General features: G+C 36.8%; 3 protein-coding genes across 3 annotated transcripts in view; 1 reads left to right on the forward strand and 2 right to left on the reverse strand.

Annotated features, from left to right (window-relative positions):
- The first annotated feature begins 16,883 nt into the window (after window positions 1–16,883).
- On the forward strand, window positions 16,884–46,131 carry LOC108989989 (regulatory-associated protein of TOR 1-like). Its single transcript, XM_018963789.2, has 23 exons — window positions 16,884–17,609; window positions 22,135–22,237; window positions 23,200–23,282; window positions 23,360–23,518; window positions 23,610–23,726; window positions 23,846–23,994; window positions 25,793–25,947; window positions 26,056–26,200; window positions 26,281–26,359; window positions 26,526–26,627; window positions 27,092–27,175; window positions 27,263–27,373; window positions 36,394–36,744; window positions 36,851–37,037; window positions 37,601–38,221; window positions 38,378–38,707; window positions 38,825–38,954; window positions 39,488–39,612; window positions 39,724–39,869; window positions 39,963–40,064; window positions 40,600–40,685; window positions 44,973–45,057; window positions 45,231–46,131. Exons 1-23 carry the CDS (start codon window positions 17,307–17,309, stop codon window positions 45,567–45,569), a joined length of 4,092 nt encoding a protein of 1,363 aa, XP_018819334.1. The 5' UTR covers window positions 16,884–17,306; the 3' UTR covers window positions 45,570–46,131.
- A 95-nt stretch (window positions 46,132–46,226) lies between these two features.
- LOC108989990 (TOM1-like protein 6) lies at window positions 46,227–52,877 on the reverse strand. Its single transcript, XM_018963790.2, has 9 exons — window positions 52,528–52,877; window positions 51,606–51,684; window positions 51,319–51,417; window positions 49,471–49,584; window positions 48,631–48,797; window positions 48,423–48,504; window positions 48,183–48,268; window positions 47,751–48,026; window positions 46,227–47,471 (listed from the first exon to the last, which is right to left on the reverse strand). The coding sequence occupies exons 1-9, from the start codon at window positions 52,668–52,670 to the stop codon at window positions 46,475–46,477; spliced, it is 2,043 nt and encodes a 680-aa protein (XP_018819335.1). The 5' UTR covers window positions 52,671–52,877; the 3' UTR covers window positions 46,227–46,474.
- Window positions 52,878–60,613: 7,736 nt separating this feature from the next.
- Window positions 60,614–72,089, reverse strand: part of LOC108989962 (protein LURP-one-related 10-like) — a 15,398-nt gene continuing 3,922 nt past the window's right edge. The window contains exons 4-5 of the mRNA XM_018963750.2: window positions 60,978–61,090; window positions 60,614–60,880 (exon numbers count right to left, since the gene is read on the reverse strand). Of these exons, the coding sequence (XP_018819295.1) occupies window positions 60,614–60,880; window positions 60,978–61,090 (380 nt within the window). The remainder of the gene's footprint in view (window positions 60,881–60,977; window positions 61,091–72,089) is intronic.

The raw sequence follows: 72,089 nt of genomic DNA on the forward strand, positions 1-72,089 counted from the left end.
TGAGGAAGAAGAAGCTGAGCAAATATGCAGATACCTTGGCTGGTTTGGATGTTGAGTATCTCATCTCATCTCAACATCCAAACACTAAAAAATAAATACTTTTTAATTTCAAAATCTTAACTTTTTCATATAATTATTATCTAATCATTATAATTTTCTCAAACTTCAAACGAAATATAAAAGGTAATTCAACTTTTTCAAATCTCAAAATAAAAGTTATATTAAAAAATTATATTCTAACAATATTTTAACTTTATAATATTTTTATTCAACTTTTTCTTTATCATTTCCTAAGATCCCAAAAAATATCTTAACTCAAATAATTTCAATACTATTTACAAATTTTTCATCTCACCTCATCTCATCTCAACATCCAAACGAGGCCTTAAACAAGTTGGGAGCTAAGGATAAGCTAATCCAGGGATATACTACATATGATCTTTTTTCTGTTAAGAGTACATACCACGTGGATATGAATAGAAAAAGGAAAGTAAAAGGGGAATTCTCAGAGGTGAACTAAAGTGAGGCAAGCTGGAAGAACATGTGAGAGTTAAATGTCCCTAGTGCAGTGAAGATGTTTCTTTGGAAAGCATGGAATATTTTGCCTACTAAGAGTAATCTTTATAGGAAGAAAATTGTAGATAGCCCCTTATGCCCAATCTGTGAAAGACATGAAGAATCAGTAACGCATGCCCTATGGAGCTGCCCATCTACAAGTGATATGTGGGTAGAAAGCTAAAGTCCAGTTCATAAATAGGTTTCAGTTGAAGAGGACTTTCTTGAGTTGTTGGAGAAACTCATGTGGAAGTTTAAAATGGCGGAGATGGAGTGGATTGCTACTACCATGCGCAGTATATGGCAAAGAAGAAATAAGTTTATTTTCGAGAATCAATTCTATAGCCCAAGGAAGGTGATTCAGACGACTAGTGAAGGAATGAAAGATTTTTAGTCTTACCAGGAATCGTAGAATGAGAGACACTCAACAACTGATATAGGAAGATTAACTAAATGTTGGAAAAACCATATATGAATGTTGTAAAGGCTAATAGGGATGTTGCTTTAGACCCAAAAAGCAAGATAATGGAATTGGGGATTATCATAAGGGATGATGAGGGGGAGGTGTTGGTTTCAGTGTGTGCTAACTAGAGGTGATATCAGTCAGGTCTGATTTGGTCTTAAGCAGTTTTGTGAACCGAACTGGACCTATTCGATCTAGGGATTTTCCACCCTGGACTAGACCGAGTATATATAGGACCGGTCCATTTCGGTCTTGTTCGATTCAGGGTCGGTCCATTCGGTCTGGACATGCCCCAAATAGGCTATTCAAACCCATCTAAATCTTTTTTTTTTTTTTTTTGCCCAATTTTAATTATTTTCGGCCCACTTTAAATTTTTTACGTGTTTTAGCTAAAAATATATAAAAAATAAAAAAACTTGATCTTGAAAAATACAATGATAAAAGAAAACAATAAATTTGTAATATGATTAATAAATCATTGTATTAGCCTATAAGCCTATTAGGTATATATAGTTATAACTTATAGTGATATTAATACTATACTATTATACATACATTATGCTATAATCCTATAACTCTTATAATATATTAATATATACTAGTACTATATATTATACTATTATAGACAATAGTGTTACTGTTACTACTACATATAGACTTATAGTGTGTGTGCATATATACATATATATATTATAATGATATGGTGATATCAATACTATATATTATATAATAATACATTGATATAAATTATTAGTAATACTATTATTACTATATACTATATTAATAATTTAATAGTGATATTAATACTATATAATAATATATGGTCATTAGTCATAGACTCATAGTGATTTTTTTTTTGAAAGAAACATACTCATTTTATTAATGAACAGAAATTACAAATGTGACTTATCAATACAAGAAAATCCAATACATAAAAAATCTAGTCTATAAGCCAACTTACGTAACAGCTCTGGGGCTTTCCCACACACAAATTCTTTTGTGACAGACATTGTCTTAACTTCTAATCAAACTCTCTCATAACAGAGAAAGCGCTCTGTAAAACAGAACTTAAAGACCCTCTCTATCATCCCAGGGAAAAAGAGTACTGGACACTGCTATGGACATCAAATCCAACAGCCTATTCCTATTTTATTAAAAACTAAACTAACAAACAACTACAAATAACCACATTAACAGCTACAAGATCACAAGCATTGGTGAAACCCCAGACGTCACACCCACCGCAAGCGTCATCATCTCAAGCCCTGGTGGAACGAGCACCCAGCTTACGTACGGACCACAATAGCCCGGCCGTAGCATCGCCCACCACTCTCGAAAGACTCTTGTCCCGGATTACGTCTGATCCAAAGGCCCAAACCTCACTCGGGTCAACAAAAACAACACCAAAAACAGAAACAAAACAACTACAAAACACTAAAACTGACAACAAGAAAGAAACAAAAAAATAAAAACGGATGAATAGTGCACAATGGTCGGCATTGGTTCGTGCAGAATTTGTTCACGCTGGGAGGAAAGCCAACGATCAGACTTGGAAGTCCTGGAGTCAGAGGTTCCACAGAAACTGAGCATGGCGTCGGGAGAGGGCTCCTCGGTGGCGCATGAAGGCCACGCGCAACGCTGTTCGGAACTTCGTCCCGTGCATGCAGGCTACGCTCCACTCCAATGGACGCCGAATTTGGAGGTCTTGAAGATCAGTGGCTGGGCGTCATATCGGCGGGGCGCGTGTAGAGATGTGATGGCTGGAAAGACTCGAACGGCGATCCTCCCTTATTCGGCCTAAAAAACACTACACAGAAATAAAATGGACAAAGAAGAAAAGGAAAAGGGTGGCCGGAAGGGGGGGGGCGAGGAGCCGAAGCTCCCACCCCCTTTCAAAGGATCTGGAGTTTTGGGAGCTTTAGAGAGAACAGGGAGGGTTTTTCTAGAGAGAGAAGGGGGAGCTTTAGAGCGACTCATAGTGATATTAATAATTTAATACTATATATAGACAGTAGACTTCTAGACTTATAGTGATTTAGTTATAATTTATAATTATAGTTATAGACTATAATAATTTAGTTTAGTTATAATTATATTGACGATGTTAATTATTACTTTATTACTAACTTAAAGTATGTTAATGCATAATGAGCCATTGAATTTGAGCTATATGCAACTTTTAACATTTTGTATATGAAGCAATAAGCATAAATAATTTAATTATCCAAGCATATTACATCCATAATTGAGAAAAATACATACTTAACATACAATTATAAATAAGCATAAAATATTTAATTATACATACTATTATAAATTTATAATTTATACATATATTATAATTTATACTATAACTCCTAATACTTAATAGTATTAGTAATACATTAAAGAATATATTAATACATTGATACTAAATAGTAAATATATATAGTTATAGACTTATAATGATTAGTTATTATGAATCAAGATTAGTATAACTATATAATAGTATTAGTATAAAGTATTAGACTATTAGTAATATAGTATATCTATATATTAGTAATATTAGTATAAGTATAACTGTATAACTATAGTCTATACTTAATTTATAATTATAATATAGTATAATTATATATTAGTTAGTGATAGGATTAGGTTAGATGAAAATTATATAATTAATAATATATATAAATTATAAAATATATATATTTTTATTTACATTCGGTCTAGTCCGGCCCGAAAAACTCCTGGACCGTGGACCGGACCAAATGAACTTGGTCCTATAAAATTCAGACCGAGACCAACTGGGACCAGTCTCGGTCCGGACCGAATTGGCCGGTCCAGTCAATTTTTTCGGTCCGGACTACCCGATGCTCACCCCTAGTGCTAACAGAAGGCATGTTACTTAGCCTGCATTAATAAAGCGTTATGCGCTTTGGAGGCCATTGAAGTATGTAATGATCTAGCATTCAGGAATGTGATACTGGAAGAGGATGCACTGGTAATTATCAAAGTTGTGAAGAGAATAGAGGAAGACTCCTCCTCGGGGTGGCAATTCATGTTCGCGGGTCGTGTCAAGTCATACATATTCGACTATATAACTTAACCCAAACCCTACCCGTTAAGATAAACGTGTTAGGTCTTCAAACTCTAACATGATCCATTTAATAACAGGTCATGTCGTGTCACCCGTTTTGACCTGTTTAATAATTAATTAGAAATTGCTCAACACGACATGACTCATTTCAACCTATTTCATGTAAATGAGTTGAACTAATATGCATAACCCATTGACCTAATTAACATAAATTTACATAAAATTAAAATTTATATTTATTAGTAGTCACAATATCTACAAACATAATTAGAGTACCCACTAACAAAAAATATCAATATTTTTCAGATTTTAACTTATAATAAAATCAATATTATAATCCCTATATTAACAAATATGCGTATAGGTTCAAAATTACAATCTCAATAATAAAAATATAAGCATATTGAGAAATATAAATATTACAATCTAACAATAATAAAATTATGGTTGTGAGTAAAAATTTAAACGAGTCATAACGGGTTGATTTCGTGTTAAGTAGGTTTACCCGTTATTAATTCATTTATAAATTGTGTCTTAATAGGTTAACTCGTTTTGACCTGAACCCATTAACATCAAACCTAAACCCATTAATTTCACGTCGTGTTCGTGTTGGATTTACATGTTGTGTCACATATTGCCACCTCTAACTCCTTATAGATGGGTCACATGAAATAAGATATCAAAAACCTTTTATTGGGAAGAAATGAGTGGAATGTGCAATATGTCCCTAGAGAAGGGAACACTATGGCACATTTATTGGCTAAGTATGTGGTGGCTTTGTAGTCTCGTTTGGTTAGTAAGTTGAGATGAGATGAGTTGAGATGGTTTGTGAATAGTAGTGAGATATTTGAATTGAGATGATATGAGTTAGAAATTGTTTGAGTTAAAATGTTTTATGGGGTTTTAGAAAATGAGAACAAAAAAGTTGAATAAAAATATTATAAAATTAAAATATTGTTTGAATATAATTTTTTAATATAATTTTTATTTTGAGATTTGAAAAAATATAATTATTTTTTGTATTTTGTTTGAAAGTTTGGGAAAGTTGTACTAATTAAACAATGATTAGATGAAAAAGTTAAAAATTTGAAATTGAAAAATGTTGTGTTTATGTTGTTTCAATATTGAGATAAGGTAGGATGAGATGATATGATATGAGATGACAGTGAAGCATCTCTTTATCCAAACCAGGCTTAATGTTATTTTTAGTGATATAATGAGGGACAAAAGATGTAATGTTTGAACTTTATATAGCAATATATTGGAGGTTGGTTTAAAAAAAAATATTGTAGAACTCGTTACATTTGTTAAAAATTGAATTTTCAATCCTTCACCTTGTCACATAGGGCCAAATCCACTACACTTGGTGGTCAACTCCAAGACATTATTTGACAAATCCAACACAAGATTTCATTGTACAAACAGACATAATTTGGCAAACTATTGGAATAAAGGATAAGTTAAACTTGTCTTATGAGCAATCATCTCTTCTAGAATCGATTTTACGAGATGAGTTGGACCCATAAATCTCTTCATAGTATCAGAGCAGAGGTCTTGAGTTTGAACCATGACTCTACTCTATCCCATTTAATTAAATATTCCATGTGTTGGATCATCCATTGATGGAGAGTCTGGCCCATACGTGAGGGTGAGTGTTAAGATATAAAATAAATAATAAAATCTACCTATTCTCATCAGTATAATTGCAATATCTATGGTTATTTCTCTCGAGGAATTAAAAATGATATCTATGTATAAAATTGCAAAAGAAGATTGAAAAGTATTCGAGGCCACTCAGATTTCAATGAGTTTTATGTTAAATGAAATGATATTGTGAATTCTAGTTTTAACTTGGCTGAAAAAAATTCCAAAATATAGGATTGTGAGAAAAGCTCTTAAAGCTTTGCTTGAGAGGTTTGGACCTAAATCACATTAGCAAAAAGAAAGTAATGACATGGATATAGGTAGAATACAAACGTTAGATGGGTCTCTTCAGCGCTATGAATATGCATTGCCAAAATCTAAATGAATAAATCTAATGCTTTGAAAACTCCAAAAGGTGCAGGAAACTTTTTAGCTGGGTTAATGAAAGATATGAATAAAAGTGAAAGAAATTCTTTGAAGGACAGTTTTGGTCTAAAGTAGGAGAATATAGAAAAACTCGAGGAATTCGACAACATTAATGTCACGGTTTTGGTCATGTGTCCTATATATTTAACTCCCCATCTCATTTTCTCTCTTCTTTCGAAAAGCTCTTCCAAGGCTCATATCCTAAGATCTTTCCTTTACCATCCAAAGGGGGTGTTCGGCTCCTCCTCCCCTCCTTCCCTCTAGTTTTTTCCAATGTTGTCCACCTGTTTTTGTCCAGTCTTTTCCTTTATTTTCCAAAATAGCGCAAAGATGGGCCGATCTATTGCTTTACGGCTACCTTCAACCATCACGCGCTGCTCCACAAGACTCATCGGTTACCAATCTGTTGGCCTCTAGAAGAACCGTGTCCATACAAGTAGCACGTGAGTCTCACACGCGGCCTATGCCGCGGGTTAGATCTATGTGCCACCGTGTTACGGTGAGCGTTCTACAACCACATGTAGCAGAAGTGGGATCAACGGCCTTAGACCTGCAAGATCAAACAAAATTTTTCTCACTAACAGTGGCGCGTGATCCCCACGAGTCTTCACTGCCACTAACGTCTATCCTTCGACGTATCGAACCATCTACCAAATGTTATTTTCTTATGTTATCACTTCTCCTAACCAAAGATTATGAGAAAAAGGTAGTGAGCGTTTCTTTCAATCAAACTGGACCAGCAAAGTGCAGCACAATACAATCTATTGCGGCTTTTAGTCATAGCGTTGCAGTCCACTTTTCAGATTGCAGAAAAAGGCTTCTAGCGGCATCCCCTTATAGGAAATGGATAGGAACCTTTGGCTTCAGATCTCTCTTTTTTTTCTTTTCTTGTGTTGTATTAGCTGGTTTGATATGATTATTCGAGTCTCCCACCCTTTAGACTCATGTTTCTTATAACTATTGAATATATATGAAGCTAGATTAGAAAAAAAAAAATCATATATATTTATAAGAAGTCTCAAAGGAAAATAATAAAAGTCACCTTGAGTGATAGTGAGTCAGAATCAAATAACTCTAAGGTAAATGCCACTTTCACTGAGAATGGCTACTAGAAAAACTACTGACAAGTTTTTTTTTTTTTTTTTTTAAGAAAGTATTTTTTTAATGATTTTGTGAATTTTTTTTTAAATGTTTAAAGGGTTTAAAAAAATGTTTGAAGAAAAAAAAAACTTACAACATTTGATAAGAATCCTCAATGAGTGTCGTAGCTCCCTCCCTCAGCTCCTCTCCCCAAGCTCCACCCCATGTCCACCACCCAAGCCCAAAATATAAAATATATATAATATTCGTTAACAAATGAAATCGTTTGGGGGGTTTAAGTTTAGGATTCCCCCCTCCACCCATAGTCACTTCTCTCTTCCCCCTTTCTCTATCATTCCTCTCTGGCTATTTGCGTTGCTGCCCTTTCTCCCTCTCGCAGTCACCACGGCGGTGCAGCCTGCGTCATCTTCTTCTCTCTTCCCCCATTGGTACTGTAGTGAGAATCCGACGACGTTTGTGTTTGAAGCCTCCAGATATTGTTTTGTGTTTAGGTTTTTTTTTTTGCTAGTTTTGGTTTTTTTTCTTGTTATTTTCTTCATTCCGATTCGATGTGTATTGTTGTAGATTTGATTTGTATTTTGTATCTTTGTTCATTGTTGTGTTATGGTATTTTGTGGTTTCTACTGTGTGTTTGAATTTTGTTTTGATTTTTTTTGGCTGGGACAACTATAGGTGGGCGGTGGGTAGACCATTGGTCCGCCCTGGCATCCCAGCACATAGACAGGGATCCCCTCCCTTGGAATGCAGTAGCAGAATTCAAGGGGTAAAAACCTTCATCCTGCCCATGCGGGGGCAGGGTGTGAGAAAGGGACAACCCCTCCCCATAGGGTGCAAGTGGCACCCTTGCTCTGATGAGAAGAAAATGAAATGATGATTTGAATTTGGTTTGGAGGGTCTGTAACCAGAGATAAGGGATATTAAAAGAGAGGACTAAATCCAACATTCTTTCTATGACTACTACTCTCTTACTTTATTAGTCAATTGTGACATATAATATAACTTTAACAAGAAAGCGTACATGGGGCTAAGGAAATTATAGACATCTTTTTTAAACTCTCAATTCTAATGTTTTATAATAATCACTTTTAGAGTATGAAATCGAATATATGTCACTTTAGGTTCAACTTCTTAATTTTTTGATTCATTATAAATGGTATCAGTATATCAAAACTAGTTTATTAGATCAAGTGGCCAGTGATAATTTAACCTTTGATGTTGGGTCTTGATTGCAATCTTCCAACGTTATGTGAGAAAAATATAATAAACATTAATAGAAGTTATCTATTCTCTACGTATAAAGAGTTAGTTTCTGCTTTTTCTTGGTGATCTTGAGAAAGAGCATATTTGCTTCCTACTCGACAATTTCGAGTAAGGTCTTGTGGAGATAGACCTCATTTGGTAATTTAGAGAAAGTGCATACTTTCTTCTTACTCGATGATCACGAGCAAGTTCTTGTGGAGATAGGCCTTGTTCGGTAATCTCGAACAAGCGAATACTTTCTTCCTATTTGGTGATCGTGAGCGGGTCTTGGGGCAAGATTGGGAGGGCCGATTTTCCTTTGATCATTGGCCTTGTAGGTTATGAGACTCACTAATAGCAACAAGGAAAGCAAAAATGATTGTACCAAGGCAAGCACCATGAGAAAAAAAATTTAAGCACTTTTGCTCGACCAAGTTATAGAGTATTAGGGAGAGCAAAAGTGCTAATTGAAAAATAGAGAAAAATAAAAATGTTATCAGCACTTTTGCTCTCAAGTGAGATGCGGTTATTTAGAAATGTTATTTGATAAAAAGTAGGTAAGCATGTTGTGCTATCAGCAAAAGTGCAAACATAAGTTTGTACAACCCTTTTGCTCATCCAAGTGATACAGCTTCTCCCTTGTAATCGCACATTTGCTATCTTTGGCGCTTACACTTTGTATATTTAAGGAAAAATAGGCAATGATGTACAAACTTAAACACTTTTGCTTGCCCCTTGGCAAGAATCGCTTTTCCACTCTGCTCACCAAGGTGGCAAGCTTCATGCTCCTTCACGTTGCTAGCCTTGGGGTGAGCAAGCACTTATGCTCTCCCAATGCTCACCCCAAGGCTAGCAACGTGAAGGAGCATGAAGCTTGCCACCTTGCTCACCCCAAGGCTAGCAACGTGAAGGAGCATGAAGCTCCCAACTTTGGGGAGTTTTGTGTGAAAAGTAAAATGCTTGTTGTCCAATCGGGCAATGTGAAGAAGTATGAAGCTCTCCACCATGGCAAGCAGCGTGGAAAAGTGAAGTGCTTGCCCACCATGAGAGTACCAGGGAGAGAAAAAGCACTTGCCTACCAGGCGAGCACGATGGAGCGTTTAAAAGGTCGCCCCTAGATGAGCACTAGTAAAGCAAAAATGCTCGTCCCTCAGGTGAGTATTGAGAAGAGCAAAAGTGCTCACCCCTATGCAAGTATTAGTGTGAGCAATGTTCACCTGCAGTCGAGCACAATGAGTGCTAAAGTGCTTGGTCCTAGGCCAGCAAGATAAAGGAGCATGAAGCTTACGACTTCGATGAGCATTGTGGAAAAGTAAAGTGCTCACTCCCATGAGAGGAAAAGTTCTTGTCTCCCAGGTAGGGGGAGCACCGAGGGATTGTTATTGTGTTCTGAATGCCCGTAAAAGCATGCAAGTAAACTTATTTCGCTTAACATAATTGTTTGTGAATTTAATATATTTAAATCAAACTCTTCCTTTTCAAATTAATATTATTAATTTGTAGATTTGGATTGAGATATTTTTTATTCATTTGAAATTATTAATTTATAAGATAATTGGGAATAAGCACGTGCGCACTTAACTAGAAAAAAGTAAATATAAGAGTTAAGTCTTATGTTTTAACTTCGTCCCAGTTGAAATTGAACCTTCCCTGCTTGGTTACATTGAGCATTTGAACCTTTCATCGGAGGGACATGTGAAAGTTGTTGGACCTGGTGATAAATACTCTTTTCGGTCTTTGTTTGTTGTTTATGGTGCACAAAAAGCAATGAGGAAAAGCTACCCGGACATGAAAAAGGTCGTGGGATTATTAATGCTTTCTTCAATAGAGTATTGCGACTTCTAAGTCAACCACTTGTACCTTCCAACTTAATTGTTAAAATCCATATGATTGTCTTCTATAGGATTCCGAACTTTGATTGAAATTAGGGTCTTTGAATGAATGTGGGAGGGAACACTCGCTCATTGATTCTCTAGACACCTCTTTCTACCTTTAACATCTTTGATAGTTGTAGATCGACGAGCCTTATTTATATACGTTTGGATGTTAAAAATATATCAGATTATCTGTAAATAATAGTGCAGTAGTTTGAGATGATCTCAGCGGCTAAACACAATCATGATGATCCAATTCAGCTTATACCCCACCCTCCAAACCAATACCGCTAACAATAATCGGGTTTACCATTTATAAGTAAGTGTGTAGATATATAATTTGTTGTGGGATTCATTAGAAATTATCAAAATACCAATACTTTTTATATAAGTTGATATGGCAAATTTTTACATTAATAGCGTGTTTAGTGTGTCATTAACAAACATACATAGATTTTTCATTTTTTTTTTAAACATTGACTCCTAAGAGGCACATCACATGTGGGCTTGTGATTTTTTTAATGCAATATGCATCGAGATTATAATATTGGGAAAACATCCCAGCCGGTCGGGTGCAAGCCCAATTTTAACACCGGCCAATAGCATTTCGTCATGTAGGACATGCAATAAATCTCCATCTACACTCACATGTACTATATTCCTTCTTTATTTTTCATCTCTCCCCACCCTGCTGCAACTTCCCTCTCTCTCTAAAATACTCTCTCTCTAAAATACACTCTCCTCTGTAGGTCATTGCCTATGAAGTAATGATCGTATTAAATTCTTCATATTCTTTCTGTACATGTCAAACCAGCCTAAAAGATATCCACAACAACAAAATGACAATGAAAATCTAGATCTTTAAAAAAAAAAGCAGCAAACTTTTACTGCTTTCTGGGTGGCCTACAGAGGAGAGCGAGAAGAGTGTAATTGAGAGAGAGAGAGAGTATTTTAGAGAGAGGGGGGGAAGTTGCAGCGGGATGAGGGAGAAAGAGAGAGAATAGGGGAATAGATGAAAAATAAGGAATGAATCTAGTGCATGTGAGTGTAGATGAATATTTGCTGCATGTCCTACGTGGCAAAATTTTATTGGCCAGTGTTAAAATTGGGTTTTCACACGACCGGCTGAGAGCAGCTCTCTATAATATTTGGTGAGATTTGTAGGTCGTACAAGCTGCATGGTATTTGTGGCTAGGGAATCAGATAGCACCTTACACCTTTAAGGTTGCATTTGAGTAACGAGGTATTCTCAAGTATTCTATAAATAATAGTAAAAAAATAATAATAAAATATCGAATAGTAGTAAATAATAGTAAAAAATAATAATAAAATAATGAATAATAATAAGATATTATGAGAATACCTCAGTCAGTACCCAAACTAAGCCTAAGATTAAAAATAAATATGAGATTTAGTTCAGATATGCATGACTCCCATTAAACTTTCTTTCCTTATTTTTTATTTTTTATTTTTTGTCTCTTTACTTTTATGTTATTAAAATATGAGAGCATCCCTTTCTTGCCATACATGAAAAATAGTTTAAAATTAAAAAAAAATTGCGAGTAGGCAATTTGGTTCATGAACTTGGTTTGTTTCGTGTTGAATCATGGGTATATGACTTGTTGAGTCAATCCAAGCATAACATTATAAAAGGGTTATGTTTCTTGAGGGCATCCCTTTCTTGACTTATGAGTCAAATATCTCAAATTTTACGCCATTAAAAAAAACAACGCAACATATACATGATTCAAATAACTCGTTTGATAAATAATTTGAATTACAATGACACAACACAGCCCATTTTAACTTATTCAAGAGATAGATCCAAATATTTAGGTCTCGTTTGGATACAGAAATCATCTCGCATCTCATCATTATAATTTTTTAAAAATTTCACACAAAATATAATAAATAATTCAATTTTTTCAAATATTAAAATAATAATAATATTAAAAAATAATATTTTATTTAATTTTCAACTTTTATCTAAAACTATCTCATCTCATCTCACCATCCAAACGAAATCTTAATCTAACTTTCTTAACACAATTTCATATCTTGTAATCGTAAATTATGCCAATGGTTCACATTCACAACTATTTTCATGATAAAAAAACAAAATTCTAATCCAAAAAATAACAATATACAATTGAATGATTGCCGAAACATAATTTTATTACTTGAATTAAGGGTCAACGATTTGACCCGTAATTTATTATTTTGTTATTAATATTTGATTGGGTCGATTTATTCAACTAGATTGTCTATATGTATTAGTTTAAATATTTATGAAAAAAAAATTAATATCCTTGAAATATTTTAAAATCAAAGAGATACCGTATGGATGAGATTGCTCCTTTCTCTAATAGTGTATTCACGCAATTAATTACATATAATGAGTACTATTTAAGTTGCATAGATTCAAAGACAGCGATGATCCTCCATGCATAAGTACTTTGGTTATAACCTCATGGGCAACAAAAAGTCATCCATCCGTTACAAATAATTTATTAAATAAAAATATTTTTAAATTTATATTTTAATATATAAAATATATACCATTAATTTGGAGGTTTGTCTCCCATTTAGAAAATTGGGGGATATCTTTGAAATTTCTCCATGTGTGCCCACCAATGTTTGCTTTGGAGCTTAGTAATCGAGATCGACTGGTTAATCATTGAGGGCATATGCTTTTGTAAGTCTTGTCAAGATGCTTTGGTAAGGCTCGGACGAGTCTTCATCATGGTAAGATTATCTTGATCTATCTAATTGTAATTTGTTTTTGAATTTAAGGATCATTGGAAATATTTTGAAGTTCTTTAGAAAACTTTTAAATGAATTTTTATGATAATGATGAACTAATTAATTTTTTTTATGATTTATTAGATCTATTTCATAATAAAAATAACTGACGTATTATATAAAAATATGTTAATTTATAATTTTTTTTATTGACTAGTTATTTTGTGAACTGTTTAGTTCTGTCCAATGGCTCGTTTGGATAGTTAAATGAGATATGATGTTTTTAGATGAGTTGAATAAAATATTGTTAAAATATTATTTTTTAATATTATTATTATTTCGAGATTTGAAAATTTTGAATTATTTATTATATTTTGTGTAATAATTTTTAAAAATTATAATCATGAGATGAGATAATTTTAGATAATATGAGATGATTTTTATATCCAAACTAATCCTAACACGTGTTTGGAGAGGAAAGTTTTGAGAAATCTTTCTAAATTTTGTAAAATTTTTATTCTTTTACGTAGAAAAAACGCGTTTCAGAAGGAAGTAATATGTTTCTAAATTTTGTAAAATATAATTTTAATTTTATAGTTAACCTTTAGCATGAATTGATAATTAATTTAATGTGTGGTGGTTTAAAAAAGAAGAGAGAGAGGAAGAGATCAGACATTGATAAGCTGGCTCCAGCATCATTCCACCTTCGAATTTAAGCAACTGTATTGACAGCTCGAGCGTACGCATTGTACAAATGTACAATTGCTGAGCTGTTTATTACCAAAACGACATTGATGTGTGCCAGTGAGTTCTACCTGTGTTATTTTTATTTTATTTTAATCCAAAATGCACCTACATATTTGAATAAATTTAAAATTTTGTATGAAAATATCGTTTTTTTAAATAATGAATTCTATTTTTTTAATATTATTATTATTTTAAAATTTTAGAAAATTAAATTATTTATTTTATTTTGTGTGCTAATTTAAAAAAATTATAATAATTATATGAGATGCTATAAGTTTAGAGTAGTGCTACACTTACTTACAGTTTTACTTATAAGATTCGTTTTGTTAATTTTCTTTTAAAATTTAAATTTTATGATTTTCAATATATCAATAATTGATATATAAAGAAGTAAATTTTTTTATAAATTTTTTTTAAGTACATTTAGGCCTCGTTTGTTTTGGGAAAACTTTTCATCTCATCTCATCTCATCTCATCTAATCATTACAACTTTCCCAACTTTCAATACAAAATAAAATAAACAATTCAATTTTTTCAAATCCCAAAACAAAAATAATATTAAAAAATATACTCTAACAATATTTTATTCAACTTTTTAACTTTAATCTCATCTCATCTCATCTCCGAAAACAAACGAGGCCTTAACATTTCAGATTTATCCATAAAACTAGACTCTTAAAAGATGTTCATCCACGTGTCTTGTTTCTCCCACAAGTTTTTGTCATTTGCTTGATTTCCAAAGCTCATGACAAACGTTCACGGACTCAATGAACGTGGTTACAGAAATGGTTGAGCAAACTTGGACTCTTTTGAGTCCATTGAAAATGATGAGTAAAACAAAAAACAAAAAGGACCAAACAATGCATTGCACATGCAACATTCTTGATCCTACAGATTAATATCTTATAGTACTGATATTATTATATACAGCTTAAGATTAGATATCCAAAATTCTCTTAACATGTGGTTGCTCCCTATATTTCCATTCTCATTCTCTTGCCTTTCACCCGACCTTCTCTCCCATTTTCTTTTTGGCTTTTGGCTTTTGGTACTTGTATCTGCAACTTTTGTCTATTGATCATTTCCTTTCACACACAACCTCACCTTTTGTCCTTGACCTTTGGACTTCTACATTTGTTGTCCCATTTTCTATTTAGAAATACTTTAAATATAAATAGATTACATAAAAATAAATCTATAAATTGATATAACTTGATGTGGTACGTCAGATTATAAAGTTACTTTTATTATAAAGTAGATCTAACGAATCCTATGAAACTACATTAGTTAGTAAATTTACTTGGGTGCGGCTACTATGCCGCCCCATCTTGACCGCTAGGCATACCGCTCAGTATAAAATTTTTTTTAACATATTTAAATGCATTTAAAAAATAAAAAATATATATAAATACATTTAAAATCATTTTCTTAATCACTAAATAAAAAAAAAAATTGACTAGCGATCAAATTGAAGTATCAAAAGGAGTGGGCATAATAGTATTTTTCAATTTACTTTTATATAATTTTTTGTGTATGTAGCAGTTATTTTTTCTCTTTAGTGATTGCCAAAGCCTTGCACATTGCACTCTCAAGCGACTCTCTTCGATGGCAAACCATAGCTTGTTTCCATCTCTCTCTCTCTCTCGCCAATTTAATTGATGATCATTTGCTTTCAACTAGTTTTTGCGAGCTCCTTGTAAAAGTGCTACAATGTTGCTAAACTTTTCCGTGATTCGATCCCTTCTTTGACAAATTCAAAAATGTCAAAGCTTTATTTTTAAGTTTGTCACATTTTTAAAATCCTTGCTTTAATTAAAATTGATTCTCTTTAATGCACTTTTTTTTTTTGTAAGCCTTTGATATCATAAAGAAATTTATATCATCCACTATTGAGGAAAAAATAAATAAATATGTGATAAAGGTAAGAGAGATATTATAAGAAATGATATTTGCAGTTATAAAATGTACAAATATCACGCATTCCGTTTGAAAATAATGAGTAAATTGAGACTCGTATGAAAAAAATAATTTTTTAATAATAAATTTATATTTTTTAAAAAGAATACGCGATATTTACATAATCCATAACTATATATAAGATTACTCTTACCATTATAGCACCGTTGGAGTTAGAAAGAAACTAAAACAATATGGTAATATATGTAGAAATTTAGTGATTAAATAAATTTGGAATAAATCGTAGTATACTATTATCTCCCTTTATAAATGTATCAATTTAGAATTATCTCTTTTAGATATGTTTGGATTCGAATATGACTTGAGGTGACTTGAGATGAGTTGAGATGAGTTGAGATGGATTGTGAATAATAATGAGATGAGTTGTGAATAGTAGTGAAATTTGTGAGTTAAAGTTATTGAATAGTAATAAATAGTAGTGAGATGCGTTGAGAAGAGTTGAGATGAGTTGAGATAACTTGCGAATCTAAACAAGCAATAAATGGATAATGCCACTTCATTATAATAAAAGAAATGATAGTGTGATATGTTGAATTTTTCTAAATGGATAATACTAACAATAATGACTTGATTAAGTATGATTTTCAATTTGTTTATTGAATACCAATAAATATTCCAGAAATAAAAAATACCCGTTGCTATTTATTTCCAAAATATAGGCAAGAAAAAAGTTTTAAAAAATTATGATTAACAAAGAGAAACAAGCATAATCAATAATATATGAAAATTTTTATTTATAAATCGGATAACATATTTAATAAAATATTTATATAAAATAATTTAATTTAGAAGAAAAAAATTTAAATTTTAAATTTTACAACTTAAATCTTACTATTTTAATAAAGTGGATGATATGTTTTATATATTATTTATTTTTATATAATCTATTTAAAGGATTTTTCAATAAATATATAAGAAGTCGTAATTTTATTTTTTGAGTAATAAAATAATAAAAATGATAAGATGTCTAAAAAGAGAAAGAAAGAGGAAGTGGGAAAAATTGGAAGAAGGAAAAAACTTGTAAAAAAAGCAGAAAGAAAAGTCACAACACACAAAGAGAGTCTCTTACAAAATCCTCTTAAAACTATTCAGAGAGATTTCTGTTTTGGCTGCCGCCACCACCACATGCGCCTCTATCGTTCTCTTCGGGGTCTAGGGTTTGTAGGGTTTTCAAAGACCTTCAGTTGCTTATCTAGGGCTTTTCGAGCTGGATTCTCTCACTTTTCTCAGACGCATCTCCATGCGCCGCTGGTTTAGTGGCTTCGTTGATTAGATAGGCGTCGCTTCTCTCTCTTCCTCTTTCAATTGATATCTGACTCTCTCAATCTTTGCCATACTAATTAGCTCCACTCAAAAGCCTAGGGTTTGATTTGTTCATTTTGAGATACTATGGCTTTCCGTTCAGGGCAAGTGGTTGGTTTGCCGATTGGGTTTGCACTTTGAGGGGGTTCGGGAGATTTGAATGGCATTGGGGGATTTGATGGCGTCTCGGTATTCGCAATCTTCGGTTGTGACAACGGTGGTCTCGAATCACTTCGACGAGTCCGCTTCGAGCCACGAAGACGGGGATTTGGGTTCACAGAGAAGGGATTCGGAGACTGCCAGCAGTAGTCATGGGAATGCGTCGGCTTCCACCACTACGAGCATGGCATACTTGCCCCAGAACAAAGTGTTTTGTGAGCTTCGGCACGAGGCCTTCGAGGCTTGTGTGCCTACCGGCCCATCCGATAACGGTTTGGTTTCGAAATGGCGACCTAAGGACCGAGTATGCCCCCCAGTCTCTGTTGCTGCTCCTCTTTTTGTTATACTGGATATTGAATTGCTTTTAGGTTTAAGTTTGTTGGATAATATGGCAGAAATTGATCTTATTATTGACTCAGCTGCAAATTTATGATCTAAATGAAAACCTTTATTTGGGGAACCCGGTGCCTTGAAATAGTGGGCTAATTTAGTCTTTAATACTGGTAATTGTTGAAAAGGTGGCATTTCTTAAACTGATTTAAAAATATTGATAAATAGGCTTTTTAGCATTTAGGTGATTGGTGCTGTCGTGTAGAAATCGAAGTTATTTTACCTGTTTTAGTATGATCTGTCCAAATTGTAACAGATTTGACCAAGACGTGGGAAAATGGACTTTCTTTCTTGCTCGTTAGTGCTCCCATATCCCTATTATATTAGTTTAGCTGTTACGCCGATGCATTTCAATTTCGTTGTTGTGCTGGTAAGTCGTCCTTCCCTGTAATGGAACTTTCACAGGTCCTGTTAGTTGACCTAAGCTAAGCACCGTTAAAAATGAGTATGCATGGTTGGACTCGTATTTTCCTTAGATGTATGTGGTTAAATTAAGTCCTCATTAAGGGTTTTGTGTGACCATATTGAGTGTGAAATTTAGGAAAACCCTTGACGATTTCCGAGGCATCAAAGTTGTTGTCTTGTGTGCATGTAATAATTGTAATTTAAACCATGCTAGGCATTTTATGTGTTTCATTTTCGTAGAAAATAAAGTTGATAACGATTATGCAATCTGATATGTGAAAAGTATCATTTTATTCAGTTTCTTGTGTGATCTACAATTGATAGGAAATATATAGCATGAGTTTCTAGGATTTCATAGACTTGTGAGGATCGTAATTTTGTGTTTTCTTGGCTGAGTCCTATAATTGCACCAAAAAATTTTGTGTTCATAATTGAGTTCAAAATATTATCCAACTTTAAAATTTAGTTCATAGTGGGGTGGGGCTTTGGGGGTGGTTGGTGCACAAATGAGGTGAGTGAACCATATGGGGTGGGGCTTTTGAAACCCATAAGAAGAGGATGGGAAGCTTTCTCTAGATATACTCTGTTCGAGGTGGGCGATGGATGTTGAATCAAGTTTTGGCATGACCTATGGTGTGGTGACAAGGCTCTTAAAGAAGCTTTTCTTGGAATTTATGGACTTGCAAGGTCGCAGGAAGGCTCAATTGTTGATCTATTAGAGCTGCCTGATGGTGTTCCTCAATGGAATGCCACCTTCCTCAGAGCTGCACAAGATTGGGAAGTCGAGGCATTCACTAATTTCTACAACCTTGTCTATTCTACTAGGTAGATAGGTTCATCTAGAGTTGAGAAAGGGAAGTTTTTTGTTTGGTAATTCAATCAGTCTCTTATCATGAACAAATCTCTCTCATTCTCAAGGAAAAGTATTTGGAAGATGAATGCACCTTTGAAAGTAGTTTTTTTTTTTTTGTATCGACAGTTTGCTTGGGAAAGATCCTCACCTTAGACAACCTATGGAGACGTCGGATAATCGAAGTGGATTGGTGTTGCATGTGCAAAAAGAGCTGGGATACTGTGGGCCATTTACTTCTTCACTGTGAGGTGGCATGACCTTATGGAATGAATTTTTTGCTAGGTTGGGGATAGCTTGGGTGATGCCGAGAAAGGTAGTTGACTTCCTAGCTAATTGGAGAGGTTTGTGTGGTAACTCACAAATCATAGCAATATGGAAGATGGTCCTCATGTGCTTATGGTGGTGTCTTTGGAGGGAGATGAATGATAGAAGTTTTGAAGATAGCGAGCAGGCAATGGACGAGCTTAAGAGTTTTCTTTTTCACACTTTATTCCATTGGTTGATTGTATTAAACTTCAATGGTCTAAATATCCTTTAATTCCTTGTATCCCTGGTCAATCATGCCTAGGTCTCGCTCTTGTATATGTCTCGTGTTCCTTGGCTATGCCTAGTTCTCATCAATAAATCCTCATTTACCGATCAAAAAAATAAATTTAGTTCATAGACTGAATGGAGCACAACATTGTGGTTAGAATCAAATCTAGGAACATGGTCCATTGTTGATCGATGAGTTGCAGTTTAGAGAACTAAATATTTGCATAAAGCATTAAATACAGAGCTTAGTCATATTGAGTGCCTATACATGCTATAGTTCTATTGCTTGCCCAACCTACTAAGGTAGTTTCTAGGTCTGATGACACCATTTAGTCTGGTTGAAGTTTCTGAATGTCTAGTATGAGGCTGTTATTTTTGAATGGGAATCGTTAAGAAGCTTGGAGTATATCTTGCAATTGATTTTTCATGAGGGAATAAAGCTTTTCTATTTGTTGCTCAAACCGAAAAAGGTATATTGGGAAATAAGGAGGCCTCCATAAACAACTGACCTTCAATTATCTTTATGGTTCTAACTTGTCTCTTAACTTTTTTTTTCCCATAAAATGATACGATAAATTTTTTGATGAGTAAATGATACGATACATTTGAGATAATATGGTGCATGTCTCAAGTTCTCTAGACTAAGGATCTTTTCAAGTGTAGCTGTCCAAACAAAGAAAGATACTCTCAAGTTAGGTTTCCTTCTCCAAATATAATTTCCATGAAAAAGTAGTATTATCGTGGGGGACTAATGTGCTATAAAAGGACTTAAGCTCATACACCCCTATCTTGTATAAGCTCCAATACATCTTGTCTTCTTGGCCTTGTCTCAATCAAAAAGTATATAGTCAAAAAGTATAAAAAGAGGAGAATGAAGCTTTCTTTTTTAAAACCTTATTCCTTTGGGCAGGGGCAATAGATTATAATGGGCTTAATCTGCACGAATTTCATATATTGGTTGTAAATCCTCGTTAGGCTTACTCATTCATACATCATGTAGTACAATGCCTATTATTATGAATAAAACTTCTTGCCTATAAAAAGAGAGGTAAAGAGGTCCAACAAACTTCAATGCCATTGTGGAGAGTCACCACTGAGGCACCATACCCTAGCAACATCGAATATATCCAAAAAGATTCCCTCAAGCAGGCGATCACCACACCCTGCATTATTATAATTTTATCTTTGTTCCATCCCCTACCTTATACTTAATAGGCCAAGGGAACTCCCCCAACCCTTGCAAATGTTCTTTCATGATCCAATCCCATAGCTTATATTAACCTCATATGACTTTTGACTATTCATGTCATGTGACTTTTGACCCTTGACCCCATTCACGGCCATGCTTCAAGTTTACCACCATTCTCCATAATCTCTCCCTTTTGTTAGAATAGCGCCACAATCACTTCCTCAACATAGCTCTATTGAATTAAGTAAACTTTTGATACCTAGGCCACCTTCCAAAATTGCAGAACATACCTTAGCCTAGTTCACCAAATGAAATTTCTACTCCCCCAAACCATTCCATAAGAAATCTTTGATACCCCATACTGAGCAATGAGTGTAGGTGGTGTATGGGGTCACAAATTGGTTGGGAGGGAAAAGTTCTCTCTTTATAGTGGTTCCAAGGGGACTTCAATTGTACCATTGACTAGTACTTTTGAAGTATAGCTTAGATGTGGTTTGGGCCTTCGCTTAGGGCGTTACCAAGTGGTATTAGAACCTATCCCAACCAGATTTATGGGACTTGATCCATGCCAACTACGATGGAATGACGTGACGAGGATATTGGAAATTTCAAGGGGGAAGATTGTGATACTCCATACTGAGTAGTGATTGTAGGTGGTGTATGGGATCTCACGTTGTTTGGGAGGGAGAAATTCTTGCTATTTATAATGGTTCCAACGGGACCCAATTGTATCATTGACTAGTCATTTTGGAGTATGGCCTAGATGTAGCTTGGGCCTTTGCTTAAGGCGTCGCAAAAGCCCTCTGTAACTTCTTTGCCATGCCGACAAGGAGAGTAAACAAAGACATAAAGCTGGTGGACAGGCTTGAGAGTGTGTTCTTAATCAAGGTACCTGCCTTCTCTAGAAAAATACAACCTTTTTCTAGCTTACCAAACGATGTTCAAGCTTATCCACAATGCCCTCCCAGAGTGTTATTGCAGTGAAGACACCCAACACCCTAAGCTGCAAGCCAAGCCATCAAAATTACCCACATTACCAATTGGTAGTATCTCAGACTTGGCTGAATTGACTTTCAACTTGAAACTGCTTTCTAACCAAAGGAACAGGCAGTGAAAATAATGCAAATGCTCAGGGTTTGCATCACAAAAAATTAGCTTATCATCTGCGAATAATAGATATGGGACAAGTGCTCCCTCATTATTAGTCACCATTGATAAGCCTGAAAGCAGGCCCTCCGACACCAATGCTAAGATCATCCTACCCGAGGCCTCTTAGTTTTGTATGGTAGCTGTGGAGTCTCTCTCTCTCTCTCTCTCTCTCTGTCTGTCTCTGTCTGTCTCTCTCTCCCTCCCTCTCTCACTGCTTCCTTGTTTTAGTATATTCTGGTAAATGGGTCTTGGGACAGTTCTATCTTACACAGATTCTGCTTTTGATCAACTCCTTTTTGTTAACTGCAGATGAAGACGGGATGTGTTGCTCTAGTTTTATGCTTAAACATTAGTGTTGATCCACCTGATGTAATCAAGATATCTCCTTGTGCCAGAATGGAGTGCTGGATAGGTGCATTTAAAGCTGCCAATTTTCTTCTATTCATCTGGTTTTATGGGTTGTTGGTTCGTTATTAATGTATTGTCATTTTGCTTCTATTTTTCTTGTTTTGGGATTTTAAGGATTCTTTCGAGTCTGAGCTGTCATATAATAGGTCTCCAATACTTCTCTTTCCTTGCTATGTTATTAGTGAGTACTTCTTATATTATCTGGCAAATGATTTTATTTCATTACTTCTTCTCGGTGGGATGTTCTACAGAGGTGGTTGAAATTAGTATAAATGTGTTAAAAGGGATTCAGTGTTGTTGTTCAGTTTTAGTATCTTTCAATGGTAATTTTATTCATGCTGATTTGAGTTAAATTCTGGACTTATTTTTGGATTTGTTTGATGAATCATATGCTGTGCTTAGCTATGTTGTGCTTATGATTTATGTTTCTTTTCCCCTTTCTGGTACATGTGTTCTAGCATGTTATATTGTTTCTTTTTCACGAAAATGAAGAAAAAAGCAATAATTTGGAACACACTAGTTAACATCAGAATAACAAGAAAGATAATAAAAATTAAGAAAAAAACACAAGGAAGATAATAAAAATTAAGAAAAAAATTTCATCTTGCACTTTAAAGGAAGAAACTATGGTGCTAAATTAGTATAATTGAGAGCTGAGAAAAAGAAATAATTGGAAAAGTAAAATGACATGAAAAGTGCTTGAATTGAAATTACAAAACTGTGAGCAGCATTCAATAAGCCTGAAAATGCCACTGAAGCAAAATTACAGAATTGTCATCACAATTCAAGAAAATCATAAAATTTCCATTGAACACATTCTGGACAAGAATGCAAATTTTGGCCCGAATGACCAAATAGACCAGAATGGTAGAAAGTCACTGAAATTTAAACTGAAATTTAAACTGAAATTGAATAGGGACTAAAAATAGGTCTTTCTTGTTTTCTAATATTCTTGCATCTATGCAGATCCTTTTTCTATGATACCTCAAAAAGCACTCGAGACAATTGGAAAAACCTTGAGTAGTCAGTATGAAAGGTGGCAACCAAAGGTCAGAACATTTTTATCATGTATTCGTGTGACATGTTACGGTATCAGGTTCATTTTTAATATATTAAAAATTAGCAGGCTCGCTATAAGTATCAACTTGATCCTACCATGGAGGAAGTGAAGAAACTTTGTAATACATGTCGTAAATATGCCAAGTCAGAGAGAGTTCTGTTCCATTATAATGGACATGGTGTGCCGAAACCTACGGCTAATGGTGAAATTTGGCTCTTTAATAGGGTCCGTTACTGCTTTCCAACCTTCTTTTTTGTGATGTTTTATTGTCACTATTAAATAGCTTGTCAGCATGTTCTAACTTATGTTGTTGCAGAGTTATACACAGTATATCCCCTTGCCAATCAGTGACCTTGATTCCTGGTTGAAGACTCCATCGATATATGTTTTTGACTGCTCTGCTGCTGGGATGATTATCAATGCCTTCACTGAGGTACCAAACAGTGTCTTTGCTACAAGTCATTTGACATGGTAATTGGGTAGCTTTAATTTAGGGGCAGGTATTAATGTTATCCTGACTGTTAAGGTAAATATTGGATTGTTTCTTGATAGCTTAATGACTGGGGTGCTTCTGGATCCTCGAGGGATTGCATTCTGCTTGCGGCCTGTGAAGCACACGAGACTCTTCCACAGAGTGCTGAATTTCCTGCTGATGTGTTTACTGCTTGCCTCACTACTCCTATAAAGATGGCATTACGATGGTGAAATATATCTCCCTGTTTGTTGTTCAGTTTGACTACTAGCTGAAACTTTTATCTCTTTTCAGGATGTTTCATTGTAGATAATATTGTCTTCTGAATCCTGAATTTAAAATATTATTTTCCTGCTAAATCAAAATTCTGTTTTTAGTCGTTCTATTTGTAGTAATTTTTTTAGTATGAACAATCATCGTGGAGGTATCATGAGAGAAAAAGCATAAGTTATCTTGTCACTTTTTAGTATGAACAATAATTGTGGAACACCCTAATATTTATGGAGTAAGTATTGAAGTAGTGTTTATTAGTCTATGATTTCTTTCTCATCCGCAAGAAAGTTAAATTGTGAGCTTATATTTTCTTTCTGATACAAAATTTATTGAAATTTCTCTACGTGTCGTTGAGCATTAAATTTAGGTGAGTATATTGGAGAATATTAATTTTAGTAAGCCATGTTATATAATGTACATTTAGAAAAATTGAAAGTTCATAATTTCGATCTAATTGGAGTTGTGACTAAGGGAGAGGCTTGTGGACCAATATATCATGATGACCCTCTTATCAAGAATTTTTTTTTTTTTTTTTAAAAAAGAACTTATTTGATCCTGGGTATAATATGCTGTACTCTTTTAACAGCTCTCCATTTTATCTTCTCCAGTTACTTGATTAATGGAGCCTGGTTGTGGTCTTTGTAGTCATTTAAAGGTTTTTTAGTAAGTGGTTGAAACTTCATTAAAACGCACAGAACGCACAATCCCAGTACAGAGAATTTATGCAAGAGACACTTGTGTAGAGAGAGAAAAAGATACAAGAAAGTCATTGAAATTAAGCCCATTAAAGTCTATAAAAGCTGTCCGAAAGATTAGAGAATTGAAAAAGAAATCTTTGTATTTGATCAAGAGTTGGCTTGCAGCTCCTTCTGCTGTTTTCATCTACTTTTGTGTCATCATGGGTATAGGGTTCCTTTCCCTTGATAATTACGAGGCTTGATGCTGATTTTTTGTGCGTGCTTTTCACTTTAAGGTGGTTATGTTTTTTAACAATACACTTATAAAAAAAATGTTTTTTAACAATATAAATTACTAATACCTATAAAAAATTAATGATAAACTACTGATGCTAGTAGTAGATACGTGGAGAACAGTCTTTTTCCCTTTTTGTTGGGATGAATGATCAAGGCACCTCTTTTTACTTATCAATAAAAAAAGAAAAAAAGAAAAAAAATGATCAAGGCACCCTTTTTGCATCCCTTTATTAGGACTTGTCCAATTATGTAATAGGGAAGTAACTCTATCCTGGTGCCTATAAACAGATGCACCCCTATTTTACCAGTGTCACTGGGTTGCTTCTTGTCAGATGTTTGAACATTTGAATTGTAACTTTGTGTGCACGAACATAATCCACTTGCATTATATTGGAGTAGGCCGTATTGCTTCAGATTCAGTTACTGGCTTGGTTTGTGAGCATCAGCTAATGACCTATTTTGTTGTTGTTTGTTCTGCCATTTAGTAGTTATTTAATTGGATTAATTGTGCAGCTGTCTGTGCTGCATTTTTAAAACCGTTTGTAAGTGATATATGCATCAATGCATGCTCACTGACCTTCATTATCTCTTGTGGAGGTATGTGTTCTGATTTTTTATTTAATCCTACAAGTTTTCCATGTATTCTTTGGGCCATCGCTGATTTTTTATTTTACCTTTTGTTGTTGCAATATGGGAATTGAAGAAAATTGAACTTAAGTTATTGAGTGGTTAATTATCCATGTGTTAATTGGACTTATCAATCGGCATACTTTATCATAGGTTCTGCAAACGTTCCTTGCTTCACGAGTCCCTTGATGATTCCCTCATAGATAAAATTCCTGGCCGCCAGAATGATCGGAAAACACTTCTGGGTGAATTGAACTGGATTTTTACCGCTGTGACTGACACAATTGCATGGAATGTTCTTCCTCATGGTAAATTTTTAACTTCACTGATTTAATGCTTCATAGCATGGCCATGAGCTGTTCATTTATGCTTCTTGTTAGTGGTACAATTACCCATTACTTAGTTTTGCGCTGCAGATCTTTTTCAGAGACTGTTCAGACAAGATTTGTTAGTTGCCAGTTTATTTCGAAACTTTTTACTTGCGGAGCGAATTATGCGTTCTGCTAATTGTTCCCCCATCTCTCAACCAATGTTGCCACCAACCCATCAACATCATATGTGGTATGCAGGAGATGCATGTATATTTTTTCGGTTAGGTGTTTATAAAATTTAATTATTACTGTCACTTTTTTACAATGCAGGGATGCGTGGGACATGGCTTCTGAGATTTGCCTTGCTCAGCTTCCATCACTGATTGAGGACCCTAATGCAGAGTTCGTAGTATGTTCTTTTGGGTTTTATTGTACTTGTTTTTATTTCACTCTGGGCTTGCATGATTTTAGAATTTAGCTTATCAAGGGAATTACGAAGAATGATGCTTTTGTATACTCTTATCATGCTCTTTTTGCTTTTGTCCTCTGAGTAGCACATGTTTATGTTGTTTCAGGCTAGTCCATTTTTCACTGAGCAGTTGACAGCTTTTGAGGTATGGCTTGACCATGGATCTGAACATAAGAAACCGCCAGAGCAGTTGCCCATTGTTCTTCAGGTGCAGCACATTACTTGCTCTTCAGTATTGGGGGCCATCATTCGGCCATCCTTCCTGTATAATGGTGTATAAATTTTCTGGGATGTAGGGATGCTTGCAATTTTTTTTTACCCAAATTGCCTGCTGAGTCCTATTTCTTGAGTTGTTAGTCCTATCAGTAATACAGTATGGTTGTATTAAGAATTGTTTTAGAAAATTGTTTTACAAGTGCTAATTCAAGAACTAACAAGGAAATGACTTGAGTTTGGTTAGTCTCGGTTTCAATTTCTTGAAATGGAGATGATAACACAGTAAAGCCTTCTGGTATAGCCATAATGTTATGATTGATGTAAATTGCTTTGACTGACAACTTTTAAAGTTCTGGCTGCTGGTGGAATGGATTTTTTGTTCTTCAATGGATCAGTCTCGATGTTCCCAATCGTCTTTGCTTATAATAACAAGTCCATAAACCATCTTGGTTTCAGGTTTTACGTAGCCAAAGTCATCGATTTCGGGCACTGGTTCTTCTTGGAAGATTCCTTGATATGGGACCCTGGGCAGTAGATCTGGTAGTTACTGGTAGCTTTAGTTTTGCTTCCCTCTTTCCTCTTTTATTGTAGCGATTGGCTCAATGAGTTTCTTCTCTATTTTTGCAGGCTCTGTTTGTTGGAATCTTCCCATATGTCTTGAAGCTATTGCAAACAATAACACCAGAGGTTCGGCAAATTCTTGTATTCATATGGACAAAGATTCTTGCTCTTGATAAGGTATGCTAAATCTACACCATAGTGTTTCCGTAGATTTCAGGTTTTTTTTTTTTGTCAGAAAATCAAGTTGCTATTTATTCAAATGGAATTAGTTATGGTGGAATTTTGACACTTTGGTAGGCCTCCACCACAATTTAGCAAGGTGAAAAATTGGTTTATTCAACCTCGTCTCTTGAGGAATTTTCTCTAATTAGTTTTTTCTACAGGAGCCTAGCAACTATCTGTATGATATCCTATAATAAAGCCCTCTCGTCATTGTCTTCTTCCTCTTCTTCATGCCCATCCCACTACTCGAAAAGGTCGCATAGTCCCCCAACCCTCCACGAACATGACCTAACCAAACCGAAATCTATACGCCATAGAGAGGGATACAAACCAAACCCTAGAAATTTGAGGGACTGAGAGATACTTTGATACGCTTTTATGGCTGGCATTTCTTGGGACGCATTGTGTTCTAGGGAAATTCGTGTTGATTCATTTTGGAATAGGGCTCGTGGTTTGAAACCCTAGGAGAAAGAAAGTGTTCCCAATTTCGTGGCTCCCGTCCCAGTTCAGTTATTAAATACCATACTTTGTCATAACCAGAATCCATTTGGTGAGATTTGGATGATTATGGGGTTCCCAAAACACGTAGCGATAGAATCAAAATTCTTTACATTGTCAAAGGATGGAAGATTCATGCTTATAACTGAAAGGAGCTGGAAGGTGGTGAAGGAGATGAGGTTGGGGCTGTCCATGGTGTAATGGTTTGCCAAAATTATGGAGGATTGCCTGAAGGGCAAAAAGAAGGATTTTTACACCACGACAAGGGATGACAATAGGAGTTTCATTGCACAGAGATGTTCAAATGCCCGCGGTCGCTACATGGTGCTAGTAGAATACGGGGGTGGCAGCTGATGTAGCTTTATTTTCATACCAGAGGATACTGAGGGTAGAGGATCAAGGAGGATGGCAGAGGCCTTGGGGGAGTTTGAAAATGAAAGTAGAAACTTGAGTCGTAATTGTGGAGAGGCATCACAGAGGCCGTTGGTGGAGGCGAGCCAACCACAACACCGCTTATACAGGGAGGCTTTGATACAACCGATGATGCCAGTTTAGTCCCGTGAGTGGAACAGGGGTGGAGAAAATGGAATTAAGGCAGCTCAGAGAGGTGTCCCTGGCAAGGCCCCTCATATCGTTGGTACATCAAGTGGTCAGTGGGAGGGTGGTGGGGGTTGGCTCGCTGTCAGGTTGGTAGAGGATGGCGTGCACAGTTCACTATTGGATGTGCAAGCACAACTGTAGGAGAAAGTGGAGTCCTTAATATGGTACGTTGAATCAAGTGGTCCTAGCACCCTTGATAATCAAAAAGGTGTGTTGAGGAGGCAGGAGCCTTGCATGGGCTGGGACTTGGAGACAAGGTATTTACATGGGCCTAGGCTTGGGCTTGAATTCAACAAGGACTTAGAACGTGGGCAGCTAAGAGTGGGGCAGTTTCTAACGGGCTGCTCCCATGGGCCTCAACCCGTGAAGTAGACTAGAGGAAAGGAAAAGCTCGGGGCCCAGCCAATGTGGAGAGTCCGAGAGGGTGGCGACTTTGGGCCTTCCACTAGAGGGAGTTTGTCAACCTCCCACGTAAAGGCTCCGATTGACTCGCGACCAGCCGAGGAACTCTTGACGGGACCCCATATGGTGACGTCGACGACAATGGTGCCATGTTCTCACCGCCGTGTGCTGGGTCTTCAGCACATCACAGATTGATGGTGCCGATGAGTAGCAGGGAAGAGGATTCTATTGATTCCCAGGTGGTATCCGCTCTGGCAAAGGTTGTACAACAGGTTTACGCGGCTCGAGTTCTGTTTACAGAAGCTGTAAGTGAAGATGGTCCTCCCAATGGGCTGATAATCTCTACACAGGGTTGCTCTGAGTGGAAAAGTAGGTCTTTGATAGTTGAGGATGAAATGGGGGTGCAAATGGATTTGGAATGGGCTACTAGAGATGAGATCGATTGAGTTGGGGAACCAATGCCCCTAAATTGCCTGTTACAATGTCAACACTGTTTTTGATTGGATCTTGCACAAGGTGAAGGAAATCCAACATTGTTTGGGGATTGAATGCGAGGGTTTCGAGGAACAATTCATTGGCTTGCTTACTGTCATTGAAGTGGGTCATGTTAAGCCCGAGAAATCGGGCTCCAAGAAGTAGAGAGATCTAAAGAAAGTAACATGGTCTATAAACTGTGAGGGCAACTCAAGTAGAGAACGATCAAAAGGGAAAGGGCCAACACTTTCTTTATGAAGCCAAAGATTGTATTTTGGAATGTCCAAGGGCTTAATGGGGATAATAATCACCTTCAGATAAAACATTTGTTGCGTGAGTGGAAGGCGGACATTGTGTGCCTGCAAGAAACCAAGTTGGAAGTGATTCCAAGAAGTTTAGTTCGAGGCTTATGGAGCTGTCCATATGTGGATTGGGCTTATCTTGCATCTGTTGGGGCTTCAGGAGGAGTATTAGTTATGCAGAATAGAAGGGTGGTGGAGAAAATGGAGGAGTACATAGGGGAATATATAGTGGCATGTTCCTTTTAAGAGTTTGGAAGACAACTTTGTGTTGGCTTTTGTTGGTATCTATGGGTTGAACTTAGACAGTGAGAGAAGACTTCTATGGGATGAGTTAGCTGGAGTATATAAATGGTGGGACCTACCATGGTGCATAGGTGGCGACTTTAATGACATGCTTCCCAAGCGAATGCACAGGAGAAGGTAGGTTGCGGCCATCAATGATGGAGTTCTCGGAGTGTATTTTCGATTTGGGATTGGTGGATATTCTTCTCTTGAGCGGAGCATACACTTGGTCTAACATCCAAACGTGGTGTAGAAAGGACAGATTCCTAGTATCCTCGGAGTGTGAAACTCATTATTCGGAGCTATGTTAGAAGAGGCTTCCTTGCCTCTCTTCAGATCATTTTCCTATCTTGCTGGATTGTGTAGGCATTCAAGGAGGGATGTGGTATTTTAAATTCGAGAATATGTTGCTTAAAACTGATGGTTTTGTGGATAGGGTCAGACAATGGTGGTCCTCATATCAATTCTAGGGCACTCCTAGTTTCATCCTTGTGGGCAAACTGAAGGATTTGAAAAAAGACTTTAAGCTTTTGAATGCTCAATCATTTGGTGATATAGGCGACCGTAAGAAGGCTATTTTGGAAGAGCTACAGAAGGTAGAGAGGATACAAGAGGGTCGGATTCTCTCTTTGGATGAAGTCTCTCGCAAGACAGAGTTAATTTCAAAACTAGAGTGGGTTACCATAGAGTGACCAACTCTCATAGGAGAACTAATACTATTGAGAGGCTGAATATAGATGGTGCGGTATGTACGGAGTCCCCTGTGATTAAAAAGCATATTATTGGTTGTTTCGAACATTTGCTTACAAAATAGGTGTGGAGGCCAAAGCTTGATGGACTAGCATTTGAGTCTATTGAGCAGCAGCATGTCTCTTTGTTGGAGAGGCCTTTTGAGGAGACAGAGGTTCATGGTGTGGTGAGAAGGATGGTTAAAGACAAAGCACCTAGTCTAGATGGCTTTTCTATGGGATTCTTTCAGTCATGTTGGGATGTGGTGAAGGACCTAATGAAGGTGTTCTAGGAATTTTTGTCGGTTGGAAAATTTGTCAAAAGCCTCAATGCCACTTTTATTGCTTTTATTCGCAAGAAGATTGGTGCATCAGAGGTGAAGCAGTATCGTCCCATTAGTCTTTTGAATGGCGTGTACAAGATCATTACGAAACTCCAAAACACATTTGTAAGGGGTAGACAAATTTTGGACTCTGTTCTCATTGCTAATGAATGTATTGATAGTAGATTAAAGTCTGGAAATTCGGGTATCTTATGCAAGTTGGATATGGAGAAGGCCTATGATCACGTCAATTGGAATTTATTACTTTACGTGATGGAGAGGTTTGGTTTTGGAGAGAGATGATGCTCGTGGATTCGGTGGTGCATATCCACGATGAAATTCTCAGTTCTGGTAAATGGCAGTCCATATGGATTTTTTAACAACTCTCGGGATCTAAGACAAGGGGATCCTCTATCTCCACTCCTTTTCATCATGGTCATGGAGGCACTTAGGAGAATGATTTTTGCCTTCGTTAACAATGGTTTTGTGGCTAGTTTTTCTGTTGGTGACATTAATAGGGGTACTCTTAACATTTCCCATTTGTTGTTCGCAGATGATATTCTAATTTTTTGTGAGGCAGATAAACCAGATTCGGGCATAAAGGGCACTCCTACTATGTTTTGAAGCCATATACGGCTTGAAAGTGAATTTAGCCAAGTTAGAATTGGTTACAGTTGGTAACGCTCGCAACATTTGGCGGTTGGCTGGCTCTCTTGGATGTAAAGTTTCTTCTCTTCCTATGTGTTACCTCCGATTTCCTTTGGGGTTGCATGAAGGGCTACATCTATCTGGAATACAATAATTGAGAAGATTGAACGTAGATTGGTAGGTTAGAAAATATTGTACTTATCGAAAGACGGAAGGGTTACCTTAATCAAAAGCACTTTGTCAAATCTACGAATTTATTTTTTATCTTTATTCCCGATTCCAGCTAGTGTGGCAACCCGTATTGAGAAACTTCATCGGTATTTCCTTTGGAGTGGATTAGGCGGTGAATTCAAATTTCATCTAGTAAAGTGGGAAAATGTGTGTTCCTCAATATAATCTGGTGGGCTGGGCATTAGAAACTTGAGGGTTTTCAATCGGACCCTTCTTGGAAAATAGTTGTAGCAATACAATATGGAACTAGAAGCTCTTTGGAAATTGGTGATTGATCCCAAGTCTAGAGGCTTGTGGGGAAGGTAGTGCACTAGGGAGGTACAAGGGACGTGGAGTGTGAGTTTGGAAGCATATTAGAAATGGGAGGTTTTTGCTGGTCACACTAGACTTGTGCTGGGAGATGGCTCTAGAATTAAATTCTAGTACGACTTATGGTGTGGAGATAATGCACTCAAGGATTCTTTCCCTTTAGCTTTTAGGATTGCATGTGAGAAGGAAGCTTCAATGGTTGATCTCATGGGGATAGTTGGTGATCCAGTCCAATGGAATGTGAGCTTTACCAGAGTGGCCCAAGATTGGGAAATTGATAGCTTTGAGGATCTCTTTAGACTCTTGTACTCCATGAAACCAATCCCCCAAGGATCTGATACGTTGTGGTGGGTACCTGTAGGAAAAAGGTATATTCTCAGTTTGCTATTTCTATAAGTCACTTACACAGTTACATAGCAATCGCTTTCCATGGAGAAAGATCTAGAGAAACAAGGGACCCCCCAAAGCGACATTCTTTGCTTGGATCGCTTCTCTGGGTAAGATTTCGACAATGGATAATGTATGGAAACGCAAGGTGATTATAGTGGATTGGTGCTGTATGTGTAAAAAAAGTGGGGAGATTGTGGATCACCTTCTATATTGTGAGGTTGTTGGAGTGTTATGGGAAGATGTATTGAGATGATTAGAGCTGGCCTGGGTTATGCCTGCCATTGTGGTTGAGCTTCTAGCCAGTTTGATGTCGGATCAAAATAGAAGATTATTCTTACTGCTAGTTAAACAACAGAAGTTAGAGATTAAGACTAAGAAAATTGCAAACAGTGTTAAACTCTGAGATTAAGGTTTTACTATAAGAAAAATCCATCCCCTTCTGAAGCCCACAAGTCGGGCTTAAATAGGTAACGAAGAATGGCAAAATTGTAATTAAGGCCAAACCATAGAATAAGGAATAAGATAACTATGACTAAAATGTAGCCTAAGAATCCAGAATAAAATCGTTACTAAAGATAAACATTACCATAAAAGAAAAATAACCAAAAATGAAAAAGTTGACTAAAGTTGACGCTTTAGAGGTAAAAATGACTGATTTTGGGGTCGCAAGGGGCCCACCAGGATGAAGCATGGTGACCATGATGTTTGTGCCGAAGAGAGCTTTCCAGATTGGGGTCATATGCGCGATTCTGACACCTGTAGCCAAAGTTATAGTTAAAATACGGATGCCGCCACTTCTCCTCGCCCAACCAAGAGATAAGTCTTCTCGCCCAACCAAGAGATAAGTCTCGTCGTCTAATTTAGGGATAAGTCTCCTCGCCCAACCTAGAGGTAAGTCTCCTTGCCCAAGTCTTTATCTCTTCCCGCCTACTTAAGTCTCCTCTCCCAAATTTGCTTCTCTTCGTCCAAATCTTTATCTCTTCTCGCCTACTTTGCGCTGGTCTACCTTCTCTAAGTAGTCTAGTAGTGCTTTTAATGTTGCATCTGTCAGCTGACTCTCATCGGTCTCGGATTCAGACTCGGATCCCCCTGCATCACAGTTGGACAAATCTAGGCAGTATTCCACAAATCACAGCTGTGGAAGATTGTTCCTATCTGTATTCTGTGGTAATGACTGGACATTTGAAGACAATGAACGCTCATTGGAAGAGCTTAGATTACTATTTGTTAGAACCTTATTTTTATGGGTTAAAGCTGTTGATTTCAATGGCCTTGATTTTCATGTTTCTATTTCTCCTTCCTAGATAGGTGTCACACCTCTTGTATACCATCTTGTATACTTGGACTATGCCTATTCTTTTTAATACACTCGTTTGCTTATAAAAAAAAATGATATCATTTTTTTTTTTATAAGTAAAAATATTATATATATAAAAAAGGAATAACCAAGTACACTGATATATATAAGAAAACACTTGCCCATTGAACCCAATGACTCAAAAAATCAGTGAAAAACAATCCAAAATACACTAAGCCCGACCCCAACCCCAACCCCAACCCCTTGTTTCCTGTAGAACTAAAATGCTATCCAAATACCCAACCCCAACCTTTTATTTCCTCCTTTAGAACTAAAACTTCACAATGCCTTCCCTTTGGATTTCCCTCTAGTTGAGCTACCACTCTTAGTGTCGTAGTTGATTGCCCAATGAAGACGTTGTAACTCCCTGTTTTTCTTGAAATTTGATTTGGTTTCAAGCGCGTGGCTTGCCTCAATAGCAGTAATTACTTCTTTAAATTGGTCTTCACATCATCCATGTGAAATTCCCACAAACTGCTGAATCTCGCTAACTTTAGACAGAATCCAATCTGCTATTGGAGGAAGAGAGACCAAGGGAGCAACATTATCCCCAGACACAGCATCCAACTGCACTCCCGCCTCTGGACATTCCTCTATACAAGGCACCAACGCCAAACTCATTGGTTCTCCAGCAACTCCATTGGTTCTCTCCAATGATTTCAGGCCCATTGGAGATTCTAGGGTGACAACAAGTTCCTTCACCTCTAGGGTGGTATCGGATTCTACATCTCTTTTAGACCTCGGCAGTACACCATTTTTGTTCAACTCCGATGAGGGAGCCATAGTTTTTTCAGGGACCAAGGGTGTAACAAGAGGCGAATGGCATTCCATTACTGATGTCTCAACGCCGATACTGGATGTAGACCCTGCTTCAAATATTTCAGATTTCCTTTTGACCCGCCATATTCTCCTCTATCTGGTTATGGGGACAGGGCCGAATCCGATTTTCCGTTTTCCTTTAGAGTTTAAAGGGTTCGGGCCCGTCTTGTTTCTTACAACTCTGTTGTCTCCAGCTGAAATTAAGTCTATTTTCGTAGACAAGCAAGTTATTGCTGCCTTCAACTCGACCAGTTGGGTTTCCATCTCCTATAAAGAATTGTGCATCTCTACAAGCGGGTCTTGAGTGGTTATTTGCAAACCCCCCTCATTCTGAAACCCCGAGGCATGACCCGTCTTTAAAGCGGTCGCATAGGATTGCCTCAACACCGAGAATGTACTTGGGTCTTTCCCTTCCAAGCTCTCTTCTGCGCCACCTACATGTTTTCTATAGCCCCCCTGCATTTGAGTTGGAGGGATTGGCCCCCCTCCAGCACCTCTTTGTCCTTCCATATGATTGGTCTTGCTGTGGGAAAAATCATGCAGTACCTCCCCCATCCTTCTCCAGCCACTGCCCTCCTCCTCGGGGATGAATATAAAATTCCTCCTCCTTCCACCACCACCATACTCCTCTACTGCCATATAACATCCTCAAGAATTTGAGCAGCGATGTGTTGTGAAAGTATGTCTGCCTTCCCGGACAGTGGAGTAAAAATCTTGTTTCTCATTTGTACACGCAGTCATGGCCTTAGCCAGCCATTGTACTGTTGTTGAACCCAGAACCAATTTCGAAATCACCCTTCGACTCCTTTCAATAATACCCAACATGCTCCCCTCCTTTATGAGTGTAAAAGATTTAGATTCTATGATCAACCTCATAGAAGAAATCATTCTGAGCCCAAAACAGCCCCAACACCTAGAAAGAAAACCTGGTCAGCAACCAAACGTCATCTTTCAGAGACCATGGAAAGATGTGGCTGTTGGTCGCCGACTCACTGTAGCCCTTTGAGGCAGCAGCACGGCCACCGGAGCACTTTGGAAGGCGGCAAAAAAAGACCTAGGGAAAAATCAGGTGCGGGATGACCATCGCCAGATGGCCTTCAGTGAGGTCATCGGGGCCCGTCGGCCTTGTTTGTGGAGGTGGGAGGATGCCCTCGCCGGCAAGTGTGGTTGGATCTTGCGAAAAGAAACTATTTGCAGGAGAGGACCGACGCCGGGCGGCCCTCGGCCAGGACGCCGGGGTCCGTCGGCCACGTATGTGACAGAGGTGTGGTGCTACTCTCTGATCAACGGTGGGTAATGAGTGACGGCTGGATGGGTGTACTAGGGTTTACGAGTATCAGATGGGAGATGTATGGAGAGAAGTTTTTTTTTTTTTTTTTTTCTTGGATGCGTGTATACCACGTTTAAAGATGGGAGAAGTTTAAAATGATATCCCATAAGTTTTGGCACACAAGTCAGAAAGAAATTTCATGTGCCACTGGTTCTTTATTCCTGCCTCCTTTATTTTTATTTTTTTATTTTTTTTTCTGCCACTAGTGCTGAAACTGGTTTTTAACATGCATCCTTTATATATTAAATATTGATTACTCTTTTATGTCTTGTGGGATGATAGTCATGTCAGGTTGATCTAGTAAAGGATGGGGGGCATACATATTTCATTAGATTTCTTGATAGCATGGAAGCATATCCAGAGCAGCGTGCAATGGCTGCATTCGTTTTGGCTGTAATTGTTGATGGGCACAGAAAGGGCCAGGAAGCCTGTGTTGAAGCTGATTTAATTCATGTCTGCTTGAAGCACCTTCAGGGTTCAACCCCAAATGAGTCAACTGACCCCCTATTTCTTCAGTGGCTTTGCCTCTGTATGGGAAAGCTGTGGGAGGATTTCACAGAGGCCCAAATAATGGGCTTGCAGGCTGATGCCCCTGCGATATTTGCTACCCTACTCTCTGAGCCCCAACCAGAGGTTTGCCATCATGCTTTGTCACTTGTTTTTTCTTTGATTGATTTTTTTTTTTAATTTCTTCACTGAATTTGTAATGATTCAGTGTATAATCCTTTTTTTTTTCCAGGTCAGGGCTTGTGCTGTTTTTGCCCTTGGTACCCTGCTTGACATGGGGGCCCACTCTAGAGATGGTGTTGGAGGAGATGAAGAATGTGATGATGATGAAAAGATCAGGGCTGAGATTAGTATCACTAGAAGCCTTTTAAGTGTTGTTGCTGATGGAAGTCCACTGGTCAGGGCTGAGGTTGCCGTGGGTATGTGAATGGTCATCGATTTCCCATATTAATCTGATTCCATTGTTTTCTGCATGTGTTTTCATCTAGTATATACTTGATATTTTTGGATGAAAGTGGTAAGAGTTTACACACCTTATAATGATTATAAAGGGAACCCTTTTTGCACAATCAATTATGCTAGGTTGGATTCGGTGAAAAATTGATAAGCGGAGCTATTGTCTCTTTTTTGGCGGTATAAAATATTAATACTGTTATACTGTGATGTTCAAATTAGTCGAAAATTCATTGTGTTCAAAACTCTTGATTGATAATTTTGTAAACCATCAAAAGCCACGTTTGACAAGTAATATCTTGGAACTTTACCTTTCCCCTCTTCTTTAACTAGCACAAACATAGATTTGGCAATGCTTGTACACCACTCATCTATTCTTTTACCCATTATTTGTTTCAGTTTGGGGAATTCCTAGTTGCTTGTTTTATGCTGCTGCTTATTCGTTGTAATTGTTATAGCTGTGGATTATAACTTCTGTTAATAGCAACTTTGAAAGTAACCAAGCCTGTTCTTCCTCGTTCCTTGGCAGCGCTTGGGCGCTTTGCCTTTGGCCACAACAAGCATCTCAAGTCAATTGCTGCTGCATATTGGAAACCCCAGTCTAATTCTCTGCTGAATTCCATACCTTCTTTGGCTCATATAAAAAGTACAGGCAGTGGATATGGTAACCCAAACCAGTACATATCGCATGGAAACATTGTTTCATCCCAAGTTGGTTCCGTTTTAAGAGTTGGCAATGACAATCCATCAGTGGTTCGAGATGGAAGGGTCTCCACCAGCAGCCCTCTAGCTAACTCTGGAATTATGCATGGTTCTCCTTTGTCTGATGATTCATCTCAACATTCTGATTCTGGAATATTGAATGATGGTGTCAGCAATGGGGTTGTTAACCATTCCAGGTCAAAACCTCTGGACAATGCAATGTATTCACAATGTGTATTGGCTATGTGTACATTAGCCAAGGATCCATCTCCGCGCGTAGCAAGTCTTGGTCGGCGGGTACTGTCCATTATTGGGATTGAACAAGTGGTGGCAAAACCTTTCAGGACCACCAGCGGCAATGTTCGGCCTGGTGAACTGGCAAAAGCATCTCCAAGTCCTAATCTTTCTGGACTAGCTCGTTCATCTTCGTGGTTTGACATGAGTGGAGGTAATTTTTGGGTGTGAACAATTTGGTGTTGTTTACTGATATTTGAAATGGTAGTTATTTTGATTGGAGTAATCCAATGTATTACTTTGATTCCAATCATGATTATGCCTTTAATTTTTGCTTTTAATCATAATGTACTTGTGTTGTTGTTGGCAGGTCATTTACCTTTAACCTTCCGAACGCCTCCTGTCAGCCCTCCTCGACCCAGTTATTTAACTGGAATGCGAAGAGTTTGCTCTTTAGAGTTCAGGCCTCATCTTATAAATTCTCCTGACTCAGGATTAGCTGACCCTCTTCTTGGTTCTGGAGGTTCATCTGGGGTTTCGGAACGCAGTTTACTTCCGCAGTCAACAATCTATAATTGGAGTTGTGGCTACTTCTCCAAGCCACTTCTTACTGCTTCAGACGATAGTGATGTAATACTAGCTAGAAGAGAAGAGAGGGAGAAATTTGCATTGGAGCATATAGTTAAATGCCAGCACTCATGTGTGTTTTTTTGTTGATTAGTCTTCTGTTCCTTATAATATGCTTCTGTGATAGGCTTAGAAAATGTGTTATGGTTTTTGGTTGTGGAACCAATGTGGTTGTTTATTTCTTGGTCAGCCGTTAGCAGGCTTAATAATAATAATCAAATTGCTAGCTGGGAGACAAAGTTCGAAACAGGCACCAGCACAATACTGCTGCAACCTTTCACTCCTGTTGTTATTGCTGCAGATGAGAATGAACGGATCAGGTATGCATCTTTTCATTTATTGTACTTTTATTTTACCTATGCTGTGAATACATGCTTAGATGACCCGATTATCTGAGAATGAGCTAATTTACATGGGAACCCGGAAGTCTATACCTCCCTCCCTTCCTCCCTATAAATCTATTGATCTATCTGTCTCACTTTTTTATGCTACGTATCTGATGATATCTTTAGATACTACTTTACACATCCCGTTAGAAAATAAAAATTTGATATTCCAAAAACTAAGAAACTTGACGAGAAAATGTTTTGCCTTTTGTTTTCTTCATAAATTCCATGTGACAGGTGATATCAGCTAGATTGTTTTCTTGTTAGATGAGATTTAATTTTTTTTTTGAAACTTTTCTTGCAAAATTTTTCATTTTGCATCTTATACTGTATGATTACATGGTTTTCTGTTAATTTAATTGCTGCTGGTTTAATGAATAAACTTTCACAAGTCCTTTGTTTGTTGTCGTGCTGTATATAAATTTGTACATTGCCTGAAATTAGCCATGTGTCTTTTTTCATTGCAGGATATGGAATTATGAGGAAGCTACCCTGCTCAACTCTTTTGATAATCACGATTTTCCTGACAAAGGAATTGCTAAGCTCTGCCTTATAAATGAACTTGATGACAGCTTGCTTCTTGCTGCTTCATGTAATGTCATTTATTACTGTTTTAGGTAGTATCATGAGGGTTACAGAGTTGTTTGTTGGAATATCAGAAATTATGAGACAGTCTAACTTCCGGTGTGTGCATATGCTTCAGGTGATGGAAATATTCGAATTTGGAAAGATTATGATCTGAAGAATAAACAAAAGCTTGTAACCGCATTCTCTTCAATTCAAGGGCATAAATCTGTTGTGCGAAGTTTAAGTGCTGTTGTGGATTGGCAACAGCAGTCCGGATATTTGGTAACTGCTTTGTTTTATAGATGTAAATCCTGTCCTTTAGGACATTATTCTGAGGCCAAGTGTGGTTACAATTTCCCAATGTTTTATCATTAGTATGCTTCTGGTGAGATGTCATCCATCATGCTTTGGGATCTGGATAAAGAGCAGCTTGTTAGTTCCACTCCCTCGACATCAGATTGCACCATCTCAGCATTGGTGAGTTTTTAGCCATTCCACATTTTTTGTTTAGTTTTACTATGATGTAGCTGGGAACAAGAACCATATGTTCCAATAATATCTCTGATTAGATGTAACTTGTGCTAGATTTGCTGAATAAGGTAACAAATTGTTGAATGTTACAAATGTGGGAAACATAGAGAATTTCAGAATGAATGTTGTAGGAAATCATACATCATAATTTTTGTTGCATCAAGATCTTTCATAATAATTTAATGTTGGGAAAGCTACACTTTGGCCTGTTTAAGTTGGAAAATGGCATGTGCAAGTGGCACAACCTACTTTCTGTCTGTTTTAACACTAGAATTTGATAGAGGGTGCAAATTGAAATGAAAGTTTCAAATTGCTGTGATAAGTGCCAAAGTGGTATTTTAGAGGTATAATTGCAATGGGGTGGGGGGTGTTTAGTATAATATTCCATTTTTATTTATGTTTCCATAGTTGTTTTAGCAATTGGGAACACTTAAACTTTTTTGATGGGGTTGGTTTTATTTGTAATGTATGCCATGCCTAGGCTGCTTCTCAAGTTCACGGGGGTCAATTTGCAGCTGGTTTTGTGGATGGCTCTGTCAGACTCTATGATATTCGGAAACCAGAAATGTAAGATTTCACATGCGATATTCCTCTGGCGAAATGTAAATGTTTACATGGCTGTGAGTTGTGACATTGTACCATAGGGAAATCATTCTATAGTCAAGGGTAAAACTCATTTGCAACATGGTAATTTTTCCTAGCAGATTTTGAGGAAAACTTCTTTACTGTGTTGAGGAAAAGTTCTTCAGTTAGTATTTTATGTGTTTGTGTGTGGTGTGAGATATGTGAAGAAAGGGTGGCACACATCCAAGCATACCAATTTTTGCGCAAATCCATCTTCCATTTATATTTTTTTTATAAGTAAGAAAGATTTTATTAATATGAAAATAGGCATAGCTGAAGCACACATGTAGAATACAAGAGAATGCACCTAATTAGGAACTAGAGGTAATGCACCTAAACCCTAATGCACCTAATTCATGAAAACTAAGACCATTGAAATCTATAGCAATAGCACACAAATTAATGTTATAGAAAAACTTTTTTAGATCTTCCATGAAGCGCTCCAGATCCTTGAAGTTTCGGTCATTCCTCTCCCTCCAAATACACCACAATAGACAAATAGGTGCCATCTTCCAGACAGGAGGAATACCGTTAACAGCTCTCCAACTAGCTAGGAGATCAACCACCTTTCCAGGCATAACCCATGCTAGTTCAACTCTACTGAAAAAGTCCATAAGGCCCTGGCAATCTCGTTATGGAGGAGTAAGTAATCCTCTGTTTCACTGCTGTTTTTGCACATACAACACCAATCAACTACAATAATCCTGTGTTTCCTTAGGTTATCCATGGTTAGGATCTTTCCTCAGTAAGAAATCCATACAAACAATGCCGGCTTTGGCAGTGCCTTGCTCATCCAAATACTCTTCTAAGGGAAAAGATTCTCTTCATGAGTCATAAGGACCTCAGAGAACAAGTGTGTGGAGAATTTTCCTTTGCTAGGAGTCCAAACAATCTTGTCCACCCTTACGTTACCATCTCCGAAAGAGTACAACAAATTGAAGAATTCTATGAAAACATCGACCTCCCAATCGTGAGCTTCCCTAATAAAATTGACATTCCCCTGCTGAAAGGCAAAAGAGATTTCCCCTGATTCAGCCACCAAGGCCTCTTGCTCACGTGCAATCCTAAAAATTGTGGGGTAAGCATCCTTCAGAGCCCTATCTCCACACTTTATATCATGCCAAATACTGATCCTTGAACCATCCCCCACCCTCTTATATTTTTCCATAATCCCACACCATAATCCCCTCGACGCTCATTAGAACCCCATCCCCCCTAGGACTCCCATACTTTTAATCTATCACAATCTTCTACAAAGCTTCCCCCTCATAATTATAGCACCACAACCATTTCCCTAATAGGGCCATTTTGAACTCCCTCAAGTTACGAATCCCCAAACTGCCCCCAGTATTTGGTGAGCGCACCTTATCCTAACCAACAAGATGGAACTTAAACTCCTCTCCTAACTCATTCCACAAAAAATCGTTGGTGCTTCTCAATCGTAGATGCAAGCCCAAGAGGAAGAGGAAATAAGGATAAGAAATATTGTGGGAAGGCTTGCGAGTGTGCGAGTGTGCTCTTTATAGGGGTAGGATTACCCCCTTTTGATAGATACATCCTTTTCCTGCACTCTATCTTCTACAATACATCATTCCAAATGGACTTGACCATGAAAGGGGCCAAGAGGAAGACCAAAATACTTCGTGGGTAGTGATGATACTTTACAGCCCAATAGACAAGCTAGCCCCTTATATTTCTAACATTTCCAACCGCAACCAGCTCGGATTAGAGATTTATTTTCAACCTGGAAACAGCTTCAAAGCAAAGAAGGATATATTCCTCAAAGATTGGATGTGCCCTTGTTCTGCCACATAGAATAACAATGTATCATCTGCAAACAAAAGATGAGAGATGTTAAGTATGGCACGGTTAATATCCCCCACTGAAAATCCTGAGAAAAAACCACCCCCAACCGAAGCTGTCATCATTCTACTAAGGCCTCGCTTGGTTACAAAAACCATCTCATCTCATCTCATCTAATCCTTACAACTTTTTCAAACTTCTATACAAAATACAATAAATAATTCATCTTTTCCAAATCCCAAAACAAAAATAATATTAACAATATTTTATTCAACTTTCAGCTTTCATCTCATATCATCTGTGTAACCAAACGAGGCCTAAGTGCCTCCATGACAGTGACAAAAAGTAAAGGGGACAATGGGTTGCCTTGTCCTAACCTCCGGGTATTACTAAAGAATCCCACCAGATTATCATTCCCAATATTGAGAAACAAACAGTTGACACACAATGCATGATCCATGACCTCCATCTCTCTCCAAAACCACATCTCCCAAGCAAGTAATAAAGAAATCCCCTGACATGGCTGTATGCCTTCTACATATCAAGTTTGCATAGAAGACCCGGTAGTCCCAACTTAATTCTGCTATACAGACATTCATTAGCAATTAGTACTGAATCTAGTATTTGTCTCCCTCTAACAAATGCATTTGGTGACCTAGAAATTATTTTTTCCATGACTATGCTCATCCTGGCAGCAAGAACTTTAGCAATAATCTTATACACCCCATTCACAATGCTAAGAGGGCTATAATCCTTTCCATTCGAAGCACCAACTTTTTTTGGGGATGAGTGCAATGAATGTAGCATCGATACTTTTCTCAAAGTTCCCAAAAGAGAAACTCGTGGAGAACCATCATAACATCCTCCTTAACCACCTCGCAGCAGGTCTGAAAGAATGCCATAATAAAACCATTTGGGCCCGGTGCTTTGTCTCTAGACATCTTTCTAATTACTTGGCGAACCTCTTCCTCTTCAAATGGCCTCTCCAACCAAGCGGCACTTGATTGATCAATTGCCTCAAAGGATAGACCATCAATTGATGGTCTTTCAGACCTCGCAGCAGGTCTGAAAGACCATCAATTAAGCATCTCAATGACATTGTTTCTCCTATGTGAATTGGCAACTCGATGAAAGAACTTTGTTCACTTATCCCCTTCCCTTAACCATAACGCCCTTGACTTCTGCCTCCAAGAAATTTCCTCCATTAAAGTCATCCTCTCGAGATGATACAACCTGGTTTTTCCAAAGACACTTGACCTCAGAGAGTGCTTTATCCTCCTCCAAACCCTCCAAGCCTTGTAGATCCTGCAGCAGAGCCCTCTTCTGACATTCCATGTTACGAAGACCTGTTCGTTCCAAGTCTTCAAATATTTCTTCGAAGCTTTCAATTTTCCTGCCAATATAAAACTTGGAGTACCCTGAAACTGATATGAAGTCCACCGTTGTCTAATCATATCCACAAAGCCTTCCACTTTTACCTGCATGTTCTCAAATTTAAAGTATTTTCTGCCCCCTTAAATAGCTCCGTAATCCAACATGATGGGAAAATGATCCAAGCATATACAACATAATATTTTCTGCATAAATCCGGAAAATGTGTTATTTAGGCATTTTGTGATGTTTATTAGGTTCACTTCACTCTGATAAAATACGTGCTACTTGAAAATGTTCTTTAATAGCAAGACGAGGTTTAAATTTTTTTTTACGCTGCTGTCATAGCAGTGAAGTCTGTCCTGCGTTTCCAATTATTTCAGGGTTTTTTTAGCATTGCAGGTGTCGTGTTGAAGGACCATAAGGGGCCCACTTGGATTATTTTCATACTTGATAGTTGCAAGAGTATCCGTTTGACCATTTTGTATTCCAATGTAATACCTAGGCACACTGAAATGTTAAAACTTTTGATTGGCGGTTTAACCATTGTAAAATGAAATGGCTCAATATTTTTAGTTGATAAAAAATCTCGTCCTAAATATTTTTTTTTCTAAAAACTTTGCAAGAATGGTTGCGTTAAATGTTGCCCAGACTTTCTTTTTAATGTTCTTATGTGTGATGGCCATGAACATGTAACTTGCATTTAAAAACTCTGATCTATTTAGGTTTTTCCTAAATGCATATTTATGATGTTAGGTCAATAAATTTTTTCAGTGTTAGATTACTTGTGTTGATGGAAATGTCATTTATTGGGCGCATCTGAATGATCATGATGCTGTGTAATTAAAATATTGACCGTAAGAACTCGGGTCAAGGAATCACCTTGAATGTCACTGTGACATTGCTTGAGTTAAAGTTGACTATGAGTCGTGCTTTGTTTTTTCCAAAAAACAATTATTGGTTTTGCATGGTATCTGTTCCTAATTGTTTTCATGTTTGACATCTGCATGTGCAATGCCTTCTGTACCTTGACATGTCATGTCATCTAATCCTTAGGCTTGTTTGTGAAACACGACCGCACTCCCAAAAGAGCGAAAGAGTTGTGGGAATTGGCTTCCAACCTGGGCTTGATCCTGCAAAGGTAAACGTAGCTCCAATAATGTTTCATGCCTTGTTTAGACAATAGACTTGGCTTAGGGTTCTTCCTGTCTTCAATTGCATTCAATTTATAAACACTTATTCCTCTTGATGGGTTCAATTTGAAATATCCTTGTGGGAAGGTGAAGTGCCCCTAACCATCAAATCCTCTTTCAGATTGTTAGCGCATCTCAAGCTGGAGACATTCAATTCCTTGATATCAGAAATGATAGGGATGCCTACCTCACAATTGATGCTCACAGAGGCTCCCTTACAGCTTTAGCTGTTCATAGACATGCCCCGGTTATTGCCAGTGGTTCAGCCAAACAGCTTATCAAAGTCTTTAGCCTTGAGGGTGAACAACTAGGCACTATTCGGTACCTGCATACATTCATGGGCCAGAAGATAAGTTCTGTAAGCTGCCTTGCCTTCCATCCCTACCAAGTATTGCTTGCTGCTGGTGCTGTAGATGGTTGTGTCACTGTCTATGCCAACGATAACTCTCAAGCAAGATGAAGGCGAGTTATTTCCTGGTGTCTGTTTGATATAGGCTTCTAATCGGAGGGATTAGAGGGACATAAGTGCATGAGACTTCCATTGGAGTCACTGCTGCAGCTTTCACTGGTGCGGTTGGATCATCACGTGCCACACATTCTCGCTTCCCAAATTCTTCTTCGCTGTCAATGTATCGTGGAATCCTGGTTGGGTGCTTTCTACCAATGGTGTGCTATACATTCGTTAGCCCCCCCCGGCCCTGTGGGTCACGGCTTTAAGTACATATTTATTGGGGGGCTTCGACAAATAATCTGTCACGAGTAAATGAGTGTAAATAGTTTATCCTCTTTATATATAGATATATGTATTTCTCCATTTTAGCGTCTTCATTGTTTCTTCCGCCTGTTAAAACGTGTAAATGCAGCACTCTGTCACGATTCTGAGAATTTCCCATAGTGCTGTGGGTTGAACTCCTGAAACACGGGGGATTCAACTTCACCCCTGTTCCTTTAACTTTATGATGTTGGTGGTGATGGTCACTTGGTTCTTTCATTAACGATTATCTAACGTGTAGATTAGTTGAGTTTGAGCTTGTGTCCCGGTTCTCCGTCGGTCACGAGAAAATATTTGTTTTGTCCTAGAGCTTCGAGAATTTAATCATGTGGGAGCGGGCCAAAGTCACAGGAAACCAAATGCATTGCATTTGCCGGAAGGAATTTTACATCTTTTGCTTGCACTCACAATCACAAGCAACACACTGATGTCGACCATCAATGGCAATCATAATAAACCAATGCGTGTATCAAAAGAAAATACATTACATTTTGAAGTCGAAGAAGGCACTGATACTGATACCCAACATATTCGATACTGATACCCAACATATTCACATGGGTCTCTCTTCCGTAAGCTGTATCATTAGCCTTTCACTTTCTCCAGCCAACCATATTCTGTCCAGAACTTCCTGACAAGCTAGATGATGAGCTGCCACTTGCTACATTGCCAAAAACATCGAGATCTTCAAACAATCTGTACGAGGGAACAAAGGACTTTGGTCCTGCTACAGGGGCAGGGGCAGGGGCAGGGGCTGCAGCAGGGTTCCTAGGTCCAGCACTCACCCGTGGATCTCCATACATATCATAATCATTGATTCCTGCTGAAGGGAAAGAATTATAATGCTGCAAGGGTCGAGTCCCATGCATGGGCGTGTAAGATGCAGTTTTATTGGCTTGTGGAGTCGTAGACTCAGGGTTCTGGTTGTTAGAATAAACCGGGGTTGGAGCCCAGGGTGGTGGAGGATAATAAGAGGGGTAGTGAGGTTGCATTTGTGGTCGGGACTGGGATTTTAGTTGTGGCTGGGGTTGAACTTGTTGAAAGCTTTGAGGTTGAGGTTGAACCGGTTGAAAGCTTTGAGGTTGAGGTTGAACTTGTTGAAAGCTTTGAGTTCGAGGCCGAGTTTGAACATGTTGAGAGCTTTGAGGTTGAGTCAGAACCTGTTGAAAGCTTTGAGGTTGATGTCGAACTTGTTGAAAGCCTTGAGGTTGCAGTTGTGGTTGGGCCCATGGAACAACATAACTATTATTGGATACCTGCCCTTGGTTTCCAGCATAAGTTTGGGGAGCATTGAGGTAACGTTGTGCACTGGGGGAAATAGGAACCTGGTTCATGTTTTGGTTAGAGGCTGGCGGAGTGTGAGTATGAGGGGAGGCTGACATTGTCGATAAGGTGATGCTCAAAAGGTCAATCATGTCCTGTTCTTTCGTACTCCTAACTGGTGCAGGTAGATCATGTAGTGCTAATGCAGTATGTGGTCCAGATGTTGAGGCTGCAAGGACAGATGTTATTGAAGTGCTGGTATTCATTGACGATAGAGCCTCGTTGGTTCCAGTACTTTGAAAAGTCTTGGGCTGAGTTTTAGAATGCCTGCATTGATAGAACAAGATGACCGATTATAGCCTTCAAAAGTTAATAATATACACTGCCAATGTGAGGCGACCAATGTATGCAATAGTAATTTCCATTCAAGTGCCTTCCTATACCAGTTGAAGGTCATGATCATCTGAGTGGAACGTTATCCCTGCTAATCATATGAATCCAAATTCAATGTTCATGAAATCTATAAGCACCAGCATTAAGAGTGCCATTCTCATGAAACAAAGGAAAAAACAGTCGGAGTATATGGGGGAGTAATAGAGCAACGACCTTCGAGCAAGCTGTGCAAATTCATCTTCCTCTTCCTCCTCCTCATCAATTGGGGCCCTTGTAATTGTGAGAACTGGTTGTACAGCATTAGATCTTGGGCTGAAGCTTAATGCTACACTCGGTTTAGTGTTGGAGGCACATACTTCAGTGGATTTACGGCTGGAATTTGCAGCTAAAGCTGGCAGGGGGTAACCAGAAGCTATAGCATCATGTTTTGCAAGCGAGCTTTGTAAACTGTCATTTAATTCAAGACCTTGACCAAGAAGTTCCTCGTCCCTACACAACCAAAAAGACAACGTGAGAATTCCAAACAAGCTGGAGGATTCATGCCCATCTGATCAAAGTGATTCATGCCTTCAATCATATAGTGAAGAGGTATGCAGAAAACAAGTTATGCCTTCTTTTTCTCAAAATAAGATGGAGGGAACTAACCCAGTCGTAGTTAGCATCTGCATCAGCTTTTTCTGGTTGGAACGGCAGCGATTTACAAGATCAACAATAACTTCATCTCTTAAAGCCTATAAACACAAACAGAAACATCATGTAATAATCCTACTTAGATTTTCAACATAAATAACCCAGCCGATCAACGATAACTTCATCTCTTAAAGCCTATAAACACAAACAGAAACATCATGTAATAGTCCATCTTAACCCAGCCATGTAACATACTGCACGGTCATTGGGGTTCACAGCTTGAAGCATGTCACTTAAAAGCTCCATAACATTCCGCATAGAATCCATGTCTGACAAACTAAGATAATAATGAAAATGAATCAGAAAAAATTGTAAAACAAAGCCCAGAATGAGAACTAACAGAAGTGGGAAGCAGTGGCAACAAAGGACCAACAGGGTGTGCAGACCAAAGACAAACCCTCACCTTAAGCTTTCTATTTCCGTTGCCATGGTTTCATCAAGCCTCCTTGAAGAATTGCTAGGCATTCTTCCATATCTTGCTTGACTGAGTCTCAGGGTTGGATGACTTACAGGTGGTGTAAATATTGGAGCTGCATCTAAAGAACGCTTGGGAAATTCTACTCCAGAATGCTGCCATTCATACAACTCAAAATTGTGAATTAAAAGCATGCAAACAGGTTGCTCATCAAGGAGCAAAGAAATTTAATGGCAGGCTTTGGCATGGTTTAATGTGATCCATCATATTGTAAAATCCATTTTTTTTTTATTGTAAAGTAAATCTGACAAATTGCAGTAAGCCACATCAGTGTGTAAATTTTCTTGTGTAAGATTTGTGTAGACGTAACAGTTCTCCTAAAACAACAGGTGCAACATGATAGGGTCCATCTTTACCATGTTTCCTTCATTAGTAAAGTATATATTACTGATTATATTGCTTATAGAATAAACTCAACCCAAAATGCCAAACAGGTAATGGATTATAAATAGGCAAAGGTTTTGGCAGCCTAATGTGCTCGCCGTTAAGGCAAAACATGAACTCCTTGATAGTTACCCATAAAAGCAGTATTATGGTACGACCTATAAGCCAAATATCATTGATGTAATGTCATGAAATGTGTCAAATCAATAGATGGTAGATACGTTCATATATTCTTCCTGCGTACTTGGGCATTGCTTATTTACATGATCAAATAAAATCATATTTTATCTCTAAAAAAAGGAAAGACATACAGTGGAAATATTAAACCAGGCGGGAAAGAACCATCAAGCATAACCAGTTGACTAGGGGTAGTTACGTGCTTACCCTTAGTTCCTCATATGCCATGTAGTACTGAGGATGCTTTCCTCCAGACCCCCCAAAAGCCTCTTGCCAAGAATCTATCAATACCAAGATTTTTTCTCTAACTTGCATATCTGCCTACAAAACCCACCAATAGATGTATTTATCACACAAAAAAAGAAAGAAAATCCATCTGCATCTTCTATGGTTTGGCAGAATCAATTAACAGAAACAACTATCAAAGGGAGGATAAGAAAGAAATAAGGACAAGAACAAAAAACAAATGTCAATTGCCAAAAATGAAAAAGGAGAGACTACATCATAACGGGAGCTCAATATATCCCCCATGCAAACACAATAAAAAGGAGAGACTAAACACATGAACATATTACATTGGGCCACGACTAAGGCATCTTATCAACCCAAAATTCACATTTGAGTTCAGTTGAATTAAGTTTAGCTCAAGTTATAATGATGACATGGAGAGAACCACTGTTCATGGGCAACCAAACAGTTGTTCAAATGCGAAGGTTGTCCTCATCAACGACATGATCATTGCATGGAAATTGCAATAAGCATGACACTTTTCCATAAATGGACCCTGCTTTCCTTGTTCTGTTGCCCAAATGTCAAGTTACCACCCTAATTTTACATTCTAATTGGTATATTATAATTAGGCCATGTGTTTCTACATAACAAGAGCACCCATTGAAATGAAGCACCAAATTAAAACTAAGATAAAGAAGCAAGGCTTCCAAACTACATATGTTTTTCACTCAGGATAACCCTCAGGTGACATTTTTTCAAAAGGAGTAAGGAAAAAATATCTCAATAAAAAGATTCCTAGCCAATAGAGTCTAGAGTTAAACCCTTAAACATGAAACTTGCTCATCATGACTTGCTGAACAAGTCAACCAATCCATATTAATAATCTGATCCTGTCAGTTTCCACTATAATTTCTCTTCAATAAGTGGAAACAAGCACCTTATCAACATATTACCACTAAGAGCATTCTCATTGGATTAGCTAAAAGCTAAATCCAATAAGAATTTAGCTATTAGGTCAATAAATTGCTCACATTGAATTAGCCATATTTCAAATATTTGGAATATAGCTACAGTAATATCTAAACTAATTTCTAAATTTGGAACACACTATTCATTCATCAAATTCTTTTTATATTATTTCTTTCTCTCTCCTTTTAATATCAATTATTTCTCTCTCCATTTTAAATGAAAAATGAAAAAATATAATTAGAATATAATTACTAATTAATATATAATATTATGAATAGTAAAATATGATAAAATAAAATAAATTCATAATTAAAAAAATTAAAAATTTTCAAAATTATTAATTATTCATTACTATATAATGAATAAATGGATAATCCAATTTGAAGATTTGAAGTGAATAGTCAAAGTTAAATTTATCTTATATTATTTTATTATCATATAATGAAAAAATGACTATTCTAATGTAGAAACTTATGTGAATGTAATAGCTAAATGCTAAATTCATCTTGCATTCATAAAAAATGTACTTTAACTTTAGCTAATTCAATGAGAGTGCTCTTATAGAGTATCCATAACAGGATATATCCGTTTCTTCCAATAGTTTTGCTCCAAACCAGTTGCCGCAAGTCATTGATTGCTTGAACTATAAAGGCCATAAGAACTGTTAACACGCATTCGACAAATTTTATAGGACAATGGGGCTAAACCAGCATAAAACTGGGGAAAACATGACTTGGCCTCAATGATCTCCGCCTATATACAGTGGATAGATGAGAAAGCCAGGAAATAAAAACTACTACCTTTCAACCATGGAAATTAGATATACCACACATATCAAATATGTACAAGACAAACCTTCTTCTTGACAATTTTGATCATCTCCTCCAATATTTTCTTCTCGGCAACTTGAAAATGGACATAGTCACCACAGTTCTTCACCATTGTTTCCAAGAGCTACAAAATCAGATTTGACCACAATAAATCCATCAATAAACTTGCTGCATAGGAGAAGTCAAAGTCTCAAACTAAGCAAATCAACATATCAAACAAAAAGTAGATTAGTAGAAATTTCAGGTTATGACTCCCAAAAAGTATGTCTGGATCAATTGCAGTAAAGGAAAAAAGCTCCAACAGAGAGGTACCGTCAAAGACAGTAGTTGAACTTTCGGGTTCTTATGTTGCAACCTTTTCTTCACAGCTTTCACGACATCTTTCGCCTGCCTGAGCAAATTAAACAAAACATCATCACTAAACCTGCCAAATTTTCTTTTCACCTTTCCATACGAAAACATAATAAAAGTTTCCAGCAGTTGTTTCCTTTTTTAAGGTAATAGGAACTAATAACGAAATTCAACAAAACCTCCACATAGTCTATATGACTAAGCTTGCTACAAAGGAAAAAAATAATGAATAGATTTTTCCAACAAAGAAAAAAAGTATTTTCCTTTCTAGTCCCGATTTATCTTGTTCCAAATTTTGCGGTGAAGCTTTGGGGGAACATTATCCTGTCCCTTCAACAAACAGCTGGTAAAAGTATAAATAAATAAATGAATAAATAATTTGCTTGTCCCAAAAACGACACTTCTAACTCCCAGAAAGTTGCCCCAGAAATCATTTCCCCCCTTCCGCGTTCACTCTAGCTGATTATTTGAAGTAAGGGAAACCCAAAGAACAAAAAGTTAGCCAAAATAATAGTTTTCGCAGGCATACAATTTCTACGAAAATACTTATAAGGAAAATTTCTTGTTTTACGTTTTAATTAGGAAATAGTAATCCAAACAAAAAGGAAAAAAACAAGAAATAATTATCACCCAACATATCTATTTTTTTTTAAACTATCATCCAACATATTAACAGAACGGGAGTCGAAATAAGATACATAAAAATAAGAATATACGAAAATTTGCGCATAAAAACACAAAGATACATCCAAAAAAACTCAACTTTCGATCAAACAGAAACCCTACACTGAAACAAACAACATCAAAGTCGACCCCAGGGAACCAAAAAAAAGAAACAAAGAACTTCAAAGAAAAAAAAAAAAGAGGTTGTTTCTGATATTACCAATGATGGGAATTGACGGAGTCGCATATGTCGATGTTCATAGTCCAATCAGGACCTATCAGAAGATCGCTCGTTGCCTTGTCCACTGCCACCGTCGCCGAAGACGAAGAAGAAGACAGAGATAAAGACAAAGATAAAGCCATCTCTCTCTCTCTCTCTCTCTCTCTCCGTCCCTCTATGCAGAAAGCTTTTGCTATAAGAGCAACAGAAGCCCCCTGCTGTTTGTTTACAGAGAAAATTCAGACGAAACGACTCCAGCGACGACGCCTATCTACGTTTGTTCATTCTGTCTTTCTTTCTTCCTGAATTTACGTTTTTTTTTTTTCTTTTCCACTCTCTCTTTCCCTTCCTCGTTTTCCTCGTTCTATCACAACATTCCCAGTTTTAGCATGTCTCCCTGTAAGTCTCCCTCCCACTCTCTTTCCCAGAAGTTAGTCGTTACCGCGCCACGTGGGGTTGCTTTTTGGATACCTTTGCAGCATAGTTCATCTGACGAGCGAGTGTTCTTCTTTTGGTTAAGCGTGAGAGTGGGGAAACGTTTTTCGCTTCTTTTCTTTCGAGTTTTCAATTATTTAATATATTATATTATCTATATTTATTTTGTAAGATTGTTTTGATGAACTAAATATATCTTATTTTAAAATGATTAATTTTATATATAATTTTGAAGTGGATAAATATTATGTAATTGTTTAAAAAAAAAATTATTATTAAAAAATTAATTTTTTTTATATAAATTTTTTTATATTTATTTTTTAAAAATAATTAAGTAACAGTTATATAATTTATAATTATAAATATCTTTTCTCTTTTTAAATATGTTATATTTAGTTAATTGCTGATAAGTAATGAGTAAGCGTTAGGGTGATAAATGATAGCGGGAAAAAAATAGTAGGCCGCAAAGAGCGTTGATTTGTTATATGTGGGCCAGTTTTGTCTGCTCTTTGTTATATATAAAGAATAAAACAATTCTACGTAAACAAATGAATTACATCAAATTAAATTAGAAATTAACTTAGTTTCGTAAAGTTGTTAGATTTATTTTATAATAAAAATAATTTTATAATTTAATATATAATATTAAATCAAATCAATTTATAAATTTACTTTTATTTAATTACTTTGTAACTAAAGTATTTATCAAAGAGTAATAAAGAATGATGCTACTTTTGCCTCTATTAATTTATGAAAAAAGATATTCACAATCGTAAATTGTGTAACTGTCGAGTAATTATTTTGAAAAAAATGAATAAAATACGAGATCAATATGGAAAAAATTAATGTTTTAATAGTGAATTCTATTTTTTTTTTTCAAAACGATTACGCATCGGTGTTTACGTACTTCACGATTGTATGTAAAATTACTCTCTATTTAGTAATTATATTTTTTTTCTTTCAAATATTTTATAAATATATTTAAACAATTTTAAAAAATATATTATTTTACTAATAATCACTTCTTTAATTATTAAAAATAAAAAATAAAATATCGTATCAGTAACTTTGAAATGACAAAATCACGTTTCAAGTATCATTTTCCTTAAAAAAAAAAAAGAAAATGATTTACACACAACATTTATTAATAACCTTTCATTTCTCTTGCATTATCTATTTAAATCTTAATTCGTTTAAAAATAATTAATAAATAATACTGTATTACTTAAGATAATAGGATGAAAATGGAACAAGAGTTTAGTATTTTCATAGATTATGCACTCATGAGCCTAGTTTTTTTTTTTTTTTTTTGAGGGAGTGATGCATGCAAGTTTATGATCACTCTTTCATAACTTATTCACAATTAAGCTGGTAGATTCTCCAATTGATTTCTCTCATTTGGGGATTATTAATTGTTAATTGTCAAGTTCATAATATATACAATCTTTACAAAGATTATTGCTTCTGTATTGGCTTCTATTATGCTTAAGTACTTGATCTCTTTCAATCAAGGTGCTTTTGTTAGGAGAAGAGTCAGACTAATAATGAAACCAATTTCTTAAGAGGAAAATTAAAACTAACAAACTAATTTAAAAACTAATTGATATATATGGCTAAGGTCTTTTTATATATTTAATCGGCCTGATACCTTCCTTAGGTTCAGATTCTTTTGGATTCATTAATGTTGAATGGTACTTACGCTACTTGAAAGATTTTATATGCTTCTCAAACTTTCTGCGGGTCATGCATGGAGCTTATACATGTATACATGCTGGATACTTTGCCTATGGTTGAGGTCTTCTATATATATATATATATATATATATATATATATATATATATATATAGTAGATATATTATTTATTGCGATTTATAATGAGGAGTCATTTAGAATTCGTTTGGATAGTGAGATTATTTGAGATGAGATTATGCAATGGTTTTAGATGAGTTCAGTAAAAAATAGTTAAAATATTAATTTTTAATATTATTATTATTTTAAAATTTGAAAACAAGTGGAATTCATGTTTATTATATTTTGTATGAAAATTTGATAAAGTTATAATAATGAGATGAGATGAGTTGATAGTATTTTTGTATCCAAACGGACCCTTAGTCAAGGTCTTTAAATTATTTTCTTTATGGCTGAGATTAATAATAACATTAATAAAAATGTAATATAAACTATGGGAGAGACCCCAACAAACATCCCAATTAACAGTAGCTAGGTTAGCACAAAGCAGAAAAGATAAAACAAATGAAGGGGAAATATGACTACTAAAAAGGTTGGTCGCATGCATGTTTCTAATTGGTATATATAGATCAGTAGTCAATAAAATGTCACCATTTGGGTAATTTTGATGAGCGCCATCCATGCAGTAGTTTAGGTTTTGAATTGTTGTAAATTAAATGTGTTCTGTAAGATTCTGGTTGAAGTAGATATCGTTGAACAATATTAACCCTACGTTGTTTGAAAGAGAAGCGATAACTAATAAGCTTTTGGAAAAGCGGGACACAAAAAGCTGCTGGAGAATAGAAGAGCTGCTTGCCGACTCATTGGGAGCACGCTGCCGGCCGTCAAAATGGGCGGCTGACCAGGGTTCTTGGTGGAGCAAATTGCTAGTAATCTCCCCGATCGATCAATGCTTGCGTTGTCAATTTCCAATAATGGCTTGGTGTATATCTGAGCTTCAAAGTCTATAAAAAAAAAAATGCCAAATGCAACGAAGGATACAGTAAAAAAAGAACAAATACGGGGGAGAAACTGGTGATGGAGGATGATTGCGGAGCACAACCGACTCTGATCCCCAAAACACTCTCTGCTTGTTTCTTAAATCTGCTTCATCTAGTACTAGAAGAATAAGCATTGTTGCTATCACCATTAGTTTCAATGAAGGCTTTAATTTCTCTGACTTATCATGCATGGAGCTTCTTCGATCGTATGGTGGAAGATTGACTGCACCATATTTGATCCTTTATAGAAAGTTGCAGGGTGGACGGGCGCGCAGACTTCTCTTCACAGCTAGCTAGTAAACTTACTTTTGATCATTTCAGTTTTGACTTCGTTATCTTTGGACATGTTATCTGTTTAAACGCGTTTATGTTCTAATTCATTTTGCAAATATATCCATGCATTCTATTCTTTTTTAATTCTTTTTTTTTTTTTTTTTAAAGGAAATCTGTATGTTGTATTCATGAATCAGTTGAGTTACAAAGTTTATCAACTTCTACCAATTTTCTAATCTCTTGAGGATAGTACTCCATCCACACTATCTCTTCATTTACATGTAAAGCACTTTTAGCTAGGCTATGTGCAACACTATTACAAGCTCTATTCACATGCAACACTATCCAATGCATTCTGTTCTTCAAAACAGCCTTCAATTCATCTATCAGTTGGCTATTCCACTTCCATGAGGTTGCATTATTATTCACAACTTGAACCACAGATAAAGCATCTCCCTCCAGTTGCACCATACGGAAATTTAATTCTTCACAAAGCTCATAGTCCTCCATATAGAGTGCGTATATTTCAGCCAAAGTAGGATCAGCAACATTTTACTTTGGGCAGCATAATGAGGCCAGTACTTCAACACGTCTCTAATTACTACCCCAATCCCACATCTATATTCATTTATCTTCCAGGTTGCTTCACAATTTACTTTAACTGCCTCCCCAACAGGTGATTTCCATCCAGTAGCTCTACTACATTGAACCCCATATCTCTAACCAGTGCCTTGCCTAATCTGAGTTTGCTGAAAATCTAATAAGCACTCAACAGCTTGGTTAAACACAACAAAAGCTCCCTCAAACTTATTATAAAAAACCACCCCATTCCTTCTTAGCCATACTCTCCTCAGAACCACAAACATTGTTTCCAGCTGATCTTGAGCCAGCTTTGTATTCCATTCTGACCAAAGATCAAACATATCTCTTTCACTGGTAGGGCATTTTTGCACTGGACTTCTCTCACAAGCCCACACATCACTTGCTCCACTACAACTCAAAGCATGACAAACAGATTCCTCAATCCTTTTACAAACTAGGCATAAAGCCTCTTTTAGAACTTTCCTTCTCATTAGGTTCCTCTTTGCTGGTAGACAATTAGTAATAGCCTTCCACACAAAGACCTTTGCAACCCCTGGGATGTTCATATTCCATAATTTTCTCCAAGCCTCCTCAGCTTCATATGATGTCTCCCCCATTCACCCTTCTTCTCTTATTCATCTCAGCATGATAAACACATTTTACACTGTATAATCCACTCTTCAAATAAGCCCATATTTGTTTATCAAGGAGTCCAGAAAAGCTAACAGGCATCCTGCATACTATAACAACTTCATCTTCATTAAAAACTTGCTTCACTAACTCCTCATTCCATCCTCCATTAGTTGCAAACAGCTCCTCCACTCTTGCCTCAGCATGTAACAGATTCACAGAAGATTGTATCTTGAAAGTTACAGTCTTGGGAATCCACCTATCCTTCCAAATTTTTATAGTCTTTCCATCCCTCACCCTCCACACCAAACCTTCTTTCAGTAATCCCAGTGAATCCCACAAGCTCCTCCATATATCAGAAGGTTTAAAACCTAAAGAAGCATGCAACCTAAAGATGCATGCAGCATCTCAAGTCTTTTAAAATATTTTTCCTTTAGTATCATTGCAGCCATAGATTAAGGACTCTCCAACACTGCTTAGCCATAAGAGCTTTATTAAAAGCTTCCAATTCTCTGAACCCAAACCTCCCTCAGCTTTAGACAGTCCCATTTTTGCCCAACTCCTCCATTGAATTCTATTATCCTTCTGCTTAAAGCCCCACCAGAACTTGGCTATATGAGATGCAATCTCCTGACATAACTTCTTAGGCAATTTAAACACACTCATATAATACGTGAGAATAGCTTGAATAACTGCCTTTAATGGCACTTCTTTTCCTGAGGGAGACAAAAACTGGTTTTTCCAGTTACTCAACTTCTGCCAAACTCGATCCTTAATGCTGTTGAATGCCAATATACTTCTCACAATATTTTGAACTCTAGCCCCACAATCCTTGATGATATCTGTTCTTACCTCAGCACTAACTGTGGGACTAAACTGAATAGTTGTTTTGTGCTTGTTCAAATACTGCCCCGATGCCTTCTCATACACCTCCAATATCCCACTGATTTTCTTTCATTCCCTCCATGAAGCTTTCCCAAAGATTAGGCAATCATATGCAAATAACAGATGAGTCAATTTCATCCCCCCTCGAGCCACAACAACTCCATTTATTTCACCTCTTTCTTTGGCTTGCTGAAGCAAAGCACTTAACCCCTAAAAAAAAAAAAAAAAAATTAGGAAAAGATAAGGAGATAGTGGATCTCCTTGCCTTAAATCTCTTGTTGGATTTATAAAATCACCTGGTTTACCATTTACAAGAATAGCATATGAGACTGAAGAAATGAATTTCATAATTAGACCAGTCCACCTTTCTCCAAAACCCATCTTCTTCATGACAGCCTTCAAATACCCCATTCCACCCTATCATAAGCCTTTGAAATATCTCGTTTAACTGCTCCAAATACCCCATTCCACCCTATCATAATCCTTTGAAATATCTAGTTTAACTGTCATACTTCCAACTCTCCCTCTTTGCCTACATTTCATTGAATGCAACATCTCATAAGCAGCTATGACATTGTCTGAAATCAACTTCCCAAGAATAAATGCACCCTGGCACTTTGAGATAATATCATCAAACACCTTCTTAAGCCTATTTGCAAGAGTCTTTGCAATGATTTTATAAACAACATTACAAAGACTAATAGGCCTATATTTATTCACACTACTAGGCTCACTTACTTGGAATTAGTTTGATAGAATTATGCAAACTGCCACCATTCAGGAAACCCAACACTGCACTACAAACATCATCTCCTATCACAACCTCCATCATTCTCAAAGCCTCCTCAACTTCCTCCTTTTGAAAATCTTTCTCAAGAAAATCATTCATAGATTCTGTTACCTTTAACTCCACTGACCCAATACACTCTTGAATAGCTTTAACAAAGGGATTAGAACTAGCATAAATCTCGATAAAATGGTCTCTAAAAGCAGCAGTAATACCTTCCTCATTTTCTCTTAATATAGCCTAACCATCTTTAATAGCCACATTCTTGTTCCTTTTTTTTTTTTTCCTTTGATTTGAGCACTCAAGGAAGAATCTAGTATTTTTATCTCCCAAGTTGTACCAATTCTTCTTTGCACGCTACTTCCATTTTACATCTTCCTATTCCAGTAAACATCCCACCCTCTCTTATAAAGCTTTCAATTCCTCCATGTTGTGCTGACTTAAGTTTTCTTGAATATTCTTAATCTTTTCAGAAATTTGTTCAATCTCCATTCCTTTATCCTTATCTCTCCATTTAAAACATGAAGTTAGTGAACCACTGCAAATCTTCAGTCTAGACAGAATTCTCTGAAAAGGTTCTGGACTTGACTGTCCCATCTCCCAACCTCTTTTGATCACATCTTCACATTCTTCCTGTTTTATCTAACAAGCCTCAAACCTGAATGAGAATTGTCTTCTCATCCTTCTTTGCTCACCCTCAGCCACAAAAAGTAAGATGGGCAAATGGTCTGAACACCTACCAATCAAGGCCTCTACTCTCCTTTCCTTAAACATAGACCTCCATTTATCATTAACCACATACCCTATCTAGCCTCTCTTTTGTGAAAGATTGATCAATGTGCTTGTTTGACCTAGTAAATCCCTTCCCACAGTAGCCAATATCCCCTAAACCACAATCCTCCAACACCTTTCTAAATAGGTTAATTTGACTCTCAGCCCTCCTCTTACCACCCATCTTCTCCTCTTGCCACAAAATTTCATTGAAATCTCCCCCTTGCTGTATTATTTAAAGGCTTCAATTTCCTCAACAATTCTCAAGATAGATATCTCTTTCTTGTCTCAGGATGACTATAGAATCCAGTAAAAGTCAACTCTCTATCCCTTTTGTCCCCTTTTACAAGCACACTAATATGCCAACTTGAGTAATTGATCATTTCAACTCCTTTCTCCTCTTTCCAGAACAACACTAAACCACCTTTCCTCCCAATAGAATCCACCACCAGACCACCCTCCATACCTAATCTCCTTTGTAAACCCGTAATTTTGTGAGATCTAGTTTTTGTTTCACAAACAAAAACTAGTTTAGGCCTCTTCTCCTTAACCAAAAGGCTAAGGTCTTGAACTGTCTGAGGGTTGCCAAGCCCTCGACAATTCCAACATAAGAGATTCATAATGCCAGGTGGTGCTGCTCAACAACCACCACCTCTAGCCACCACCTCTAGCCTGTCATCAACACCTTTTCCTTTCCATCATCACTTCACCAACATCTTACCCAGGTTCATAGCTTCTTTTTAAAGTAGTGATTGAACTAGAAATCTTACCTCGTTCAGGCCTAGCCTAAGCCCTTCTCTTCCACCCCGAAGATCTTCTACTCTCTTGTATCATTTCCTCAACATTAGAACTCATCCTTTCCATCTGCATCTTATTTTCAACCTCTACATAATGGATCTCCTTTCCTTCTGCATAAGTATCTGACCTTTCCTCATTCACCACATACATCATCACTTGAGGTTTAACTTTCAATCCTTCATTCAGTTCCTCCCCTTATTTCCCTATCACATCCTCCATCCCTCCCCCTTTTGACTCTTCTCCCTTCTCCATTTTATCAGATCCCGACCTTGAATTTTCTTCTCTTTTCTCATTATAATCACTCCCTCTCTGATCTTTGCTCCTGGCAGAACCTTTCCTCATTTGAGGTAAATCTCTCAACCAAACACCATACTGATCTGAATTCCCATCCCTCTCCTTACAACTCTCCTTATCATGAACAATCCTCCCACAATTAAAACACAGCCTATACAACTTCTCATACTGGAATGACACCCAATTGGTCTTTCCATCCACAACAATAGTTCTTCCTCAAGCTAGAGGCGTTCTTAGATCACACTCCACTCTCACCCTTAGACACCTTCCCCAAGCCAAACCATCCTCCTGTACATCTACCTCCATCACCTCCCCTAGTGATCTCCAAATTAACTCTCCCATTTCCTTGTTCATATAACTCAAAGGTAAATTCAGCATCTGTATCCAAAGACATTCATGATCAAAATCAATCTTACTAGGCTGCATTTCACTATCAAAATCCTTTAGAATAAACATGAGGTTGTCATAGAGCCATGGACAACCACCGAGAACTCTCATCTTATCTCTGTGATTAAAGAAAGTGATGACAAAACAATTGCTCCCAATATCATGAGATTCCAATGGTTTTCCTACCTTCCACACATTTTCCATCATCAATCTAACTACCCCCTTCCAATCCTGTGGTCCGATATCACCTTCCCGACCAAACTCCTTTCGCCCTTCGATTACGTCAACCTTATTGTATTTTTCTGAATCTCAATCGGAATCTCCTCATCGTCATTCAACTTCAACCTCCTGCACACCTCCTCCATATCCTCCATCACATTACTCTGCTCACAATCACGAGCAAAGAGATCGTTCCCTTCCTCCAATGAGGAAGATGACTAACTGCTTCACCTCACTCACTTTCCAGAAACGGAAAGCAGTTGAGAGAAGAATTTTTTTGAACCTTTTAATTAGTTAGTTACAGGTAGTTACTTCTATCAACATATTTGCCACTTAGCTTAATGTATAAAATGTAACCATTCATTCATTCAACCAGTTAGATTATTGCAGTCTACAGAATTCTAAATTCTAACATGTATTAGAGATTTTTTAAAGCTTTCATTCTATGTTTGTTTTTTTTTTATCTATTTTCAGTAATATGCCAAGAGAAGACCTAAACTACATGACCTATACTCTAAAAGGACTAGTCAATGATACAATTGGAGCCCCATTGAAACCTTATAAAGAGCAAGAACTTCTCATTTTTAAGCAATGTAGGATCTCATATACCACCTACCTTTATCCTTATCATATGAGGTATCACAATCTTCCCTCTTAAAATCCAGAAGTCTTCGTCGAGCCAGTCCATTGTAAGTGAGATGACTCAAGTCCTACATTTCTGGTTGAGATATGCTCTGATACCAGCCAGAATTAGAAATTCATGCCAAATTTTTCAGATGCTAATCATATCAAAACAGAGTAATGAATAGATTCAGATAATTTCACATATTAAAAAGAGATTCAGAACATTTTCGCATCACATGCACAAATTTTCATAAATTTTATATTCGCTCTTTTTGTATAGTTTAGAAATAGAATGCCAAAATTTTTACTCATGTCTATAACAGTCATGACAAAAATACTTTTATCTTTCATACAAATTTCATGAGTAATGCAGAACAAATAATTGAGGTTATTTGAAGTTTCTTTTCAAAACTTATCATGCACATTTTCATAAAATGAACCCCAATCATTTATTTTATGCAAAATCTAGTATATGAACCCCATTTACCTGGACTTTTTAGGCTTTCAGAATTTTTTCACAACAGTGCCGAACAAATATTAATCGTCATCAATAAAATAATCACCTAACCTGCTTAAATTTCTGATTGAACTCATACTTCGTAATTAAAACCTGATATATAAAATTCTATATTTTTCCTAATGTCTAACAATCCTCGAAACCCTAAAATATCGACTTTCCCCAAAATATTTTGATTTTCAAATAATTTCTCCAAATGATCATGTGATTAAACTGTAAAATAATGGCCACACATCTAATTTCTCTTAGTATTATCACAATAATATCATCATTATTAATAAACACTGGGTCACATATGTAATTTACTATCTAAGGGGCTTAAAAATTTAACAAGCGAAGTGGAGGAGAGACTAGAGAGGCTTACAATTAGAGTATGCATGCGGTGTGAGTCGTGGCTTCAACTGTGAACCTCTGGCGTGGGTGCGCGGCTATGGCTGTTCTAGGCAACAGTGCATGAAAATGAGAAAGAGAGACAGAGAGATAACTTGGAGAGAGGGAGAGAGCCCAAGAGGTGGGGAGAGGAAGTTTATGCTCCATGCAACGTGAGGGCTGCGGAAAATGGTGCTGGATGTCTACATGGTGGCGTAAGACGGTGGATTTGGGCGACGTTAGTCTCGGGAGTGGTGATTGTCGTGAGGGTTGGGTTGAGACTGTGAGACGTGGGTGCTGTCCACTTCGTATTTCACATCCGTGGGAGAAGAGGGGGAGCATGATGACTGAGCAGTGGGGACTGCAGGTTTGACTGTGGAGTCTTCATCTTCGGCGTCTTAGATTTTCATATAATCTAGGTTCTTGAAACGAGTTTCTCAATGGATTTAAATTTTCCATTGGTTTGATTTTGACTTTCTTGGGTGAGTTTTCAAATTGATGTAGGTTCAAGGGATTTCATTCCTGTGGGTTCATATCAGATACCTTAGACTTTATTGTATATTTGATACTGTTAGTATCTATTGTATCAATGAGATTATTGTTTTTATCTCATATTTCTAATTGATACTAAGTAAAAAACAAACATTATAAAGATGTTACTAGACAAAGATCAGTCCACTCATATGGATGATCACCTTGGCGCTTGAATAGCGAGCAAGAAGAGACAAATTGATTGCTTTGCCACTTGGAAAGTGAGCAAGTAAACATCTTAATGCTTTGGGAGCATTCAAGATAAATTTAAAGAATTTCGCCTTAGCTTGGCTAAAATTGAGACATTCAAGAATCGTATATGAAGTATTTCCATAACTTTATGAAGACTGATTAAAGTGGAATGTGAGATCTTAGGTAGACATTAGATGAGTGACTATGCTAAGAAACTCAAGTTAGGGCGCCTTTGTAGCGACTAGACTAAAATTCTTACGACGTTTGAATGTGACAAGCTCAATTGAGTAAGAGTTATACCGTAACATACACTCATACTGTATGTGCTATAGATGGCTATCTGAGGGAGTGATTGGATGGGTTCCTGCTCTATCACTATATGAGCCTTAATGGATCAATAAATAATCTATTTCTATACCCTTGAACCTGGAACTATGTCTCCAGATGAAAACTAGATGTTGCTACTTTAGCATGTTTTCTTAGGGTCACATATGATACGGTCTCATGGAGCATGTCTAGGAAAACAATCAAGTCTAATTGAATTGACATGAGTGTATAGGGAAGATTGTTTGGATTCTTAATTGTTATTTCATGACTCTGAGTGATTATATTGTTTTGACTCAATATAATTATGAGCATATTATATGACGTGAGGTCAAGAATTGATTTGAGTTATAAATCCGTAAAGGATTAAGGACTCTTGACCTAGTGCGATTAAATAGTCTGGGGCATAAACTACATGTTATGAACGATGAACAATATACATTGTTAGTAGGATAGTGAGTTAATATAGTACTCCTACCTTTTGCCTTCTTGTGAGGTTGTACTCTTCATTTTTTGTATGAGGGATAATGGATTGAGAGATCAAGAGTATATTGTTAATGGACATGGTACACATTATGGACAAGTGAGAGATGTTAGTATTGGTACTCCATGACCCATGTAGTATCCACATGGGTGGGGAAGTTCCAGGCAGTTAATTAACCAATCCCCACCACTAGCACTTACTTCAGGCAAGTTAATTAACCATCCCATTAGAAAACCCTATAAATGAGAGTTTTACGTATATTAACTAGAAGAGTGTGAAAAGGTGAACGAACAAAACAAAAGCTCTCATCTCTCTCTACAATTTCTTAGAGCAACCATATTGAACTCTTGATTTTGAATTGTGGAATTATTTTAGGAGATTCTAGTAGCCTCCTAAGCTACGTAGATGTGCAATCACAATAATTTGATGTGGGTTGTAAGGTAGAAAAAGATATGGATTTATGAAGATTCCATTCCGCTTAAGGTAATTCAAATTAACCTTATTTAACACCATATATTATTTACAATGGTGGTAATTCTTGGACTTTGCTTATCTTTTAGCTAGGGGTGTTACCTGACCCTTACAAGCTGAGTATGGGATGACCCATCCCTGCCATTGCTTATAGAGAGAGGACAGGGTGATGAACCCTATGCCCCCCCACTATAGGGTCAAAATCTTGCCAGCCCTTGCTAGGAGAATTTTGGTATACATTTGATAGCTATATGTGCTAATCTTTAAAAATCTTAAATAACAGGTCAAAATCAAAGAACAAGTGGACACCAATTGAAACAAGCAAACCAAACAACAGGAAAAAAAAAAAATTGTAGTACAAACCAACCCTAAGAGAGCTCCAAACAAAGTAAGATCAAACACTAATCAAATCATTATATACTTTTCTCTATCTTATTAAGGATGGCGGTGTTGGAGCTTGGAAGTGGAGGCATGATGTCAACCAAGGTGTATAAACTCAAAACTTACCAATGTTGCCATAAAAACATTGAAATCCAGATGATGAAGAAGAAGAAGAGTATGAGTGATAGCTGGGGTCATGTATACAAGCTTTAGATTTAGCGTCCTATTTTATTGATAAGTTTGAATAATATTTTTTCTAATAAAAAAAAATCATTTTAACATAATAATTTAGGGTAGGCGAGCCAGTATATATAGGTTGGAACTTGGCCCTCACCATTTTATGCAAAAAAAAAAAATCCACCCACAAGTCCACCTGCTAGGGAGAATTTTTGCCCATTACTCTTACAAGGCAAACAGATCTACAGGTGACTGCATATTCTTAGCCACTTCTTGGTGAAAATTACCATACATGCATGAAGTCATTCCATGCCCATGGCTCGTATTGCTAAAAATAAGATTGATTGTAAGATCAACAATATTGCAAATTAAGCTAGGGGGTGAAACTTGTGGAAAGATCATAAATAGACGTTTTCTTAGTCTAATGGTTTTTGTATTTTTTTATTTTGCAAAGCAATTTCAACCAGCCTTAGTACTCAAGATCAAACTTCAGTTATCAATAACTACTTTAACTCATTTGAAGAGCTATTGGATGGTTGAAGCTTTAAAAAGAAGAATGGGGTTTGATAGTTGTTTTTTTGTCAAACAAGTGGGGAGAAGAGGGTGGTCTGTCTTTGTTTTGGAAGTGTGAAGTGGTTTTGGAAGTTCAAAATTTCTCTTAGTGGCATATTAATGCATGGACCATAGAAGAAAACACAAGGGTCAAGTGGCTCCTCATTGGATTTTTTGACGATTCTGAGACCTGGAAAAGGCAACATTATGGGACCTTATGGCAAGATTGAAACCGCCAAACCAATTTGCTTGGTGTGATTGGTGATTTCAATGAAATAATCTATCAATCTAAGAAACACGAGGGTAGGCAGAGAGGGGAAAATCAAATGGTTAATTTTAGAGGTGCTTTGGAAGATAACCGCTTATTTGACTTGGGATGCGGAGGGAATAGATTCACTTGGAACAACAAGCAATCAGAAGATACTTTCACCGAAGAGAGGTTGGACATGGTTGTAGCATATAATCCATGGATGGATTGTTTTAAGGAAGCTTGGGTTGAAGGTTTAACTGCTAAGCTTAGACCACGCGCCAATTTTGTTAACCATGCATATAGTACAACCTAGATAAAGAAAGACAAAAAAGTATTCAGATTTGAAGCTATTTAGACAAAAAGTTGAATATGAGAAGGTAGTAATGCAGGAATGGTTAGGAGAGATTTCCACTTCGAACACTTTGGTGAGGGTCTAAACTTGACTCAAAGCTTGCAATGGGGCTCTTAATGGATGGAGCAAAACAATACTAGAGAAAGTGAGGAATATATTAGATGCAAAACTAATAGACTCAGAATCTTGCAAGAAGTAGAAGGCTCTTCCAATGCAGAGGAAATACAAAAGTTACAAGGTGAAGTGGGAACCTTACTAGAGCAAAAATACTTCAAGTGGAAGCAAAGGGCAAAGGGGAACTTTTTTCAACAAGGGGATTATAATGCTAAACTCTTTCATGCTTGTGCCACTCAGAGGAGGAAAAAGAACTGGGTCAAGCAAGTCATTGATTGGCATACTAAAGTTATGAAGGAGCAAGCTGGCACTAAAGGAGTCTTTAAGATGCTTTATGACAAAGTCTTCAAATCCATTGCACTTTCAAAAGAAATGATTGAAGCATGCTTACAGTCCTTAGAAGCTTGGGTGACAGGGAGATAAATGAGAGTCTGCAACAGGATTTTATAAGACCTTTGTATGGTACAATGGGTGATGAGGTATGTAACGATTTCACAAGACCCCTTTTGAATTTCACTTATATTGTTTTAATTCTAATTCCTAAAGTTAAGACCCTTGAAACTGTTAGTGAGTACGAACCTATTAGTCTTTGTAATAATCCTTTTAAAATCATTGCAAAAACCAATGCAATAGACTAAAAAAAGTCCTTCCAACTATTATTTCAAGTCACTGGAGTGCTTTTATCCTTGAGAGATGTATCTCAAACAATATCTTGGTGGCTTATTAGGCTTTACACTCTACCAAGTTAAGAAAAAAAAAAAATCGGCGGTATGGCCTTCAAACGGGACATGTCAAAAGCTTATGATTGAGGGGAATGGTCTTACCTAGATGTAGTAATGAGGAAGCTTGGATTTGGTGCCAAGTGGATTGCTTTAATAATGGAATGTGTCTCTATAGTCACATATTTAGTTCTGGTTAATGGAATCCTTGGTGACAAAATTTTCCCATCTAGGGGATTAAGACATGGAGATCTTTTGTTCCCATATCTCTTCTTGTTGTGTGATGAAGGGCTTAGCATCCTAATCAATTTGGTTGTCTAAGGGTGAGATAAAAGGAGTTACTGTTGCTAGGGGAGGGACAATGATAAATCACCTCTTATTTATAAATGACTAAATGGTATTCTATAGAGCCACACTACTTGAATGGAGGAGAATCAATCATATTCTTGAGCAGTACGAGCAAGCAACTGGTCAGTGCCTCAACAAGTAAAAAACATCAAATTTTTTTAGCACTAATTCTAGTGCTTCTGGAAAGAGGCATATTCATGAGGTAGTTGGTGCAAGACTTAGTGGGAGTTGTGGAAAATACTTGGGGTATACCTACTCTAGTGGGGAGATCTAAATACAACACCTTTAAGAGCATAAAAGATAGAGTTTGACATGGAATTAATAACTAGAAGAATCAGGTCCTCTCTCAATCTGGCAACGAAATTCTTTTGAAGGTAGTTCTTCAAGCAATCCCAACCTTTCACATGAGTATCTTCAAGTTACCAAGAAAACTATGTAAAGAAATTTCAGCGCTGATGGCAAGTTTTTGGTGGGGGCATAAGAAAAATGATAAAAGGATCCAATGGAAGAGTTGAAGCAAAATGGGGGAACAAAAAGCAGTAGTAGAAATGGGGTTCAGAGACCTAGAGAGCTTCAATAAGGCTATGCTTGCAAAACAGTGTGGAGATTATTTATAAACCCAAGTTCATTGGCTATAAAAATTCCTAAAGAAAAATATTTTAAATAGAATGATCTTATGAAGGAAAAGCAAGGCTATGACCCTTCTCTGATTTGTAAAAGCTCGTGGGGCTCTTTGGATCTGCTCAAAGAGGGGCTTATTTGTAGGGTGGGAATGAACATGATATCAATATTTGGGGTGACAAGTGGGTTCCAACACCCTCAACTTTTAATATCCAATCTCCATTAAAGATTAGAAATAAGAACTCTGAAGTGAGGGAGTTCATAGATGCAGAGATGGGTATGTGGAAGGAAGAGTAAGTCTCCATGACAAAAAGATATAGGGATTCTCAAAATCATGAGTTTTCTTTGTGAAGAGTGCCTATTACTTGGTCATTAGCATGAGAAAAAAAGTTGAAAGGTGAATATTCTAGGCTTACATATTAAAGTGCTATTTGGAAATGGATCTGGAAAATGCATTTCTCGGGAGTGGTGAAATTCTTTGTTTGGAAAGCTGTAAATGACATCTAACCTACCAGGAAAAATTTGGCCCAAAGGAAGATAATTGAGAACCCTTTATTCCCCATATGTGAAAGAGATGAAGAAACAATTTGTCACTCATTGTGGACCTGTGCTGCCTCTATTGATGTTTGGGTAGAATCTTCTAGCCCTGTTCAAAATTGGCCTAGTAGTGCAGGTTATCTCTCTTGACAACACGGGAGATGATGGTTAAGAACTTGTAGTAGGAGCTGGAATTGGCTGCATCCATCATGAGAAGCATTTGACTAAGAAGGAACAAATTTATATTTGAGCACTTATCAGCTCAAGAATGGTTATGGAAATAGCAATGGAGAATTTTGAAGATTTTCAGCAAGCTAAGAGGGATATGGTGATGAATCACAAGTCTGAATGAGTAGTTACCATAAGGGGGCAAAATGGAAGAAGCCAGAATGCAATATGGTAAAAATCAATTAGGTTGCATCCTATGATTCCAAGAACAAGAAGATGGGTGCAAGGATTATCATAAAAGATTGGGAGGTGGATAATATGGTCTTTTTATGTATGAATAAGATGAATGTAATCCATCAACTTTGTACAGAGCTGAATTTTTTAAGAGTGCTTTTTGAAGGGGATGCACAAGTTGTTATACAGGCTATAGCCGGATTGGACATGGAATGGGCAATTGGTGGAAGATGCTAAAAAATTTTTTCAAAGGTAGAACAAATTGGAGGATACAACATACATATAGATAATGTAATAAAGTGACTCATCAGCTTGCAAAACTTGTCACTACTCACAATGAGGAAATTGTTTGGATTAATGATGGTCCATTAGAAATTTTTGAACTTGTTTTACAAGATAATTAACTATGTGGATGGAGGATCTTGTGGTAACTTGGGGGAGGCTGGGGGAGGGGGTATTCTTCTGGATAATAATGGTGATGTACTTTGGGGGTTCGCACATGCATATGGTTATGCCACTAATACCATTGCTGAATGTAGAGCCTTGTATGATGGACTTCGGTTATGTCGGCAATTAAATTTACGGGATGTGTTGGTTGAGTCAGATTCTGCGGTTATTGTTGGTTGGTTAGCTTCCTGGATATGCAAGTATTGGTTCCTTTGGGATTTTTGGGAGGAAGTGACAAGCATGGTACGTGAGCTCAATGCTCAATTTCATCATATATATGGAGAAGCTAATATGGTGGCAGATGTTTTGGCAAAGCAGTGAGCTCAAGGCTTGACATCAAATTTTTTTGATGGTCTTCTATTCAAGGGTGTATTCGGGGATTAATTCGATTAGATAAACTTGGCATGCCCTATATTAGAACGTGAGTGTGATGCATTATTGTTTTTACTTGTGATTTTGGCACCTGAGTATTTTGTTAGAATTCTTTGGTGGCCTTGAGATGTTTACTATGGTATTCTTCCGTTATAAGTGAGAGTTTTTTGAATAAATTTGGGACGAGATCTCTCATGGACAGGAGACCTTCGTCTAACTATGTATTGGTTAATTTGTGGCAATGAAAGTTTACTTTTATTTAAAAAAAAAAAAAACTGCTGAGATGAAATGTTGAATTAGGTTGTTTTTGGGTACTATTATTTAATATTTTATAATTACTTTTCATATACTTTTCACTATTTTTATTACTATTTAATATCTTATCATTAATTTTTCACCACTCTTTCACTACTATTCACAGATCTACTAAGATCAATTCATAACCCAAATGTAGCTTAGTTTCCACAATCGTTTGAATATAATTACACCAACGTTCAATAAATACATTCGAACATAAGGCACTATGTTCGAACGTATACACTCTACAAACGTTTGAACTTATTCTGTTAATGTTTGCATGACTAAGAAAGATATGTTCAAACGAATTGATTAACCATCTGAATGTTAAGTCTTTGATGTTCGAAAATTTTTACATTAACGTGCAAATGCGATATTCAAACGCCGCAGTATAAGCATTCGAATGAAAAATACCAAACATTAGATATTCATTGTTCAAATGCTAATCAGTCAGGTAAATGTTCGAACGTTATTCGGTAAATGCGAACATTACTTTCTGTGATGGAATTCGACTGTCACAAAATTCTTCACATTCGAATGTTATATTTCACGTAAGATCTCAACCATCACAAAAATAAAAAATTTTAGTGACGGTTGCACAATAAACCGTCACAACATACTTTTTGTAATATTTTTTTGATGACGGTCTTAAATTGTCACAAAAAGTTTTTGTAATGATTTGTTTTGTGACGGTTTCATCCATCACAATAGATCAAATCTATTTTAGTGAGAGAAATACATAATAATTTGTCTATTTAAGCTGGCTAAATACATTTGAGTCCACAAATTTTGGCTCTCTTTTAATCAATTGATCTTTATTCAGATATATAACTACGAACTAATAAAAAAATTGTAGACTTGTCATTATTCTTTCAGAGAAATCCTTGAGATCATGAATTAAATTTAAGAAGTCCAGGCCGTCATTCTCGGTTGATGGAGCTAATTTGTTCTTTCCCGGGAAATTATCTAAATTAGAGATAATTGGCCGTATTAGCTAGTCAATAGTGTATTAATGCAGAGAACTGCATGGACTGAGCAGTGAGCCCCACAAATCACGTCCGATAACGATCCAAGTCCATCAAGTCATATCTTTTTTTTTTTTTTTTTTTGTGGTGCTCACTGCTCGATACCGATCCAAGTCTATCAAGTCATATCTTTTTTTTTTTTTTTGCGCTCACAGCTCAGTCCATGCGGTACTGGTCGTGAGTTCGTGCACCACAAGGCACGCAAGTCTTCCTATGTACATCCCTATTAATATCTGTCATGATAGAATTAACCTGCGCTATGATGGAATGGTCGTTGCACGAATCTTCCAAATAGAATCATTTATATATATATATATATATATATATATATATATATATTGCAGAGTCAGAAACATATGTTCAATAATATCTCTTATTCTAATTGTATTTCAAAAAATCTTTACATATAGTGAAAGAAAACTGTAGAAACAGCTTTACACTTAGAATATACAAGAATAAAAAAAATAAAAACCCAAACCCAAGAGACCAGACTGAATTATTAAAGACCAAACATATTAACAAAAAAAAATCCCAAAACTAATTCCCAGCGTAAAAAACCCGCAATTGTACTTCTTGAATAAATAACCAACCCAACCATACTTTTTAATGACATCTTAAAGACGGAATACCACATCTATCTAGCCTGACCATCCCTCTCACAACTT

Source organism: Juglans regia, chromosome 4, assembly GCF_001411555.2.
Source record: "Juglans regia cultivar Chandler chromosome 4, Walnut 2.0, whole genome shotgun sequence".
NCBI classification, from domain to species: Eukaryota; Viridiplantae; Streptophyta; class Magnoliopsida; order Fagales; family Juglandaceae; genus Juglans; species Juglans regia.

Coding starts and splice junctions, on each gene's coding strand:
- LOC108989989 (XM_018963789.2), top strand. CDS start 17,307: ATGGCATTGGGGGATTTGATGGCGTCTCGGTATTCGCAATCTTCGGTT. Junction 23,283..23,359: donor ATGAAAGGTGGCAACCAAAG/GTCAGAACATTT, acceptor AAAAATTAGCAG/GCTCGCTATAAGTATCAACT. Junction 23,727..23,845: donor TTATCAATGCCTTCACTGAG/GTACCAAACAGT, acceptor GTTTCTTGATAG/CTTAATGACTGGGGTGCTTC.
- LOC108989990 (XM_018963790.2), bottom strand. CDS start 52,670: ATGGCTTTATCTTTGTCTTTATCTCTGTCTTCTTCTTCGTCTTCGGCG. Junction 48,798..49,470: donor TGGCATATGAGGAACTAAGG/GTAAGCACGTAA, acceptor TATGAATGGCAG/CATTCTGGAGTAGAATTTCC. Junction 48,027..48,182: donor CAGATGCTAACTACGACTGG/GTTAGTTCCCTC, acceptor TTGGTTGTGTAG/GGACGAGGAACTTCTTGGTC.